The 57,687-nt window shown below is 44.7% G+C and overlaps 1 protein-coding gene across 1 annotated transcript; it reads left to right on the top strand.

The window, feature by feature from the left end:
• The first annotated feature begins 19,858 nt into the window (after positions 1 to 19,858).
• Positions 19,859 to 34,870, top strand: VSX1 (visual system homeobox 1). Its single transcript, XM_063125379.1, has 5 exons — positions 19,859 to 20,333; positions 26,225 to 26,303; positions 27,444 to 27,567; positions 30,111 to 30,291; positions 34,599 to 34,870. Exons 1-5 carry the CDS (start codon positions 19,859 to 19,861, stop codon positions 34,868 to 34,870), a joined length of 1,131 nt encoding a protein of 376 aa, XP_062981449.1.
• The last annotated feature ends 22,817 nt before the right edge of the window (positions 34,871 to 57,687 follow it).

Genomic DNA, 57,687 nt, shown 5'->3' with positions numbered 1-57,687 from the left:
ATGGCCTTGGTGTGGCTCAGCTGGAGCAGGAGGAATCAAACCCCATTCAGCAGGCATCACGGTAGAACAGCCTTCCCTAACATGGGGCCTTCTATATGTGTTGGAATACTACTCCCACTATACCCAGCTAGCATTTGCACGGGCTGGGGATGATAGAAGTTGGGAAAAGCTGGGATAGAAAATCGAAAGTAGCCAAGTTCGAAATAGCTGGGCAAGAGCCAGATTCTTCAGGACCTTGGAGAGCTCCCAGGCAAGAGAGATGTGTTACTGCAATAGTGGCAGGTTGCTTTAGGAGAAGCAATACCGGAGGGTGGATAGGGATATAAATCTTGTAAACAAATGAATAATTAGAACTGTGTACCTCCCTAAACAGCAAAACCTTTCTGTTGAGTCCCCAAACAGTGCCCCCTCACACACAATTGGAGTTTAAAGGGTCTGAGCTCTGCCTTGGGACTATGCATTCAAGTACCACTGAGTAGCCTCTGACAAGAGCTTAGAAAGGAATGAAGGTCCCTTGGTAGTGTCATAGATCAGCACCTTGAACCACCATCCTGAGAGGATTCTGATCCCTCGTCCTCAGAAGTGGCTCTAGAATGAGTAGGAGGAGACTCAACAACAGAAATGCATTACAAGGTCTCTATCTTGAGCTTCGGCTATGGGGCGGTATACAAATGCAATAAACAAATGAAATGAAAATAAAAATCTCCCCAGGATGCAGTTCTCCAGAGGAAACCAGTGGTAGCATCCAGAAGAACTTTAATTACCAACTGTGGTACGGCATGTCACAACCACTCCAACATCATCACAGCCTGAGGCTTAGCAAAGGTAGAAGTGGCGCTAACCAGCTTAAACACAAGTAACTTCCTGTTTATGCCTCCATCTTGCTCCGATCTTTGTTGGAGCAACATATAGACAACCCTGTTGCATTTCCAGTCCCATTTAGCAGCTTCTGTAAAGCAGATCTCTTTTTGCTGTGCTTCCTGAGAAATCTGACCCCTGCTCCACATCTAGATCTGATCCATAGCAGAATCATGAAATGCAGGCCAAGTCACAGCGCATCATCAGAACCCACGGCCTGAAATGATATAGGTAGCCCGCAAGCTGTAGGGATAGAAGAATCCATCAGTTTCGCTTTCTTCCACATTCAGTACTTTCTGTCTGGCTTATATGAAGACATTTGCAAGGACCCATTCAGAAAGAGAGAGATTCAGCACACAAACATGGTTGAATAGGTAGGAACTCAAAGGTTTCAGAGCTAAGCACTCACAGCTCTCTGCCTTGATGGATAAATCTGTCAGTTTTGCTTTCTCCCACATTCATGTTCAAAGTCACAAGTTCTTTCTTCCATGAAGTTCTCACTTCCATGAAACAAAAGTGCATTTGGGAAATTCTTACGAAAAAAACCCCCACCTAACAGAACAAAAATCTCACCTATGCGCACTGACCAAATTCAATAGTTACAGCTCTTCCCACCACAGACAGCTCCCTGAAAAAATAGATGGCAACCCTAATTCAGCACATGGTTGAATATACAGGAAATTAAATCCAGACTTTTCAGAGTTAAGCCCTCTTGCCTTGATGTGTCAGTTTTGCTGTCTCCTGCGACAAATTTTTGTTCCGTTTATGAAGAAATATGCAAATTCGGGTAAGTTTTTATTTATAAAAATGATCTGAATGAAATCATCACCCATCGTTAGCCGGGTGTTAATTCCTTTTGCTTTGGGTGGCTTGCATAGTGCTCACAGTGGAGTTAGAGTTCAGGTTAGCTTGTGTGTGTGTGTGTTCGTGTTTGTCTATGTGCGAGGCAGACTTTTCTTGACCTGCGTTTGTAGAGGCCTCCTCTGCCTCAGAACACTGCCTGAAGCATCTGGGAACTGACGACAACACACAACCCCTTTACTCCTGCAGAGTCTCTGTATGCTTACTGGGGCAGCTTCAAAGCTTTGGAGACCTGCTGATTTAACGAACACGGCAGCTATTGTATGTGGCTCAGAGCCCCCTTGGCAAATGCTTCTTCTGTGCTTATATTTTCTTCTTTCCCTTTAATGAGTCTCACTAATGGACTTGATGATTTCTGTTTAATTAGCACATTTGGGAAGAGTGATCAAAATAACACGGTGAGTCAATTGGACAAGCATACTGCCCTAAAATAATAGCTCTTCTATTGGGCTAAATGAAGTGGACGTCCTTTTAGCTAGTTTGCGGCTTATCACAGTTGGAAATCCACCGCCCAGTCCTGCCACGAGTTCAGGTCTTCCCGACGGCCCACCTAGACACAGCTCCTGTTGTCCTTTCAATTAGCTCTCATTAGCTATCAGCAAGGTCCTATCCTGCTCCTACTGGACTCTTCCCCCCCCCCCCCCCACAGGGCAAAATGCCATCTTGGCCCTGTGGGGAAGAAGAAGGACCGAGGGGACAGGAGCAGGCAGAAGTAACATCGGGGCCTGCTCCTGCTGGACTCTCTCTCTCTCTCTCTCTTTCTTTCTCTCTCCTCCCTCCCTCCCTCCTTGACTCCTTTTCCTTGTGTGTCATGTCTTTATTAGATTGTAAGCCTGAGGGCAGGGACTGTCTTTTTTCCTAAGTGTAAGCCGCTCTGAGAGCCTTTTTTGGCTGAGGAGCGGGGTATAAGTATGATAAATAAATAAATAAATAAATAAATAAGGTCAAATAATTGCTATGTTTGAAGCTTTTATTTATTTATGTTTACTTATTCAAAGTATTTCAACACAGCCTTACAGGGCAGACGTGCCCGCTCAGGGCATTCAAAACAAAATCGTAAAATAATTTAAAAGGTAAAAATACAAATCACAATAACAACAACAGATGTTTGACCACTGTGTGAACAGAATGCTGCACTAAATGGACCTTGGGTCTGATCTAGCATGGCTCTTATGTTCTTAACATATATATTGCTTCACTCCACTGACACGGAAATAGTAGCAACAGTTAAAATTATTATCTTTAAGGTGTTAGCTAACATCCTTATTCAATTAAAAGCTGATTTAAACGAACAGGTCTTTAAGATCCATTTAAAAGCAGTCAAAGGAGGAGCCAAACAGATTTTCTGTGGGAGAGAGTTCCACAGTGAGGGAGCCACCACTGAAAAGGCCCTGACTATTATATCCACCAATATGATGGACCTTCCACTGGGCATGTGAACAAGACCACCTTGGCCAATCTTAAACCCCAGGCTGACTTAGGTGCAGGCAGCCCTTCAAATTGCCTGGTTTAAAGTACTTTAACGTGGCCCCAGAAATGCACTAGCAACCAATGCAGTTGGCACAAAAGTGGTTTTATGTGCGTTGATTGCTTGGCCCTCCCACAAGCAACTGGGCAGCTGCATTCTGCACCAGCTGAAGTTTCCAAGTAATTTAATACTTGTGCTTTATTGAATTTTCAAGCAAAGTTGGGCTTCAATTGAAAAAAACTAACGAAGTGCCTCCATCACCTGATTTTGTAGGGAGTCCCTTGGTAATTAGAGGCTGCATTCAGGGGAACACAGAATCTATTTTCAAGGATTCAGTCACTGAAATAGGTTTGCTGGCTGGGGGATCATGGGAGCTGTAGTCCAGCACATCTGGAGGTCACCAGGTTGGGGAAGACTGTGGTATTTATTCTGCATGAACTTGACCTGCACTACCTTCTAAAGAAAGTGCTTAAGAGAGGAGCTACATGCTACACCAGCAAATACATCTTTCCCAAACACAGATTTACCAGTTAATGGTGATAGAGGGGCAGGGGATGTATTTGCAGACACTGGAGGCTATGATTTCAGTTGGGGTCTGAATCCGATTTGGGTGTCAGTCAGAACCATTCAGAATTCTAAAATTGCTATCCAAAGTGCTGAACCCAGTGATTGAAATCCAGAGCAGATTTACAGCCCAACTGAAATCAGAGTCACCACCCTCCACTGTTTGCAGGGGATACGTGCTGTGCAGGAGGAGGCATGTTTAGCCTTTCCCTCACTTTCTAGCCTCTCCCCACTCCCCTGCCAGACATATTTCTAGTCTTGAAGCCAGGGCTGTGGATAGGCATGTATCTGGAGGAGGGAGGAGAACTCACCCTGGGAGAGGATAAAAGCCAAGCATGCCCTGGCCTCTTATGTCAACCTAGGATAAATTCAGCTGCAGTCTGAGTCTGGTCCCATGATGTATGAAAACTGCAAAGAGGATGGAAACAAAGAGAAATTGGTTTGCCCTCTCTTGTGGCACTAGAATTAGGGTGACCATATGGAAAGGAGGACAGGGCTCAAGGATCTTTAACAGTTTCATAGAAAAAGGAATTTCAGCACTTGTATGCATGCAGTACTTGGTGAAATCCCCTCTTTATCACGACAGTTAAAGTGGCAGGAGCTATATCAGAATGACCAGATACAAAAGAGGGCAGGGCTCCTGCAGCTTGAACCAACTAGGAAGCTGCCATATACTGAGTCAGACCGTTGGCCCATCTAGCTCAGTATTGTCGACACTGACTGGCAGCAGTGGCTCTCTAGCATTTTAAGAAGAAATGTGCCCTACCTGGAGATTCAGGGGATTGAACATGGGATCTTCTGCATGCAGAGCAGGTGCTCTTAACACTGACTTATGGCCTCTCCCTGGAGCTCAGTGAAAAGGCAATGAAATGGATGGGCAGTTAGTTCAGGACAAACAAAATAATGCATTTTTTTTCATACAAGGTGTTAATTCATGGAACTCACTGCCACAAGAAGGAGCAGTCATCACCAGAAACGATAGTTTGGAAGGCTGGAACAGTTACAGGATTGAGTGTGATTCTATCCATGATTATAGAGAGATCTGGACACAAACACACTGAGTTTAATAGAGCTACAATCCTGTACACACTTACCTAAAGGTACGTTCCATTGGTCTCCATGGGACTTATTTCTGTGTAGACACAAATAGGATTGCACTGTAAGCGTATAAGGAGAGCCGTGCCCTTTCTGGTTCTAAAATGTCTCTATAAAGAAATGCAATTATTGGGTATCTTGCCACATTAGGAGCTGAATGTTCATTTTCTTCCTTTCTTCCACCCCCACCCCCCCATGTATATTTCTCCAAGAATTAATTAAAAGATCTACCCGGGACTGCTCTAACAGCTGTCTTGCTCTTCCACTTTCCAGCAGTTTGATTAATCTGTGACACTCCAGATGCAAAAGTCGAGTGTGTCAACACATGCTTTGCTCTTCAAGTCCATTTAAATCATGACTGCTCTTCTGTTTTTAATCAAAGACAAACGCCTTAAGAAAGTAATCTATTACAAGGAATTAGCAGGGATGTCTAGTGGGCACACCGAAAACGAGGCTAACAAAAATATCTTTAGCATGTAACCAGTGGGATGGATATGAAGCCCTTTCTTCAGAAATGTATTAATTATAAAGGGAAGATGTGCTTTTCGTCTTTTTGCATATGATACTAATACCTTTCTGTCTGTCTTGTGTTTGCATTCCGGCACCTGTAATTCAAATGTAATACTTACATTGGCTAGAGAACAGGGGTGCACAATCTCTGTCCCAGGAGCCAAATTTGGCCATTTGAAAACCACCCCCATCTGGCCTTCTGGGGGGCCACAGCCCTCTTCCTGCCCCCCCCCCCATATCACCAATTGTTTGCTGATTTCCTGCCTTTTGTAGTTTTACCCCCATTCTAAAAGGTTTAAATGCATCTCCTACCAAGGCTGTAGCTAGACTAAGGTTTATCCCAGGATCATCCCGGGTTCGTCCCTGCCTGAGCGCTGGATGCCCTTTGTGGCACTTAGATGAACAGGTTTGACCCCAGGACAATCCTGGGATAAACCTTAGGTCTAGCTACGGCCCAAGGCTTATTTACTGTCAATAAGAGCTTCAAGATAAAACAGGCTGGTATTTTGGCCCTGCTCATTTTGCCTTTGGCCAGCAAGGCTATCATAGGCGAGTGCAGCATATTTCATCCGGGTTCATTCATTCAGGGATTATTTTTTTTAAAGGCAATCATTTATTGAATGCTCAATCATAAAGGACATTATTGTTGTTTATTCGTTCAGTTGCTTCCGACTCTTCATGACTTCATGGACCAGCCCACGCCAGAGCTTTCTGTTGGCCGTCGCCACCCCCAGCTCCCCCAAGGTCAAGTCTGTCACCTCCAGAATATCATCCCTCCATCTTGCCCTTGGTCGGCCCCTCTTCCTTTTGCCTTCCACTTTCCCTAGCGTCAGCCTCTTCTCCAGGGTATCCTGTCTTCTCATTATGTGGCCAAAGTACTTCAGTTTTGCCTTTAATACCATTCCCTCAAGTGAGCAGTCTGGCTTGATTTCCTGGAGTATGGACTGGTTTGATCTTCTTGCAGTCCAAGGCACTCTCAGAATTTTCCTCCAACACCACAGTTCAAAAGCATCTATCTTCCTTCGCTCAGCTTTCCTTATGGTCCAGCTCTCGCAGCCATAAGTTACTACAGGGAATACCATTGCTTTAACTATGCGGACCTTTGTTGTCAGTGTGGTGTCTCTGCTCTTAACTATTTTATCGAGATTTGTCATTGCTCTCCTCCCAAGAAGTAAACGTCTTCTGATTTCCTGGCTGCAGTCAGCGTCTGCAGTAATCTTTGCGCCCAGAAATACAAAGTCTGTCAATGCCTCCACATTTTCTCCCTCTATTTGCCAGTTATCAATCAAGCTGGTTGCCATAATCTTGGTTTTTTTGAGGTTTAACTGCAACCCAGCTTTTGCACTTTCTTCTTTCACCTTTGTCATAAGGCTCCTCAGCTCCTCCTCGCTTTCAGCCATCAAAGTGGTGTCATCTGCATATCTGAGATTGTTAATGTTTCTTCCTGCGATTTTAACTCCAGCCTTGGATTCGTCAAGCCCAGCATGTCGCATGATGTGTTCTGCATACAAGTTGAATAGGTAAGGTGAGAGTATGCAACCCTGCCGTACTCCTTTCCCAATCTTAAACCAGTCCGTTGTTCCATGGTCTGTTCTTACCGTTGCTACTTGTTCGTTATACAGATTCCTCAGGAGGCAGACAAGATGACTTGGTATCCCCATACCACCAAGAACTTGCCACAGTTTGTTATGATCCACACAGTCAAAGGCTTTAGAATAGTCAATAAAACAGAAATAGATGTTTTTCTGGAACTCCCTGGCTTTCTCCATTATCCAGCGGATATTGGCAATTTGGTCTCTAGTTCCTCTGCCTTTTCTAAACCCAGCTTGTACATCTGGCAATTCTCGCTCCATGAATTGCTGGAGTCTACCTTGCAGGATCTTGAGCATTACCTTGCTGGCATGTGAAATAAGTGCCACTGTCCGATAGTTTGAACATTCTTTAGTGTTTCCCTTTTTTGGTATGGGGATATAGGTTGATTTTTTCCAGTCCGATGGCCATTCTTGTGTTTTCCAAATTTGCTGGCATATGGCATGCATCACCTTGACAGCATTATCTTACAATATTTTAAACAGTTCAGCTGGGATACTGTCGTCTCCTGCTGCCTTGTTATTAGCAATGCTTTTTAAGGCCCATTCAACCTCACTCTTCAGGATGTCTGGCTCTAACTCACTGACCACACCGTCTGAGCTATCCCCGATATTATTATCCTTTCTATACAGATCTTCCGTATATTCTTGCCACCTTTTCTTGATCTCTTCTGTTTCTGTTAGGTTCTTGCCATTCTAATTTTCTGGAAGAGGTCTCTTGTCCTTCCTATTCTATTGTCTTCTTCCACTTCCGCACATTGCTTGTTTAAAAATAATTCCTTATCTCTTCTGGCTAACCTCTGGAATTTTGCATTTAATTGGGCATATCTCCCCCTATCACTGTTGCATTTTGCTTTCCTTCTTTCTTGGGCTACTTCCAGTGTCTCAGCAGACAGCCATCTTGCCTTCTTGGTTTTCTTTTTCTTTGGGATGTTTTTTGTTGTCACCTCTTGGACAATGTTGCAAACTTCTGTCTATTTCCGGGACCCTATCTGCTAAATCTAGTCCCTTAAATCTATTCTTCACTTCCACTGCATATTCATTAGGAATATTAGTGAGCTCATATCTAACTGATCTGTGGGTCTTCCCTATTCTCTTTAGTTTGATTCTAAATTGTGCAATAAGAAGTTCGTGATCTGAACTACAGTCAGCTCCAGGTCTTGTTTTTACTGTCTGTATAGGTGTCCACCACCTTTGGCTGCAAAGGATGTGGTCAATCTGATTTCGGTGTCGGCCATCTGGTGAAATCCATGTATAAAGTCGTCTTTTCAGTTGTTGGAAGAGAGTGTTTGTCACCGATGCCCTACTCTGCATTCAGCTTGCCTGTCTGTGGGAGGGTCGTTGCAGGTGGTGGGGGAATGAGGAGGTGCTCCTCACGCCCCAGCATTGGTGGGGCTTTGTGGTGACATTGGCTGGAGGAGGAGCTTATGAGGCGATATTAGCCTTTGAGCCCCTCCTCCTGGCCTCTTTGAAGCACTGTTCGTGGCAGAGAGGCTCCCAGCTTTGATTCTTTTTCACCCCTGCTGCCAGGAGCAATGGTGCGCTATAGAGGGCAGCAGCAGTGGGGCAGCTGGAGGGCAGCTGGAGGACCATTTCCACTGCATCTGGATCCTTCTCTGGATCCCTACTTAATGACCCCCTCAATTCAGTGCTTATTGCTTGAGACATTAGGTGTGCCTGGGCACACCCAGCACACCCCTTGCACACACTTATGAAGGCTATCTGATGTTTTTAATCTGAAGCAGGGGAAGCAGCAGCCCAATTGCATTCTCTAAATTGTCCACTATTATGGAAGTTCCTCCCTGACAATTGATGCCTTACACGATATGTGATCTTGTGCCCTCCAGGACTACAACTCCCTCCAGTCACAGCCAGCACAGCCAACGGCCAGAGTTAATGGGAACAGTAGTCCAAAGCATCTGGAGGGGACCGTGTTGAGAAAGACTGCCCTTATGCCTTTGAAGCAGGCCTTTAATAAGAAATCTTTGCAAACTGAAGGCACAATCCTATGCATGTTTAGACAGAAAAAAGTCTTGCAACTCCCAGAGATGTTTTGGAGGTTGGAATTTTGGAGGTTGGAATTTCCCTAGGCAGCTGGACCAGAAATCCGGGATTCTTTACTGACCAGCCAGGACATTTTGGAAATACTTGGAAACCGTGACATTACCTGTTTTCCGGGACATATGGCAACCCTAGCAGGGAGAGGGGCAGAGATGTGTTAGTCAAATGCCCAATTGACTATTAATCCCACAAGTGCCTCTCCCTCCCCAACAGTAAACCATAAATCAATTAAAATAATTAACAAGTTCCTACCCATTCATGAAACCCCAGATCGGCTGCTTGAGGCAACTGCTTCACTTTGCTTAATGGTAGGGCCGGCCCTGGTGATGCAACCATTGTGAACACAGAAGATGGACCACAAACAATGGTGCCAACAGTTCTATAGTTGGGGCAAATGGGGCAGTGACACCCCCCTACCTGTACCCTATCGACACAACCAGATGCATTTGCCCCACTGCTCCCAAGTGCCACTGGTGGTCTTCTTGTTTTTTTGTTTGTTTGTTTATTCATTCAGTCGTTTCCGACTCTTCGTGACTTCATGGACCAGCCCACGCCAGAGCTTTCTGTCAGCTGTCGCCACCCCCAGCTGCAGTTAAACCTCAAAAAAACCAAGATTATGGCAACTAGCTTGATTGATAACTGGCAAATAGAGGGAAAAAACGTGGAGGCAGTGACAGACTTTGTATTTCTGGGCGCAAAGATTACTGCAGACGCTGACTGCAGCCAGGAAATCAGAAGACGTTTACTTCTTGGGAGGAGAGCAATGACAAATCTTGATAAAATAGTTAAGAGCAGAGACACCACACGGACAACAAAGGTCCGCATAGTTAAAGCAACGGTATTTCCCGTAGTAACCTATGGCTGCGAGAGCTGGACCATAAGGAAGGCTGAGCGAAGGAAGATAGATGCTTTTGAACTGTGGTGTTGGAGGAAAATTCTGAGAGTGCCTTGGACTGCAAGAAGATCAAACCAGTCCATACTCCAGGAAATAAAGCCAGACTGCTCACTTGAGGGAATGGTATTAAAGGCAAAACTGAAGTACTTTGGCCACATAATGAGAAGACAGGATACCCTGGAGAAGAGGCTGATGCTAGGGAAAGTGGAAGGCAAAAGGAAGAGGGGCCGACCAAGGGCAAGATGGATGGATGATATTCTGGAGGTGACAGACTTGACCTCCGCAACCTTGGTAGAATATTCAGCATCTGCTCCACTGGCCCCAACGGGCAATTAAGAAGTAACCAAGAAGCAAATGTTTGGATGTCAAAATTTAGATAAGCCTTCCTGAACACGGTTCCCTCCAGATATTTTGGACTACAACTGCCAATACTCCTGAACATTGGCCATGGTGGCTGAGACTGATGGGAATTGCAGTCCAAAACATCTGAAATCCGGCAAGACTGGTTTCGTTTCTTTGTTTGCAGGGGCGGGATTAGTGGATCAAGATCATGAGCGTTCCTGTTTTGGATCACCGCTCATTTTAAAGTTTGAGATAACCCTGTTTAGGAGGAAAGAATATGGTTGGGGTGATCTGCGTTCCTCCTCTTTCCCCGTTTTCCTACCCTGGCGATCCGAGGTGGACTTCCACTGCGCAGACACTCAAACAATCCCCAAGGCTTGCCTTGCACGTGAGTCCCCACGTGCCTTGCAGGGTGGGGACGTTAGAAAATTAGAGCGAGGAGCGATGTTTGATGTCCTGCTCTTTAAGGGATTAGCAATCTTTTTTGGCGTCGGAGAATAGGCCGAAAAGAAATCTTCCCTTGCAAAATAATGAGCAGAGAAACATTTACTGATTAGTTTAATTCCGGATAATCCTATCTGATGAGCATCTATCAAGAGATCCTTTAACCGATTTACTGTCAAAAGGCTCAATCCGGAGCACGCTCCACTTCTGCTTTTCTTCTCTCCCCCCACCCTCCTCTCGCTTGGAAGAAAGACGCGTGCAAATAATAGGAGAGCACAGTGCAAGGGAGAGAAAGTTGTGCGTGTAAAACTATGCACGGGTGCAAAAGAAAAGAAAGTACACCGAAGCGTTGTGACTAACAAGAGGCGCGCAGGAAGGGTGCAAAGTTCAGCAGTGCAACAGAGACCGAGTTGCAAAATCCAAGCTTCCCGTTGCAAGAAACGTGTCGCTTGTTGTTTACCTCTAGCTGGTAATTTTCGTTGGCTTTTGCATTTCTCTCCTTGCAGGGCGTCCACCGCGTGTAAGTAATCACATCTCTCTCTCTCTCTCTCTCTGTCTGTAAAAGTGCAGAAGGAGATTTAGAACTCTGATTTCCTTTCCTCCGTCTCTATCGGCTTTCTCTCGCTTTTGAGCTTTTATGTTTCATAAACTGATTAGGAGCAATTATATGCGCTTTATCCCTCAACTTTCCAAATGACTTGGCCATATGCATATTTAAGGCTTCCTCATCCGCGCCAGCAGCTCAGCTTTCAACGTAAAACTGCTGATATTAAGCTGATTCTGGTGCCACGTCAAAAAAAAAAAAAAAAAAAAATTAGGGTTTTATCCACTAATATCTGGTCGGACAGGAAATTTGTTGTGGCCGGTGGCCGGATTACCGCTTCTCTAATTACTACACCAGATTTGCTCCCTGACGCTCGCAGTGAAAGTCTTTTTCTTTCCCCCAAAACGGTTCCAAAACTTGGAAAGTGAGCGTGATCAATATAAGCCTCCATTCTGCGGAAAGAAGAAGAAAAGAGGACAACATTGAACAGAAGTTAGGAGAGCGCGTGTATTTGATGGAAGATTTCCAAGGGACTGTTGCGATCTGATTTTGTTACAGACGCGGGAAGGGGTCAAAGGCTGCAACGGCGCGATCCAGAGCGCTAGAGACAGGCGCCTCCTCCGGTTATTAGAACAAGTTTCGGGCTAGTTTAAGATTGCGAGGGAACGCCATTCGTGGCCCTTTGGAAACTGAGGGTTTGCAGGACATGGATTAAAACACAACAATGTATGAAGGGTGCAATGCTATGCTTGTTTAGATAGAAAACGGCCCTACAACTCCCAGCATTCCCCTCGGTGGGGAATGCTGGAAGATGTAGGACTTTTTTTTCTATCTAAGCAACTATAGGCTTGTTCCTAAGAGTGCAATCTTATACACACATAACGTGGAGTAAGTCCCTTTCAACTCAATAGGGCTGGCTTCCGTGTAAACGTGTATAGGATTATACTGTAAAGTGGGGGTTTTCTTCTTTCCAAACTTTTCACTGCAATGCTTTAGATGTTCGCTCCAAAGTAAAATCCAGTCTGGTCAATGGCACTTACTTCCCACCTCTGTATGCAACCTATTTTTATTTTTTTTATAATTTCCCAGAATTACCGTATACAATTATAATCCACAAATTACTCTCTTAAAAATAAATCCCACCTAGTATTGCTAATATGAACATGTTATCAGTTCATCAACACATTATATCCTTTCAATCTTCTGAGTTCTTAAAAAATAATAAAGAAAAAACAAAATTAACACCACAACCCATCAAGAACAACTTTCAAGTGCTGATATCTCCACTGGGGCAGTCTTAAAATTTAAAACAACTATTCCAAAGGGTTACAAAATGGTTCCAACTTTTAATGGTTCCAACTTCCTTATTTTAGTTTTTCCTCCCCTACCTTCCAACTAGTAATTTAGTCAACTAAAACTTTAGTTGATTGTTTGGGATCTGTTTTAAGCCACTGGCCTGGCCTGCATGTAAAGGTTAACAGCATACAGGTTAAGTTTCTGAAGCAGTTTTGATTTGTGTATATTGTAGTCAGGAATCTAAAAAGATTAAAGATCATATTTTTAAAATCCTTTATTTCTAACAAAATGTTCGTACTGTTAAAAATTGCCTATTAGCTTTCCAATTAATGAATCAGTTTGGTAGATCAGATTGAGATACTGGTAATAATGCAGATTTATTTAAACATAACCAGTCAAGTCAAAAGCAGATCTATTTTTTTTAAAAAAAATGGGACAACTGCTCAAATAAAATGTGAGTTAATCCTTTATTTGTATTTTTGTATTATTTTTGTAAAACGGCTAATGAAATGTATAATGTGTTTAATAAATTTAATAAATAAATAAATTGTACTAATGTTCCCTGCCTCGATCCAAAGGGAGAGACTGGTAAGAAAATTATAATTATTGTTATTATTATTGATTCATAAATTTATACATTGTTTCTATCTATGCATGTGTGTGTATATTTTTAATCTGTCTTGAGACCATGAAATGTGACAGGGTATCCATCTCATTCATCAACTATTTTATCTTGCCTATTTGGAGTATTTCTTGCCGCCAGTATGTCCTTTAATATGGGTTCTTAAAAATTGGTGGTTATGTTTCCCCTTCCTGGTTTGGGATGAGCAGAGCCGTTAGCTAAATTACCACCAGCTCTAATAGCATTGCTGTCATTAATGAGCCCGTCTGAAAGCCACTAACACCCTACTTTGCTTTTTTTCCTTCTTCACACCTGATTGATTCAAAACGAGATTCCAGCCTTTTCTTATAAACCAAGAATAATAATGATCACAAAGTAATCGTCAAAAGCAAAACCATAAAACCCCAAGCCATTCACATCACAATTACCCTAAATGAAAGTTATTGTTTTACTAATCCCAGGAACAGCTTGCAAGGGGAGATTTGGGTCTTTCTTTAATAATGTAAAGTTAATACGCAGTCCTCTTGTAATTATCTTTATCAGAAGACCCCCCTGCTTAATCTGCATGTTTAGCAGAAAAGGACCAAATCAAAAAGTGATCTGCTTTAGAGCACTTGATGTAAGCTGTTTGTAAATCGTTTGCATAAACAGATGAAGCAGAGAAATGCAATCCAGGTGCAAGAAATGGAATCGGAACAAACAACTGAACTCCCCTCCCCCTTCTATATATGTTTCTTTGTTAACACGTGGCCAGAGGTTAAACACAAGATCACTTTTTCTTCTTCAATTTCGTAGGAGCAATGAGATCCACCAGTTTTCAGCTTCACTGATGGATTTCATAGATACTAAATATAAAGCTGACCTGAGATCACAGCAGGAATTTCACCAAGCCTGTTGCCAGTGTGTCCAAAAGACAAACCCAAAAGCAGGCTTCTTTAGGCATCCAAAACAACAAAACACCAGCCTGTGGAATTTGCAGTTTCTGTTCATTTGTGTGAGAGCGACTTTTAGTCTGGTATGTTTCGCTTGTGACCACTGTTGACACAGGATAGAAATCCGGCAAGGGCTAATTTTAAATCAGAGGTGCATCCTGGCTAATGTAGGTTTTACATTAGACTTCCAAGGGGAGAAATATAAAACCAACTTGTGTAAACAGCATAGGCAGTCCTAGACGAGAGGATAAAGGGAGATAAATACCCCCCAACAAGTAACTTCTATCCCTGTCCCCCAGTAATAGATCCTTGTGGAAATTATAACTAAATCATAAAGTGGCAATTAAATTAAGGCTGCATTCTTAAGCACGCTGACTTGAAAGTTATCTGTCCATTTCCTTTGGGGAAAATATGCTTAGGATGATAATGTAAATGTAATATATTCCATTATTATTTTTTCAGAAATCTAACATGTGGAACAAAGGTTACCTCCTCCCCAGAAATGCACTATGGCTCTTCTGTGGGATCCGTCACCCCTAATATTTGTTTTGGTGTGCCAGAGCCATCAATGGAAACAACACCCTCTTCCTTATAATATTATCACAATATAATCCTTATAATCACAAAACGAGCACCTAAGAGCCACTGTACTTATGGCATTTTATCCCACATATAGAAAAAAAGCACAGCTGTGTGCATTTGTCAAGTTAAATCATGTAAGTGCCTACTTTGCCATCATTGTGTGTGTGTGTTAGATGCTGTGTGTCATAAGAACATACAGTAAGTGCCATGCTGGATCAGACCAAGGACCCATCTAGTCCAGCACTCTGTTCATACAGTGGTCAACCAGCCATCGGCCAGGGACCAACGAAGCAGGACATGGTGCAACAGCACCCTCCCACCCATGTTCCCCAGCAACTGGTGCACACAGGCTTACTGCCTCGAATACTAGAGAGAGCACACAACCATCAGGGCTAGTAGCCATTGATAGCCTTCGCCTCCAGGAATTTATCCAACCCCCTTTTAAATCCATCCAAATTGGAGGCCGTCACTACATCTTGTCGTAGTGAGTTCCATAATTTAACTATGCACTGTGTGTCTAACTGAATGCTTGGCCATTGTTTCCACTGGACAAAAAAGGGCAAATTTGCTTACTCTCTGTTTTGGTCACCCTTACGCATGTGCTATAGAGATCTATAGATTAGCCTGTTTGCTGAGAACTTTTAGAGATTATATGGCTATCCTTTGATTTGTATCAGCTTGGGTTTGTTGTTCCATTAATTAGCTACATTTTAAAAACAAAATGGGAAATGGAGTTTTATATGGATCAGGTGAGGAACAGAGGATCAAAGGATTGCTTCTACACAGAAGTTAATGACTGTGAGAAGGGATGGACGGAAATGAAAACGTGGGAGCTATTTGAAGGTCCAGAGGCAAGAATGGGAACTGCAGACTAATACATGCCCTGTGAGGAACACTGAATTGATGCAACTGACAGGTGCAATCCTCACTGGGGCTGTGCTAGTCCAAAACAGCATGTAAAGATCTCCTTTCTCCAGCAAATGGGGAGGCAGGACCTGGGAGAAGTCATTAGGCTTCGGAACTATATAGGGCTCAGTTAGCCCCCAGTACTTGTAGGAACGAGTGATCTTTGCCACCAGAACTGTCCAGGGTCCTGAAGGATTTGTCTTTCTGTGCTTGCAGGCAAATCCAGCCGCTTGACTGCTCTGGCTGGCTGTCCCAGACCACTGTGACAGCTTGCTCCAAATTCCCACGGGCTCATCCTTGCCAGGATTGGACAATGGGAGTATTGTGTGAATGGGAGCATTATGTGATGTTTGTTGGTCTAGGCCAGCTATGGTCAACTGGTGCCCACCAGATGCTTTCTACTGCAGCTTGCAGCAGCCCCCACCAGCATGGCAATGGGCAAAAATGATGGGAGTGGCCATCTAAAACATCTGGAGGGCCCTGCATTGGGGGAGACTTCACTGTCCAATAAACTGTTACACTGAGTACGTTATAGCATGGGCCCCTGTTTCTGGGTGACTTTAGGATTCTTTGTACGTTCTGTTGCTATATCACGTTCACAGAATGAAGGGGGAGAAGTGACCACTTGTGGATGGTAGTGCTTAGTGTGAATGAAAAACCAGGTCTATCGTACCACAGCAAATATTAGGTTTGAGGAGAATGGCACCTGCTTGCATGTCTTTATGATTGATGCTCTATGAGTGCTGCTAGTAGAATGACACTGAAATTAACTACTTGTTCCCAGTTCACCACCACCATCATCATCACCACTATTTATTACACATATCCCACCTTTCTTCCAACATGGAACTCAAGGTGGCTACATGCATTTCCCAGGTGGTCTCCCCTCCAAAGCACTGATCAGACCCAGACCTACTTAGCTTCATCAAGGTGGCTGCCTCAGTTGCCTTCAGTCCATTCCCTGGGACCATTGGGCACATAAACATTCATATCAGCTCAAGAAGAAGGCTTAATAAGGAATTGAAGTTTATGTGTTGCTGCACCTCAAAATAAGCTTTGGCCTACCCTGTATCATATATATCTCCATAACTGGAGGACTGTCCCCTTTCAGATCTACAATAATTTTCTCCAATCAAAACTATCATTTTTGCACAGTGCTCATTAAGGTGAGATCACCTCAGATGACAATACACATAACTGGGGGTGTGCACTCCAGAATAAGCTTTGGGATGCTCCAAATGATACAACCACACCTCTGAGAGACTGTCCTTTATGAGATGACATTTTATTGTTTGGGCACAAGACACTGTCAAGCATAGTAACCCCATGCCAATGGAGCCCCAGAATGTTGGAAAGAGGCAATCCATTCAGGAGGGGGAACCTGTGGTCCATCAGCCCTCAGCCAGCATGACCAATGGTAAAGGATGATGGGAGATGCAGCCTAACAACATCTGGAGGGCTGCAGGTTTCCTATTCTTGCAGTTTAATTCAATACTGCCCTCTGGAATTTGTCCTACTGTATGATGTTTGTTGTCTATTTCAGAGAAACAGAAAAGCCTTTGATGATGGTAACAAATCCATTTTGTCATTTCTCCCTTTGCGCCACATTTTGCACAAGTTAAACTTTGGCAACATTTTGCAAGTTGATGGAGAATTTTGTTTCCCCCCCCCACATGTTTTAAATGTAATCTTGAATATAATTTTGTTAGCAGAAGTGGGTGAATAAAGCAGATTGAATCCAAAAGTGAAGGGTTTGGCAAACTTTATTGAGTCATAAACAGACAGTCCCCTAGCTAACAGTTAGGAGTATAAAACAGCAGAGCAAATCAGTCCAGTCTTCTAACCAAATGAAACCACCACTACTACAGACCAAACTGACCATGGGGGTCATTTTATACAAGAAAACCAGGTTAAAAGGAAACTTATTTGGTTCTACCTGGCTGCACTGTTTGCACCCAAGGCTCTCTGATGCATCCGCAGCTGTTAATTAGCTCCGCACCCTGAATATCGCATGTTATTGTGCCTACCAACTGTTTTAAAGCTCTAAGGACAGATTAACCCTTAGTTTGCACCTTTATTTGATGTGGATTCCTGTCATTGTTATTCCAACAACTTTAGAAAGACTCAGAATTTTTTTTACTGTTAAGTGTGAAAGACATGGTGTGTGGATGGAATTCCACTTTTTAAGTATTTCACTTAATTATGAGTGAAATTATGTGTACTTATAAAATGGTGGTTAAGGAACATTAAAGGGAAACAAATTCAAATTTCCAGTGCAATCCTATGAAGGTCTACTTAGCTGTAAGTAACATTGAGTTAAATTGAACTTATTCCCAGGTAAATGGGTATTGGATTGCAGCCTTTGTCTCTCAATTAATCTGTAATAATTGACACCCTTTAGCTCCACATGCACAGTTACTAATGTAGAAGAGAAACACACACTTGGGCCATAGCTAGACCTAAGGTTTATCCCTGGATCGTCCAGGGGTCAAACCTGTTCATCTAGATGACACACGGGATCCAGTGCTCAGGCAGGGGCGAACCCTGGATGATCCCAGGATAAACCTTAGGTCTAGCTGTAGCCCAGATCTATGAGCAGGAAAGAAAAAGGAAAACTACCTTTCTCCAACCTCCAGCTTGTTATTCATTTATCAGCATGGGGGCAGCATGCCTGAGGATCACTTGTGCACCAAAGGCAAGTCTTGAGGCAGAGATGATGCTGGGGCAGCCATCTCTCCAGATGTTTTAGACTCAAACTCCACCCAGCCCCAGCCTATGGTATGGCCAGTGGTCCGGGTTGAAGGAGAAACCCAGGTTGGAGAAAGCTGTGCTAGGGCGTCTCTTAGGGGACAGTCTCCTGGCAGTGTGAGTGTGTCAGTTGGGGTGGCTTAGAGCAGGGGTGATGAAGCTCAACTCCATGGGCCAAATCTGGCCTGCCTGAGGTCCCCATGAGGCCTCTGGGGTTCCCCCAAAGGCCACACCCTCTTCCACCTTTACCGAAGTGCTTGATCTTTTGATGGTTTCCTGGGGTTTGCACAGTTTCCCCCCATTCTAAATGCCTTTCCTAAGGCTTAGGTACTGGTAGTAAGAGCTTTAAGCTAAACTATGCTGGTATTTCTGGTAGTTTTGGACCTTTGGGCCCTCCCATCACAAAGCTTCTCCAAAACTGAATTTGACCCCTTTCAGGCTGAAAGAAATTTAACACACCCCAGGTGTAAAGATTCTTTTAGAGTGTTCCTTATTCCTAAATGTGCCCTGCAAGGATCATGTATTAAAATGGCTTCTGTGAAAGGAATGCTTTAGACCAGATACACTGGGGGGGGGGCATCTTGAAGGGGGACAGTCTCTCGGTCAGGGAGGTGCGTGGTATGGGATAGCTCAGTGCTCATCTTGCAGCCTCCTGCCCCCCCCCCTGCCACCTCAAATTGTGAACCGCCCAGAGAGGAACGTGGGAACCTGCCTTCAGACCATTGGCCCATTTAGCCCAGTATTGCTGACACTGACTGGCAGCAGCTCTCCGGGGTTTCAAGCAGGATTCATTCCTAGCCCCACCTGGACTGAACCTGCGAACTTCTGCATGCCAAGCAGGTGCTCTACCACTGCGCGTCCATACACATGTTCCAATCCTAAGAGCCTGAGCCACTGGGTGGTACATAAGGATGTCATAAATCACTAAGGCTGCAATCCTGTGTATGTTGAAACAGAAAAAAAAGTCGAACTGGCTGGGGCATCCGGGGAGTTGTAGCATTTCTTTCTGCCTAAAGGTGCATAGGATTGCACCCTAAATGAATGAGCCCTGTTTTTCAGGCTACTCCTTTGGCTATTACGCAGGTGTGTGTGTGAGTGTGTGTGTGTGTTTTCCAGGGGTCACCGCTTTGCATGAAATGATCTGGAAAGGGATCAAACGGAAAGCTCGCCGTCGATGGGGGCCTGGAGGAGGAAAAGCGTCGAGGATCGGATGGGCAAGCCCGGAAAAGCCACCACGCGATGAGAAGCCGGCCATCCCGGCAGCATCCTACCCCGGCAGGGGGCGGAGCAGGTGGGAGGGAGCGGCGCGCCTGGGGAGAGGAAAACGCGTGCTCGGATTGCGGGGGAAATTGGTGGCAATTAATTCCGCGGGATTGGGAGCACGTTTCTCTCCTCCCCCCCTCGCCCCGCGCGCCACGGCTGCGCCCTCCCTCCGCGCCCGTCCCCCCGGAGCTGATTGGCGCCGGCCGGCTCGGGGCGCGGGATAAGAAGCGCGCCCGAGCCTCTCCCCCTTTCCATCCCGGGGCAGCGGCGGCGGCAGCATGACGGGCCGCGAGGAGCTCTCGGAGGGCAAAGGCGACAAGGGCAAAGTGCTGGCGCCCAGCGGCAACGGCAAGGCGGCGCGCTTGGGCAGCCCGGCCGGCGGCCCGCTGCGCTCCAAGGGCTTCGCCATCACCGACCTGCTGGGCTTGGAGGCGGAGCTGCAGCCGCCCGCCGCCTCCGCCGTGGCCGGCTCGGGCTGCGAAGCCGGGGCAGGGGCGGCGGGGCCGCTCGGGGCCGGCGGGGCGGTGGCGGCGGCGGCGGCGGCAGCAGGCGGCCCCTTACCGCTGGGCTTGGGCTTCCTGTGCGGCTTCGCCACGCAGCAGCCCGCCGGCGCGCATTGCCTGCTGCCCGCGCATCTCCCCTTCCTGCAGCCCCGGCCGGAGCACCACCAGCACCACCACCCGCACCACCACCACCATCACCACCACCACCAGTACGGGCCGGCGGCCGAGAAGCACAAGGAGAACATCTCCGGTGAGAGATCCGCCGCGGCGGAAGAGGAGAGGAGCTTTCAGCGGAGGCGGGTGGCTCCGGTTGTGGCGGGGCTGCGAATGCACGCTGGGGTTCGGTCGGCAACCAGCCGGAACTCGAAAAGAGCTGTCCGAGGGGCTGAACTTATGTTGGGGTTGCGGTTCAGCACTTTGGCTAGCTCCTTCAGAGCTCTGACTGTAGCCCAGAAAGGATTCACAGCTCCACTGAAATCGGAGCCACCAGTCTCCGCTGGAAACTTTCAGAGAGAGATTTGGAAGGGGGGTTGGGGGTGAAGTGACGGGAGGACTCAGGCCTGTAGCGGGCGGGGTAGGGCGGGCTGCTCCCCCCCCCCAAATTTCTCTACCGCTCTTAATTTTTTTTTTTTAAAAAAATTACGAACACAAATTTGTCTTTAAAAGGCCTGCAAACCACATGAACTGCCTCCACTACTTTTTTGGTACAACCCCCACCCCGCACACAAATGTTTAGGCTGGCTACGAGCCTGTGAAGAATTCTTCTCCGAGAAGCCTTGGGGAAGTTCACAAGTAGGGCGCGATTCCTTCTTGTTCCTCTGACTTCCCCTCTGAATGGGGAAGAGCCCCTGATATCCTGGCGTTTGGCAGGCAAGCCATGTTCGCCAGCATTCCCCAACCTGGCACCCTCCAGATGTGTTGGACTACAGCTCCCACAATCCCCAGCCTTGGCCGGTTGTGTCTGGTTGGGGGAGGCTGTACCACTCAGTTAGTTTTGAATACCTAGTAACATCTAAGAGTATATTTTGAAAGGATCTTGGGGCACCTTAAGACGAATAGTTTTATTGGTAATCATGAGGAATGGTCCACTTTATCAGATGCATGAAGTGTTGTACTTGGTTCAGACACACGTACATACTTGGGGAAAATACACTGTGCACACAGATGCACACATTGAGCCAGATGCCATACCCCTCTGGAAGGGTGCATTTGATTATCCCCTGAACTGCATGGCTTTTGTGATATACTACCACAAATCTCTAGTAGACCATGCAGGTTTAGTTCCCACATTCCACCACTTGAGTATATCTTCTGTAACTAGAGTTGATAGAACTTCTTTCTTTTTGTTTTTGAATGGACAAAATGGTCAGTGACTTGAAAAGCAGCACAACAGAAGTGGTAAAACAAAACTTTCCCAGCTCTCACTGCACCTCCGTGCTGGCAAAAATGTCCCTTGTTGATTCCCGTGGCTATTAAAAATGCAAATTCCTGCCATGTCCGTACAAAAGTGGCAAGACTTTCCTGCCTTTCTTCCACCAAGTAACATCTTGGCTTCACAGCACCCTTGTGCAGTGCATGATTACGTTGAGAAATTGTGACTTGCCTGTAGCCAACCAATGAGCTTCATGACTGAGCAGGGATTTGCACTTGGGGATTTCTTGTCTCAGACTTCACCATTCTGGCTACTGCCCTGTCCTGTCTAAAGGCAGAAGTCGTGTGATACACAAAAGAAATCCTGATTGCAACTTCTGTTAGGGAAAAACAGCCTTGGAAGGGGGTGATTTGGATGCTAATCCAAAACCCTCTGGAAGGAAGATAGTGGCTGGAGGGAGAAAGAAGCAGGTGAGGGGAGGGTTAATGAGTCTCCCTACTTCATGCTCCAAATTGCTTTCCCCTTTTAGGAGCAGTCCTAAAAGTTTTGATACAAGTGTTTGTGTGTAAAGTAACACACATAAATAGGTGAACAGTTCTATTTTCTGAAATTAAATGAGTGCCATTGTGTTAATCTGCCCTTGCTGAGGCTTAATTAAAGCTAAAATCTAATTTTAGTACCAGGGATCAGAGACAATAAAGGTGAGAGAGAGAGAGACTCCAAACTTGGGCATTGAGTAGCAACAATCAGCACCCATCTTTTCTAAGATTAAGGTGCAAACCTAGGCATGTTTAGACAGAAAAATGTCCTACAACTCTGATCATACCCAGCCAGCATGCTTCGGATTGTGCCCTAACAGTAAAATCCTATGCATGTCTATTCAGAAGTAAGCCCCACTAAGAGTGTCATCCAACAAGCATTTTATAGGCCAGTCATTACTGGGCACTCATGGATTTTCGTGGGTCCTTTTCATGACACTGTCCACCTTCCGCACGTCTCCTGCTCTTTCTGCTCATTTTCCCATCACAAAAAAAGAACCAGAAAATCTGACTTTTTGGACTGTAGCGAAAGGTGCTGCCATTTCCTGCTGTGTACTGGAGAAGCAGCAGGATAAAAATGCCCACTGAATGGGACACGTTGTTGTTTGCTTCCTCTTTCTTCCCCGTGTGAAGACAGAGGAAGTTGCTCGTCCCTCCTGTGGGACAGAAAAGTGATGGTAGGGAAACGCGATCAGAATCCCAGGAAACATTTGCATGGGATTGAAACCAATGTTTCCAGGTGGGTTTGACTTTCTGGGTGAGCTTGAGCCTCTGCATGAGCATGTGTATGTATTTTAAAGAAATTCATTACTAGTTCTCCGAACACTGCTCTACCCATTTCTAATCCAGTTTTCTCTGTTCCATGCCCCAACAGAGATAGTCAACTGTCCAACCAGTTGAGCTAGTGCTCAATTTCCACTGACTCACATCCATTGACCTAGTAACCATTACCTGTAAATCCAAAATACGTGGGGAGACTGGTTGCACTTGGGGATAACAAGGGAAATCGGTGTTCTGTCTTCTGTCTTACTTCTTTACATGAATCATCTTTCTTCTGTCTTGCTTCATCACATGTATTAGGGCTCAGGAGTGGCCATGAAAATGGGTACTGCTGGGTCAGCACCCTGCCTCGAATTAAGCACTGCGTGATGGATATAAGCAGGCACCATTTTTCTTCGTATTAAGTGAACAAGGATTTCAATCGTGATTGGGATGACTTTTTTCTTCTTTCTTTGTGCGAGTGAGAGAATACACATGTGCAAATGTTCTCACGTGTGTGATGTGGAAATGTTCACACAGGTTCGCCTAGGACCAATTCTGGTGTGATGTTTCACTTCCAAGGGACGGCTTTGGATTTTATCTTGCAGATGCATATACATGTGAATATGCCAGGCCTAAATAGGTCACGCAAGCAAACAACCTGTTTGGGGGAGAAACCATGAGATGGGCCTAGCAGAGATGCTGCCTATAGGGTCACCCTTGCATGAAGAACAGGGATGAAGTATTCTTTCTGACACCTTGTTTTCTGGCATATGCTGACTTTGGTGGATGCAAACGTTTCCATTAGAAACTTGGAATTTATGCAGAAATTCCCCTGTGCATGCTTGCACTTGGGTCCTCCTCACACCATACACTAAAGCAGGGCTGGGCTGAAGTTAGATTTCCATATTCTTTGGACTTTAACTCCCAGAAATCCCCACCAAAATGGCCAATGGTTGGGAGTGTTGGGAGCTGAAGCCCAAAACATCTGGAGATCTACTTTATGCTCACACTTGCATTAAACAGTTTAGGAGCTGCTTTTGGCCAGGGGAGGGTGGTATTTCACATAGCTGCAGAGTACGAACAATGCAGCAACATGGGCAGGGTGCACCATGTAGGTCGGCTTTCCCTAACCTGATGCCCTTCAGGTATGTTGGACTACAAACTTCCATCACTGTAGTCCAACACATCTACAGGACATTAGGTTGGGGAAGGCTGATTTAAGTCTTTATTCCCTGATTGGCACCATCCCACATGGTGGGTGCCAATTGGATGGGAAAGTCCCATAGAATTGGCCTTGCCCACTTTATGGTGAAGTTCACTACTGCAACCGTGTGGGTTATTACTATGGAGGAGTGGCTGGGTATACGTGTGAAAGAGGGCTCCGTCTAGGAAAGAAATGGAATGGGTACCTTCTTGAGTTAGCAATCTCACAAAGGGAACACTGATGTCTGCTGAGAGGTCAGAATAACTTTTAAGGGGGAAAATAGGCACAAAGACACTGAGTTCTGAAAATGTTTGTGCCTGCATATGTTACAGTCTGACTTGGCTGGAGATATATTTATGTACTTTGATTCTGCAGAACAGTAGGCATACGTCTAAGAAAAACTGTCCTCTCAACTAGTGGGGAGCTGGGGGGTATTCTGTAGGGATGTGCTCCGCTTCTAATCGGACCGGCGAATTAGAAGCGGAGCGGAGTGCTTCGCCTCCCCTTAAGTCGGAGGCTAAGAGGATTGGGGGGCCAGCGGAGCATGGCGAAGAGGATCGAGGTGAAGGCGGATCCTTCGCCTCGATCCGGAGCTCCGCCGGAAAGGTAAGTGGGGTTTACCGGGCCCTGCCACTGTTGCTGTCGCCCATGCGGCGACAGCGGCAGGGCCTGGTAAACCCCCCCTCCTCTCCCTTACCTGAGTCCGTCCGCGGTCCGTCGGCTTCTTCAATTGAGCCCGCGGTTCAACCAGGAAGTCTGGGCCGCACTTGTGGCCCAGACTTCCTGGTTGAACCTTGGGCTCAATTGAAGAAGCCGACGGACCGCGGACGGAGGCAGGTGAGGCCCCCCTCCCCCTTGGTCCCTTACCGGGCTCTGCCGCCGTTGCTGCACAGGCGGCGGCGGCGGCAGGGCCCGGTAACCCCCCCCGCCCTCCTCTCCTGGCCTTACCTGGCGCCACTCCCCTCCACTGCGGAGCTCCGATTCGGAGCCGGAGCTCCGCGGCAAAGAGGAGCGGAGTATGGGCGGAGCAGCACGGAGCGCAGTGGGCCGATCCGAAATTTTCGGATCGGCCCGCGGGGCGGAGCGGGGGGTCCATGCACACCCCTAGTATTCTGAAATAATCTGCTTGAAACCAAGGAGAACTCTAACACAATCCTTGAATCTGCTTGAAATGAGAGAGAACTCTAATACCATCTTTGATTCTATATATGCTATATACTTAATGCTTTATCGAAATATTGAAATTGCAAAGACAAAGGAGATCTGGTGGTGCCCTTTGCTGTGTTTCAGAGATGGCCCTTTGTTGTAGGACCAGTCAAGTCCGCTTTCAGTTGGCCCACTGGTAGGCAAATTGGGCTGCCTCTAATTCTTCAGCTCCCGCCTTACTTAGCTTCGCAGAAAGCTGCCCATCTGTTCTAGCTGCTCTCCTGGTGCTGAAAAGCCCGTGTTTGTGCCAGCACTCCCCACCCATTTCTTTTGCCTGGCACTGGAGAGGGATAGAGCTGACCTATATTTCTAATGGCTGGGGAGAGTGGGTTTAATCAACTCTGGCTCTGCGCCAACCCTGCGGTGTTCTCCTAGAGGGCAGTCGCCTGCCCCCTCTTCCTTGGTTCTTTCCATGGCATGGGCTGACAGAAAGGTTGCGGATGGGTTAGGCAACAATGCAGGCGGACGCAGGTAGCACCAACCAAGTCTACCTGTTTCACATGCACACACGCTCATGTGAAAGATATTGAAACAGTGATTATTCAGTGACGCTGAAGATGCCATGCTCATTTAGGTGTCACTGCAGATGTGGAATTCCCTCCCTGGGGAAGTCAGACAGTCCCCTGCTTCAGCAGTGCAGCTAGGTAATTTTAGACCTTGGACTTAATGGTCTTATGGGGAAGGGGGAATATCTAGAGTAACACTGTTTTCAAGACCCATCTAAAAATGGGAAGCAGTGGTCGAACTAGGCCTGCAGCTTGCAGCCAAAGTCCAGGGTCCTGCAACCCCAGGGTCCCTAAATGACAAGTGCTTGCCATTGAAATAGGTCTTGAAAACTGTGTTATTCTGGATGGGTTTTTTTATTACTGAATTCTACTTTTTTATGCTGTTTCCTTGGTTTACGTATGCTGATGTGATTATATTTTATTTTTTAATGTTAATTTTTAACATTTTATTGCTTTTAATGTTGAAAGCTCGTGTGGAATATATAGACGTGCTTATACTGAAAAAGAGATTTGACCCATATCTCCCCCCACCCCTGTCAAAATGTTAAACAGATGAAGACAGTTTATCAGGAGACAAGAACAACCTGAAGACATCGGATTCTCAGATCAAGAGAAAGAAAAGGCGGCATAGGTACAAAATGCGTATAACATTGGATATATAACTGGAGTCTCCCTAGCCTCAGTTTGTAACATAAATTGAATTATTATATCTTGAATTAACCTTGTCCTAAGGATATTAAATTATTTCTTTTTTAAAAAAAATCTTATGCACTGTTTCTGTATTGTAGAAGTTAATTTAAAAATAAGACTCTGGTTTGTATGTGTTGGAAAAAGAAATGGCCACTTGAGAGTAAGCCACATATGAGTAACTTAGGCCTTAGCTAGACCTAAGGTTTATCCCGGGATCATCCCGGGGTTGTCTCTGCCTGCTCCCAGGAACCCCTGTGTGTCATTTACATGAACAGGGATGATCCCGGGATAAACCTTAGGTCTAGCTAAAGCCATACTGTGTGATTTCTATGACTGAATCCTGGGGCTTGATAACCTAGAAGCAATCCCAAATATCCTGGAAACTTGAAGGTAGGGATGGGGAAATCCGTGACCCTCAGAAATTATTGGACTCTGTAACAAAACCACATAGATTATCTCTATTCTATCACCAACTGTAACGATACAACATAGATTGTCCCACAGCTTCCACCATATGTGTCAGGGTACCATTTGTTATCCGACCTATGTTTCCCTAAATTGTTCCCTTCCCCAAAACACACAGTAAGGTGTAAGTCTATGAAACTCCCTGCCACAGTTTTTAATCAAATTCCCAGGTAGACCCTGCCATTAGGTAATGCTTCCTCAACTATAAAGTCTCCAACCGTAGGGTGACCATTTGAAAAGGAGGACAGGGCTCCTGTATCTTTAAAGTTGTATAGAAAAGGGAATTTCAGGAAATGTCATTTGAATGCATGTAGTACCTGGTGAAATTTTGTCTTCATCATAACAGTTAAAGCTGCAGGAGTCCTGCCCTCTTTTAAATCTGGTTACAGTATAGCTGCAGTATAGCTCCTGCAGCTTTAACTGTTGTGATGAAGAGGGAATTTCACCAGATGCTGTATGCATTCAAATGACACCTGCTGAAAATCCCCTTTCTCTACAACTGTTAAAGATACAGGAGCCCTGTCCTCCTTTTCATATGGTACTAGAGAAGCATGTTGCTTTTGAAAAATGCAACATGGCCTTCATGACTGTTTTTTTCTTGTTGTTGTCCCTGCAGGACTGTCTTTACTGCCCATCAGCTGGAGGAATTGGAGAAGGCTTTCAATGAAGCTCATTACCCTGATGTATATGCCAGAGAAATGTTAGCCATGAAAACTGAACTCCCAGAGGATAGGATACAGGTATGTTGCTTTTGTGTCTGGTAACCATCATAAAGGCTGCATGCACAGTGTCGATGCATTCATTTAAATGTAAGAACTAGGGAGGCTTGCCAGGCATTTTCGGTTAGAGCAAACTCCTCCAATCTGGTACCCTCCAGATGTTTTGGACTACAGCTCCTATCAGCCCCAGTCAGCATGGTCCAAAGGCAGGGATGACGAGAGTTGTCGTTCAAAACACCTGCAGGCCATCAGGTTGGAGATGGCTGAGTTACAGGTTCTCAGTGTGGCTTGCAACATCTCTGCTTCATGCAAAGTCTTGAACCATTATCTGGGCTTGAAGACGGATGTCAGGACCAGGGCAAAGGGCCTGGACTCACTGGCGACTGCCCTTGCATGCCGCAGGTGGAACTCAACTGACCTTTTTTTATTATAGTGAAAACTGATGGGCATCTGCCTGGTGGAGAATTTTCAGCTCAGCTGAATTTGACCACCATGGGGTTAAGGAGAAGCTGGATAAATATCTCAAAGGAATTATTTTATCCTAGCAAATCCTGCCACAGTGCAGGAGGCTGGGTTGGATAATCTTCCAGCCATCTGATTCTAATTCAGCTCTACTAAAATTGTTCAAACAGACTGGGGTAGCCTGTTGAAATAGGTACGAACAAACATTATCTGATGCTAGTTGCCATCTATACCCTGCTTATTGCAGAGCATTTCTATTGACTTAGAAAACAGACTAATGTAAATGAGTTGTGGATTGTTGCAGCTCATCTTATTGCTTTGCCCTGTATCTATTCTTAAGCATGTTTTGATTCAGTGCCAGACAGTGACTTCTAAAACAGTTATTCAGAATCCACCATTAGAGTAATGGAAGCTTAACAAGTGGGTCCTACAACAAAAAGTTGCAGTGTGGAATGCTGCTGTTCAGGATTCTAGCCACTCTGCTCCATTTCCCCTCTCCCTCTCCTTTTCCATTTCCTCTCCCCAGAGCTTCCTCTTGTGTGAGGGTGATGCTGCTTAGGTAGGGTGACCATATGAGAAGGAGGACAGGGCTCCTTGCTCGGCTTCGTCCATTTTCTTCCGCTGCCCCTTACGCCTGGAACGCTCTTCCAGAACATTTGCAAACTACAAGTTCAATTGCAGCTTTTAAAGCTCAGCTAAAAACTTTTCTTTTTTCTAAAGCCTTTAAAACTTGATTTTGATCTGACTTTTATACTGTTAGTTTTACTCTACCCTGTGCCTGTTTGATGCATTCTCTTCCCCTTCTTATTGTTTTATTATGATTTTATTAGAATGTAAGCCTATGTGGCAGGGTTTTGCTATTTTATTGTTTTACTCTGTACAGCACCATGTACATTGATGGTGCTATAATAATAATAATAATAATAATAATAATAATAATAATAATAATAATATCGAAAAAGAATTTTAGCAGGTGTCATTTGTATGCATGCAGCACCTGGTGAAATTCCCTCTTCATCACAACAGTTGCAAAAGCTTGCAACAGCTGCAGGAGCTCTGCCCTCTTTTGTATCTGGTCAAGTGGGCAGGGCTCAGGCAACTTTAACTGTTATAATGAAGAGGGAATTTCACCAGGTGCTGCATGCATACAAATGACACCTGCTGAAATTCCCTTCTCTATGCAACTGTTAAAGATACAGGAGCCCTGTCCTCCTTTTCATATGGTCACCCTATGCAATAACACCGTCCTACTCATGTTCCCCATCTACTGGTGTACTATATAGACATAATGCTTCTGATACTGGAGGTAGTGTACAGCTATTGATAGAAAATTACTTACTGCACCCTACGGGCCATACATCTGGGAGAACATGCATATACAGCTGTATAGCTGAGTTACTGCAGATCAGGGACCCTTAAACAAAACTTCAAAACTGGCTAGCAGAGCTACACAAAGATCTGTCAGGGTAGGGTGACCATATGAAAAGGAGGACAGGGCTCCTGTATCTTTAAAGTTATATAGAAAAGGGAATTTCAGCAAGGGTCATTTGAATGCATGTAGCAGCTGGTGAAATTTTGTCTTCATCATAAGAGTTAAAGCTGCAGGAGTCCTGCCCTCTTGACCAGATACAAAAGAGAGGAAGGCACCTGCACCTTTAACTATTGCTATGAAAAGGGAATTTCACCAGATGCTGTCTGCCTACAAATGACACCTGCTGAAAATCCTTTCTCTCTACAACTGTTAAAGCTACAGGAGCCCTGTCCTCCTTTTCATATGGTCACCCTACCCGGGGCAACCAATGAAAACCCAACACTGAGGCTGAGAGAGCCGCACAGCCGGCCACTTTCTTACTTTCACTTGCTATTGTTAACTACCGGGGAGAAAACCGGTTCCTATTCTAGTACAAATCACCCAGAGATCTACGAGTAGATCCCGTTCTGTCTTCTGCCTGACCCTGATTTAAAACGTACTTCAGCTTTCTTGATCCAACATGCTTTATTAGATGTTCTCTTCTCTCGCTACCCCTCTATCCCTTGCATAAATATGGATACATACATGCATGCTATTATTAAACATGGACTCTTGGATGTATGCCCAAAAGGTCTGGTTTCAAAACCGAAGAGCCAAGTGGCGGAAGCGTGAGAAGTGCTGGGGCCGCAGCAGTGTGATGGCGGAATACGGCCTCTATGGTGCCATGGTGCGGCACTCTATCCCGCTCCCTGAATCCATCATCAACTCTGCCAAAAGTGGGCTGGTGGGCTCCTGCGCCCCTTGGCTGCTTGGTAAGCAAACGCAGAGCACTGTGTTTGAATAGGCTGTGCTAATGTTCAGCTAAGTGGAATTGCTTTCCATGTGAAGTGCTTACTGCCATGACACAGGCTCTGAACACCAGACCTCCCGTCTGCCACCACTTCTTATGGGGCGACACAGGCTCTGAACACTAGACCTCCCGTCTGCCACCACTTCTTATGGGGCGACACAGGCTCTGAACACCAGACCTCCCGTCTGCCACCACTTCTTATGGGGCGACACAGGCTCTGAACACCAGACCCAGCCGAGGCTACTCCCTGCTCAAGCCAAGCACCACCACTTGATACGCCTGAGGCAAGGGATAAAGCCCACCTTCCTCCAAACTATGTGGAGAAAGGGGTTTAAAATGGAGAAGGATTTCAATATTTATAATAATGCGCTATGAGTTATATCTGCTTAGGTGAATGATTGTCAGAGTGGGTGCTGAATGTGTAAACTTAAGATGATAAACGCCAAACAGACACATGGGATTTTTGTGGTAGTTTTAAAAACAAAACAATCAAAATTTATTTTTAAAAGTTCATAAGCTTTGTTTCAAATAACATTTAAAAACCTTTTTGAAACCTTCCATACAATCCTGTCACTCTCACATTCGCGCTTTCCTTTCTCTCACACAATCACTCTTGAACTTTCTTTATTATCAGTATTGATTAATATACTTCCACTACGTGCACACCACACTCTAAAGACACCACTCACTACACTGACTCTCAAATTTCCCAAAACTTAAGTACCATAAATACAGAGCGCACTACAGACTCTAAGAGTACCTAACAAGTCTCCCTGGAAAGATCTCTCAATCCCCTCAGTCCTTCCCTTATATATCACTCCTCCCCCCTCCCAAGACATTCTAACTCCGCCCACTCAGGCCAACATTCTAAAAACCACAGACTTACAAACCGCAGACATACATTTGGAATTGACTTGTGGGGTGTAACGCCACACTTACCAATGCCCCCTCTTCTCACTTCTTTCAATGGGCTTTTCTACATGAGGCTTTTAATCCGCACCTTTACTAAGGCTTCCGCTGCTGGATTCTTTGCAGGATTAAGATTGGCTCCTTTACATGTGTTTTTCCTTCTTCTGGTTCCCCCCCTTTCTTCCTTTCTATATGTTCCGGTACACAACCACTAGGTGACATTGTGGTATAGCAGAATTGCGGAATTACATCTAGAATTCAAGATTTCTATAATGCTAGACTTCCCTCGTTAGGAAAAAAAACATGATAATGGTTGCAAAAGACAAAAGAGAGAGAAGTCCTGGAGGATAACGACGATGTGTAAAGGACCCGCAAACTACCATCAGTGAGGAGTCACAAGCGCACAATAAAAGCCTTGTATAGAAAGGCTCTATGACTGGCATTACACACACACTTCTTGCAATATACAAGCCTACTCTCTGCGTAGACTCCACCCATCATAATAGTGGATATCTGGGGAGTAAATATTACAAAGGTGATAAAAATTAGAGCAACAGAATTTTATAATACTTCTTAAAAATAATTTTATTTGACGTTCACTTTTCACCTTTGCGAAATAAGGATGTGATTAGTAGCTGGCTTTTCCTCATTTAATAGAGCAGCAATTGAGATTTAATAATGTGAATCAGCATTTGTCATTATGTTAAGTGTAAATTAACCTCTGTTTAAGAACTTTCTCAGAGCTGATAAAACAGCTTCAACCCCAATTCCACAATCCTCGTCCTACTTGCAGGATAGGGCCCACTGCATGAACAAAGAAAATGCCTGTCTTCCTAATACAGACATAAATGTATATTTGCAACAAAAGTACTGAGCACTATATGTATGTATTATATTAGTCACTTTATAAAAACCAGTTCCCTAAATGACATGCAAAATCAATTATTTAAGTTAATGAAAGGCAAATGAAGAATGTCAAACAATTTCTAAAAAGAATGGGCATTTCCTTGGGAAATGCTGTCTTTACATTTCCAAAATGAATGTAAAGTATAATGTGACTGAAAAGTGAACAAACATGGTTGTTGCTTCAGTCTAAATATTCACTGTGTCTCTGAGCAGTATTGGTACTGCAAGCCTAAATATCTCTACTCAGAAGTAAGCCCAACTAAATTAAATGGGCTTGAGCGAGTGTAGGATTGCAGCCCAAATTTGGGTGTGGAATAAAAATCCAATCAGCTGTTTTTGGCATTTTAAATATATATATGTTGCCATGTGTGTGTAGTGAGAGACACCTGCATACTGCTAGCATACCATTTTTCCTCAAACTGATAATGCAGCTTGGAAGTATGAGAGCTGATAGTTGGCTTAGAGCAGCCTTCCCCAACCTGATGCCTTCTAAATGTTTTGGTCTTCAACTCTGTTCAGTCACAGCCATTATGTTCAATAGTCAGGAATCTTGGGAATTGTAGTCCAAAACATCTGGAGATGGGGGAAGGTTGGCTTAGAACTATGTGTAGTTAGGTCATCTGAGATTGAACTTAATTATCTTATTGGAGGCTCCCCCCTCAGATGGTAATGTGTATTATTTCACTTATGTCAGAATCTAGTAAGCCAGCCCTGCTGCGTTTAGGGGGCATTCTTCATGTTCTGCTTCTTGGCACCACAGGCTAGGTGCCTGCTTCTGTCTTCTCTTCCATGCAGTGGGGTGGGAGAGTCTTGGTGCCATTCATTATAGGGGTCTGGAATATCAATCCCATGCCTGCATATCAATCTCACTCCTCTCCAGAGGTGGCTCTATATTTGGGGCAAATGGGGCATTGACCCCTGCTTGTCTCCCACCCACTGGTGGCACAGAGATCCCCCCACAACCAGGTACATTTTCTCTGCTGCTTCCAAGTGTCACAGGTGGTCTTCTCTTCTCCTCCTCCAGGGATCTCAGTAGAATATTGAGCATCTGCTCTGTCCTCTGCCCCAATGGGCAAGGGGCTATTCAAGTACGGCTCTCCCCTTGTCCCTTCCTAAAAGAGAATGTGATCCTTTCTTAAACTCAGTGTCTACATGCTGACCAGATTGCTTCTGGCACTTGGTACATTGGGGAAATGTAAAGGTATGACCCAGCATTCCTTGTTATGTCTTATGGGCACTTGTTCCAAATTATGTACAACTTCTATCTGGGCATGAGCAAGGAAGTGGTAAAATATCGTAGGCAGTGCTGAAGGGAAAAGATGAACAAAGAGAGAGAAAAGAGAAAAAAGAGCATAGAGGAGAAAGACCAACAGAGAACTAATCAGATATAGTAAAAAAAAAAAAAAATGAATAGTGTGTTCAATTGCAAGTGGGATTAAAAGTGGACTCCAGTCTGGAAAATTTAAAGACGTTACAGATGAAAATCAGGAACACACATTATTCTATGGGTTCCTGCTTATTTGGGGCAGAAACTGGTAATCATTCAAGGTGACAGGTTGTTACAGCATCTGCCTCTTCTACCAGAAAAAATTCAAACATTATTATTTATTTCAGTAAATTATAGGTTGCTTTTGTTATTATTTAAAAATCCAAAAACAGCAAACATTAATTAAAGCAGAAATATGCTTTAAAAAAAGAAAGAAAAAGGAGTTTGCCCAAAGAATAGGAGTCCCGATATAAGAGGATAACACTGCATGAAAAAAACATGTTGTTAAAAGAAGTTATTGAAAAACATAATACAAAACTGAAATATGACTTACCCCCACATCCTTCTTTCACTAAAAATTAAGAGTCAATGGAAGTATTTACACTTAACACAAGAAGAGCCATGCTGGATCAGACCAAAGGCCTATCAGGTCTAGCATTCTTTTCCCATAGAGGTCAGTCAGATGCCTAGAGGGACCCACAAGCAGAATATGAGTGCGATAGCACTCTGCCACTCAGGTTTAAATCAGGAATATAGAATTCTGCCTTATATGGAGTCAGACCATTGGTCCAGTACTGTTGACACTCATGTTTTCCTGCCCTACTTGGAAATGCCAGAGAACAAATTTGGTATCTTCTGCATGCCAAGCAAGTGATCTACCACTGAGCTACAGCCCTTTCCCTGTTTCCCAGCTACTGGTATTGATTGGCAGTGGCCGGGAAACTGGAGGTTATAGCCATCTTGACTAGTAGCCATTAATAGCCTTACCTTCCAGGAGGATAAGGAAGGGGAGATGGTGATGATGGGTGGGAAGACAAGCAGAGAAGGGCAGGCAATTCAAATACAATGAATGACAATGTGTTTCAGTCAAGTTACAGTACCAGCCTTCTCGGTCACTGTTAGGTTTAATTGGTGCACAATCTCTCAATCTGGTCTTTGGTGATTTTTTTTTAATTTTTATTTTAAAGGCATGCATAAAAAATCAATGGATGTTCCAAGAAAGCCTGAAAGTGAGGAAAAGGGGAATGATAGCTGGAAGTCTGAACGCCCTGATGAGGAATTAAAAATGAAGCAGATAGAGCAGGAGAGAGACTCCAGCGACAAATTCAGCTCAATGGACAATTCCGAAGACATTGCAATTGATCTCTCCAGTACAGCAAAGCAGGAGAAAAAGAACAGCACTTTGAGACAGAGTCTCAATGGAGGTTCACAGCCAAGAATGAAAGACAGTGAGCACTAAGTATGGGGGGCTGGGGGAGAGAGAGCAGAGATATGACAAAATAGAAAAATAAATAAACAAACAAGCTTCTTCAATGCTCTGGGGAAATATGAATATTAATATTTTATTAATATTTATTAGTATTTTTTCAACTAACTAATTAATATCAGATTTTACATGCAAGTGGTACCTTTTCAAATGGGTCCTGTCGAAGATATAATTTATTTTTTCAACTTGAAAGTTGTTTATATGTACACAAGATAATAAGTAGGTGTAGCTGATTTTCATCTTCTTAAAATGTCTCACTAAGTCACCTTTTATTAGACACTCCAGAAAATGATCAGGAAAACTGCATTCTATAACAGAAAAACTGGAAGGCACTAATGCTGAACTTAACCAAGGAATGGTACTGATAAAAAGGAGCTAAGTTTTGTTGTCAGACAAAACTTAGCCCTAACCAGAAATCTTGTTTCTGAGTTACAAAATCCATGATCAGATAGTACCTCGATTTAGACCAGCCAAATATGCAAAAAATTGTGGGCAAGCTTTCGGAAGATGCCCACAATCTTGTGTACATTTGGTTGATCCCTAATCAAAGCATTGCTTCACTGGGGATTTTTACATTTTTTCTATGGATCAGCATGGCTTACTTTGTTTTTTGTGTAACTTGTCTCTGGGATTACCTGCTCCTTATAGGACAGGAATGGCTAACTTCAATCTTTGGAGGAGGCATTGCAGACACTAACGGGGTGGGGTGGGGGAGATGATCCAGTCCCAGTGCAGACATCAACCTCTATAGCAGGGCTGGGGAACCTCACAGCCAAAGGGAATTCTGGAAAAGCTCTAGGGGACTACATTCCAGTGGCGGGTGGAGCTGAAGGCAAAGGGGAGTTGGGCCGAAAATACCAAAAACCACCCAGCATATTTTAGCTTAAAGCTTTGTCAGTAACTAATGCTCAGGAAAGACAGCTCAGCTTTTAGCATGGGAAAGAAAGCCAGGAAGCCACCAAATGATCAGTGGTCAGGGGAAAGGGCCGTGGTCATCTGGGGAACCTTGGAGGGCCCCTTGGCCCAAGGTTCCCCACCCTTGCCTATAGAAAAGCAACATTGCCTAGTGCAGTTAAGGGCTTTGCATGCATGAAAAACATGGTTGGAATACACATGGGGACTGTGGCCATAGCTAAACCAAAGGTTTATCCCTGGATCGTCCAGGGGTCAAACCTGTTCACCTAGGTTCCACACAGGGGATCCAGTGCTCAGGCAGGGGCGAACCCTGGATGATCCCAGGATAAACTTTAGGTCTAGCTGTGGCCTGTGTCTCTTGCTTATAAGTGAAACTGTGAGAATTTGCTGCTGAAAATTTGTTTGGGCCAAACAAGAGTTCTTTAGGAGCTGAATTACCAGTTGGCCATCCATGCAGCCTTCCCCAACATGGTATCTTTCAGATACGCCATTGGCCATGCTGGATGGGATGACCAGAGTTGTCATCCAACATACCTGGGTGTCAGCGGGTTGGGGAAGGCTGATGTGGTGTATTCGTGATACATCTGCATCAAACTCTGCAAATGGCTGGCTACAGTTTTGATATTCCCATTAACTTGAAAGGGTTTTGCATCGACACCTTATGCTGGACAGAACCCTCTTGCCCACATCCAAAGCTCTGTGGAATGCATATGGAATTAGATGTGAGAACAAGTGCCCTGTTTTCTTTTGTGTTGAGACTGCAGCACGTGGCCAATTCCTGGCCCTTTTGAGAATGGGATGGAGACCTCACTTGCACAGTTTGCTGTGCACAAGAAAGCCCCGTTTTTTGCTTAGAAAATGCTGTATCGGTGGTTGTGTTTACAATATGCTGTAGTCCAGCTACTACAGGGAAGATTTCTAGAAACACTACGTTCTAGAAACACTACGGACTATCTTCTCAGCCTCTGTATATTTTTCTAGCCCCACTGATTTCACTAGCACTGCAGCACATTATCTTTGAATAGGGAGTTTGTTTCTTTGAACAACGGGTTCAGCATAAGAAACAGAACGACACTGTGCATCTCTTCCTACAAATTTGTATATGGGAAAAAATATATGCAATAACGCTATGTTTTTAATGTTATTTTACAATGCTATGCATAATAGAACTCAAACTTGTATAAAAGAATATCAAGCCATAGAAGCCAGAAATCATTCTTTGCTATTTTGTAAAATGCCATAGGAAAATATTTTGTAATTATGTGTCTGTAAAAGTGTTAATGTTTTTTTTTTGGTGGGGGGGGGGGCGGTTTCCCTTGGTCTTTTTATATTTATGTCTTAAAGCACTTTAGAAACTTGCATTTTCTGAATGTTATCCTACCTGCTTTGTTTGTTGCTTATTTATTATGATGCATTCCTAAATAAACGTCCTGTGTTTCTTCGTGGCGTTTGGGTGTGTGTATGAGTAGCTTGGTTGTGAAAATGCAGTCATGGATAACAAACGCAGAGAGAATTATTTATTTATTACATTTTTATACCGCTCAATAGCAGAAGCTCTCTGGGCGGTTCACAAGAGAAGCAAGTGGGGCAGGCATCAATGAGGGGTGGGTGGGTTGTCACCTGCCAAAGACCCCCGTCCCATCATCAAAGCCCCACTGGAGTGGCTCTTCCTCTTCACACTTGCAACCTGCTTGTTCATCTGCCTCTCATTCTAGCCCAAACAAAGGTGGTAGTGAGAAGAGGTGCCACTGCCTTCTTGCTCACTGGCTCGGTACCTGTCAAGCTAACAAGTGGTAGCAATGATGAGGGAGAATGAGGAGCAATAGGACCTGGTGAGAATGGTAGTGAGAAGGCAGGTTCACTGATCTTCTCTGCCCACCTGCCCCCCGAAATCAAAGTGCATGGTCCCCAAGGTCAGCCATGTTATTTTGGCCCCCTAACGTAGGAAATCCTTCAAGCACCTCTCCTGCTTCCCTGTCAATAAAATCACAATAATTAATTTGCTGGCCCTTCATGACATCCAAAATCAGCTGTCTGCAGCTGCTGCCTTGCTCTGCCCATGGTAGGGCTGCTCCTGCTGAGATGCCATCTCAGAAAACAGCTTTCACTAATGTTCAAGGACGGTCAGATGTAGCTACAGGCACCTCAGCAAGAAGGCAAGCTATGGGGTGAACACTTCTCAGGAACACAGTAGACCACTGGTAGTCGTGCTTTTAAAACAAAAAACAAAAAAATCCTTTACACCTAATCATCGTGGGGCCTGGCGACTCAGATGTACGGAGTAGATAAATGGCACATGAGTCTTCCATGAAAGCTGCATGCTTCACAACTCCTTGACGAAATTACTGATGAGACTGAATACTGTGTGGCCAGGGCTGGTCCTGCCATGAAGCAAACTGAGGTGCCCATATCAGGTGTCTGAACAGGAGGAGTGGCAAATTGCACTGCTTCCCCCTCCACTCCTGCCAGGAGGGCTTGCTGCCGCCTCCAGTGGGTGCCCTGGAGAGTGCCACTGGCCATTCTCCCTCCGTGGCATTTCTGCAGCGAGAGTGTGACCCTCTGGGGTGGCCGCCCACCCTGTTTCCCTCGTATCCCCTCCACCCACTTTCCATTAACTTAGTTGCTGCAAGGCTCCATCCGGTTGGCTGAGCTCATGAGACACGGCTGAGCTACCGCAAGAGCCTCACGGCCAGGAAGGGGTGATGTTGGCAGTGGCGGGGTGGTGGTGGAAGGGGATGTGAGGCAGAGATGGTGGCACGTGTTCTCTCCTCAGTTGGCAAGACACCTTGGGTTGGGGCTATGTGGGGCAGAGAGATCAAATGTGTGTTTTCCCATGACAGAGAATGTACTAAGACGAGATGGATGAGGTACAGAAATCAAGTATATGTTTGGGTGTAGGAGAATTTGTTGAGTGGGATACATAAAGATAGTTTGATAGGTATAAAAAGAACAAAACGGTGTTTAGAAGTTTCCTAAGTATCCCAAGATATTTTTGTCCCATTGCCAAGCTGCAGAATTTGCTACTGGAATTCAGAGGCATGGAAGCAAAAGGGTGCCGGTTTTCCTTTAAAACAAGGACAAACTGGCCTTTTTTGTTGCTGTTGCCACTGTATTTCCAATACCTACGCTCCTCAAAACAAGGAAAAATCAGACCTTTTTTGCTGCTGTGCCGCCAAATTTTAGCAGCACTATGAGAAACCACAAAAAAGGCAAGTAGGGTAACTTTGTGGCCTTTGTTTGGCCCAGCCCTGAACTATGGTGTATGAATAGGGTGACCATATGGAACTGAGGATGGGGCTCCTGTATCTTTAACAGTTGCATAGAAAAGGGAATTTCAGCAGGTGTCATTTGTATGTATGCAGCACCTGGTGAAATTCCCTCTTCATCACAACAGTTAAAGCTATAGGCACTATACTAAAGTGACCAGATACAAAAGAGGGCAGGGCTCCTGCAACTTTAACAGTTGTGATGAAGAGAGAATTTCACCAGGTGCTGCATGCATACAAATGTCACCTGCTGAAATTCCTTTTTCTATCCAACTGTTAAAGTTCAGGAGCCCTGTCCTCCTTTTCATATGGTCACCCTATGTATGAAGAACTGAATGCCAAGGAGGCCCTGGAGACGAGAATATGTGTGTGTGTGTGAGAGAGAGAGAGAGAGAGAGAGAGGGAGGGAGGGAGGGAGGGATAACATTGGTTTTTCTGACTAGCAACATCTTTGGGTGTAGCATTTAGTTATTCTAATAAACATTTGTTAGTAAATACATCATTTTTAAAAGTGTATATTATGGATGGATGGATACACTCTCTCTCTCTCTCTCTCTCTCTCTCCTTGGGTTAGAGATGGAGAACGTCTGCTTCTTCAGATGTTCATGGACACCAGTTTCCATCAGCCCCAGCTAGCATGGAAAATGATCTGGGATGCTGGGAAATGCAGTCCAATGAATGCAGGCTTCTCAGAAAGAGAGAATTGGCCCACAATCCCATTCTAACAGGCAAATTGAAATATTTCCAATTTTTTTCTGCCAGCCAAATTTCATCTGAAAATGATTTAAAGGTTTTATTAAAATCTAGTTAATTCCAGCCTGGAAAGATTCCTAATAGAGATCAACATGTGAGCAAATATGTAACGATATTCTTACCTGGAGTAGGAATCCCATCTGTATACATAGACAAGCATATGGAGAGAGAGAGAGAGAGAGAGAGAGAGAGAGAGAGAGAGAGAGAGATCAGAAAAGCATTGGCCAGGAAAGTTTTAGAAAATATTATTTAGAACACTGTAGTATTAAAAACACTATGATCAACAGCTGCTCTGGATGGCTCTTGTAATACATGTTTTGAAACACTCTCAAAATAACTAGGATTGGTTGGAATGAACAGGAAGGGATGATAGGAGATTGAGGAGTAAGTAATAATTTGCGAGAGACTCAAAACGCTGAGTTCCTAAAAGTGAAATTGTAGTGAACATGATAAATAATGATTGGTAAAAGCTTATTTAATCAGAAATTAGGCTTTACGAGAGAGCCGAGGTTTGGCACATTTAAAGCCTAATCCTGATTCAACAGCATTTGCAAACAAATTTATCTGGGCCGTGTAATGCTGGCACTGTTGCATTTATGACCATACCTCCTGCGTGACGCAGATGGCATGCATGTTTTTGCTTATCCTACTGGAGAACAGCGGCCAGCTATCACTGAAAAAATAAAACAGAGTAAGAGACAAATATTAAATACAAGGCAAATAAAACAGAATAAAAAACAAACTTAAGACACTTCTTGAAGACATTCCTGTTTACTCAAGCTTTCCCTGACTTACAGTTGTACTGCTTTGTTTTACTGTTTTTGCAATATTTTTAATTACTGTTGTTTTTATATTGGCGTTTATACTATTTTTATGTATACCTTATGAAAACATCTTAGAGTAGTTTAAATAAACAAAGCACGCAGGAGTCCCCAAACTTGAGTTTTTTCCCCCTCTTCTGGCAGGCCTACCCACTCAAATTTTAAGACGTCTGGCTATTGTTTTAATAATGTATTAGTTTTATATGTTTTTAATCAGTTTTATGTGTTTTATAGTATTTTTGTATTTGATGTTGTTCCCCGCCTTGATCCAGAGGGAGAGGCAGGTAATAAATAAATAAATATATTATTTTTGTGGTTGTTGTTGTTGTTGTTGTTACTATTATTGTTGTTGTTGTTGTTGTTGTTGTTGTTCCTCTCCCTTCTAGGCATCCTAAAACGACCCCATCCAGGCTGAGCTGCCTTTCTTAGCAGGTTCTCCCTACATTCCCTTGTTTCTGTTGCTTGAGCCAGTCTTTCCACTCTCTGTGCCAGGCATGGGGAACCTGTGGACCTCCAGATGTTGCAGCACAGCCAAACTCCCATCAGCTCCAGCCAGCACGGCTAATTGTCAGGAATGATGGGAGCTGTAGTCTCAACAACATCCAGAAGGCCAGAGGTTTGCATCCCTGCTCTATGCAGACCTTAACACACACACACACACACACACACACACACACACACACACACACTCTCTTACTTTAGGGGCTCATCTACTCCAATTTATTTATTTATTTATTTATTTATTTATTTATTTATTACATTTCTATACCACCCAATAGCCGGAGCTCTCTGGGCGGTTCCCAAGCAGGATATTGCACTATGAAAGTGGTATGAAAACTGTATAGTAAAGGCAGGAGCCACACTACTGCTTTATAGTGGTATTGAAGTGCACTGACAATTGTTGGGGCCCATTGACACATACCATATACCGCTTTCATACCGCTTTCATAGTGCAATATCCTGCTTGGTGTAGATGTGTCATGGGCCCCAACAGTTGTCAGTGCACTTCAGTACCACCATAAAGCAGTAGTGTAGATCCTGCAGTGCCCTTCAATATCGCTATAAAGCAGTAGCGTGGCTCCGGCCTTTTATTTACCACTTTCATACTGCTTTCATAGTGCAATATCCTGCTTGGTGTAGATGAGCCCTAGGTCCTTCCCACTTTTCAGAGACACAGTCCCAACTGTGAAGGAGAATTTGTGTGTGAATGTATGGAAGGGAAGGGTGTATTTTATGAACTCTTGCTATAACAGACCCATTATTGACAGATGGTACAAAAAGTGAACACAGTAAGTTAGGGTGACCATATGAAAAGGAGGACAAGGCTCCTGTATCTTTAACAGTTGTATTGAAAAGGGAATTTCAGCAGGTGTCATTTGTATATATGGAGAACCTGGTGAAATTTCCTCTTCATCACCACAGTTAAAGCTGCAGGTGCCCTGCCCTCTCTTAAATCTGGTCACTGTAGGATAGCTCCTGCAGCTTTAACTTTTGAGATGACGAGGGAATTTCACCAGGTTCTCCATATGCACAAATGACACCTGCTGAAATTCCCTTTTCTATGCAACTGTTAAAGATACAGGAGCCCTGTTCTCCTTTTCATATGGTCACCCTAAGTAAGTGGAAGTCTTGATTTTTGCCATCTAAGCCAAAACAATCAACCAATTTCTGATCGTGAACCTGAAATAAGGTTGCATTTTAGAAGGGGCTGGTCCTATATCTTGATTACAATTTCAGGTTGTGTTGCAATAGAAATAAAATATATTAGAATGGCAGTTAGAAACTAAACTCTTTGATATTAGTATTATTCTAATGAATACCTCTGCTGCTTATTATTACTGTGATGCTATTGTTGGTGTTGAACCATTGGCTGATGCAACTACAATAGGTGCTAGTAAACATCAAGAATAAGAATAAACGTTACAAGTGCTATTCTAGAAATAACCCCCCTTCCCATCTGGAATGTTTAAAATAGAAACACGAATAATGCTGTAAGTAATTCCACATTCTTTTTAATTTATCTGGGTTACAACAACATTTTCTGTCATATTTACATGTTTTCACTTTGCCATATGGACAGTTAGATCCTAGGATTTAAAAGTATTTACTGAATTGATGATAAGAGAGGAGTGTGGGGGAGGATATTCAAAAAAAATGAAATGTGGAAAAAATGGGATTATTTAGATTTTAATTTGGGTGAGGGGGGAGACACGAGATTGACTGGATTATATATTTCTTTGGCTTTCATAAGAAGACTTTCCCCTTTTTTTAATAATGAGTAACTCCAGCATCTCAGTTCACATTCTCTAAAAGGGAAGGCTGTGTGCATGTCTGTTGCAGAAACATCTGTATTCTGCCATTACCAAATGGCTTAGCGATATTAATTTTTAACTGGCATTTTATCTAGGTTTATCCCATCTTGCCGCTTGATGGGAATTTTAGATTGAAAGATTAAGTAAATGTGATGTTTTAGGAGATTGCCCCCCAGAGGATAATATGGGTTATTGCACATGGGAGAGAACGTGGCGCGTGCCTTTTAATACTCAGAAAGCCACATAGAAAGATGCTGTGGTTTTCCCCAGAGACCACATATCAACCACAGGGTATTTATTATTCACGCCTCATTTTGCACAACATTGTTTTGTATTGCTTATAGCCAGGGTGGGCAAACTGTAGCCCTACAGTTTCATGCAGCCCCAATTTCATGTGGCCCTCAGCCTAGTTTCATAATATAAACCCACTGCAAGTGATCAGTTCAGCCCTTTGGCAAAAGCAATCTGTCCGTTCCTTGGCAGCTGGCCCCATGGGAAGGAAAGGTTAGGGGGAGAGAGAAATGGGTGGCAGAAAGAGAAACGGGGCAATACCAATAGCTTCGGCTATTGGGCAGTATACAAATGCAATAAATAAATAGATAGATAGATAGATAGATAGATAGATAGATAGATAGATAGATAGATAAAAATAATACACACTTTTGGTTCAGGCCTTGCCTATTGGAATGGCCTGCTGGAGGAGACACATCAACTTAACAGTCTATTAGCATTTAAGAAAGCAATTAAGACTGATCTCTTCCGGCAGGCCTATCCAGTGGAATTTTAGGATGTTTTTAGAATGTTTTTAGGATGTTTTAACAATGTATATTATGTTTTAATTCAGTTTTATGTATTTTATATTTGCTTTTGTTCCCCGCCTTGATCAGAATGGAGAGGCAGGTAAGAAATAAAATTATTATTATTATGATTGTGATTATGATTATTATTGCCTTCCACCCTGTTCACTATCAATATGTGCCCCATGGCCACAAGGAAAGGGGGCCCTTCATCAGAAAAAAGGTTTGCCATGAACTCCGTGTTCTTTCTTCTGCTCAGGTCTAGCGTTCTTTTCTTTTCCTTAGGAGTGCATTAAGCACTTCATTCTACCAGAAGTATATGAGTTTAGGCCAGAATTTGGTAATGCCTATTTCCCTCCTCCTTCACTGAATGGCGAGAAGTTGAGGATAGCTTTTACAGGATTATTTTTGTAGACGAGTGCACTGGTAATATATGAAATCTCAGCAAGAAAGAAAGAATGAATATATATATATATATATATATATATATATATATATATATATATATATTAAGGCTTATTACTAGAGATCTACAAGACCGATTTTGTTTGCATTTGTTTTAAACTGAAGCTTGAACAATGCAGACATGCAGAAAATTTTGAAACTTCATAAAGGTTCAAAGCTTGAGCTTTGGACAGCTCAGGAAGGGAGAGGGATGAGGCAAAGGGGAGGTTAATGCATATGCCTCACACTGAGCATGCAATGCAACATGTGACACTGTGTGTGTATGCATGTGTAGTAGTGCTTACTCCTGTGAGCTCTTAGAGTCCTGGGCCAATGAAAGGACAGGCAGAGAATGCTGGGAAAGGGGCTGAAGAAAAGTCAGTTGGTGATGATTAGCGGAGGAGGAAGAGAAGCTGAAGAGAAAGAGCTGAAAGGACACCAGAGGAAGAAGAGGGAGAGAAATCTTACAGCATGTGTTTTCGACCTCAAACTTCAAGAAATGATAAACGATCTTTTTAAAAAGTGTATCTTTTTAGTTTTCACCTTTGCTGGTTTATTTTTAGTACATTTATTTTAAAAGTGTGAAGTTGTTCCAGTCGCCAGAGAAACAGGTAAATGTATTTTTATTCAACCATTCTCAGACTACTAGCGCCTGTGATGACAAGGGATTCACATTTGTATACATACACACACATTGAGCATAAATGAGAAAGGTGCAGCAACCAGCTTAGGAAGTTTTTCATATACCACAGTTTTTGCATGTTTACCAGTACTTAACAATAATGCAACAACAAAACTGCAGACAAGAAATGTTCTTAGATTGTAAGCCTGAGGGCAGGGACTGTCTTTTTGCTAAGTGTAAGCCGCTCCGAGAGCCTTTTTTGGCTGAGGAGCGGGGTATAAGTAAATGATAAATAAATAAATAAAATAAAATAAATAATATTTAGCCGATGGAATGTCAGAGGTTCATTTTGTATACACTTGAATTTATCTTTCATATACCTATCACAAACTCTGTTGGCATTCTGTTTCTTAAGTAAGCATTTGTTGATGCATACTACAATTACCCATCACCTTTTGTTTTCTTGTTAAATTGCTATAGCAAAAGTCCAGCAGTGGTGCTTCTAAAAGTTGTTGTGCATGTAATGAACAGAAGAGGGCAATGTTCAATTATTTTTCATTGTTACCATATAACAACAAAACTGGATAAGTCCTTGCAGAAGAAAAAAAAAAGGGCCTAAAGCCAGATTTCAGTGCACCAGTGAATCACTATCCAATTTCCTTCATTTCACCCTGCAAGGCATTTCTTAAGTCCTTAAACAAGAATATTTATGCTTTTTGTGGGGTTGCCTTTCAAGATGTTCAGAAGCTTTAACTGGTCGGAAAATGTGTCTGCTCAGTTTTTGGTGGGCAGCAGGTTAGAACATATAACATCAATTTTGCACCAGTTTTCAGTGCACTCCCTGGCCCAAGTGAAAGTGCTGGTACTGTCCTTTAAAGCTCTAAAGAATCTGACCAGGTTATCAAAAGGATTATCTGTTCCCCAGAGCCCTATTATCAATTGGTGTCAGTGGGAGGTTTTCCCCCCACAGGGGGATTGCAGTTGTAGAGGGAAAGCTTAACCTTCCCCTCCCTGTGTGATGTTCCCCCACACCCCAAATGTCACTTAAGCCATGGCGCTATGGGAGCTTCTTTTTTTAAGTTTAATTGCACAGGGTGGGACCAATTTTCCACCAGGAGGGAAAGCAAGAGAGAAGGGGGAGAGAAGCAGGAGAAATGAGTGGGCAAGAAACACAGAGAGAAGTGTTTTTGTCCTCCTAAAGGCTAAAGATTTGTGGGTGACCACCTGATTTGCCCTTGGCTTGCTTTTGGATTAGCCTTCTGTCCAATTTTTGAAACTCAATTTTGGTGCAAAAACTGTCATTTTTAAGTGAGTAGAGAGGAAGGGCTTATGCGGAAAAAAAATATATTTTTGAATTTTCACTTCATTGCCAATTTATTTTAATTGAAGAGGAACTACTGATTTGGGATGTTCTATGGTGTGGTGCAAATTCATAGAAAACGTTCTTTTATTTGGGGTAATTTGGAGGAGAAATTAATTGGCTGACTTTACCTTCCATGATATTTAAATATATCCTTGTAATTGTTTCTAAATTCATTCATATAAATTAGCATAAGAATTTTATGCAGATATATCCTATGTGCCCAAATCTTTTAAGTGCCTAGCAATCCCCCTGCCTTGGAGTAAGTCCTACTGAACACAGTGGAATTTACTTCTGAATAGACATGTATGGGTTTGTGCTGTTAAGCAGAGAACTGTAAACTCATACTTTTCAGTTCAGAAAAGGAAGCCAGTTATTATTAGCTGAGATAATTCAACCAGCATACATTTTATTGCAAACAGGCATTCTGACTTTAATAATAAGCTCTCAGCAGGTTGGAAATCAATAATCTATTAGCAGATAAAGCATATTCCTAAGTAATTGGTATACACCTGAGCTGAGGGCAATGAAGCAAGAGGGGAGACGGCTAGAACGCAGGTGGAGGAAAACTCGTGCTGAGTCTGATCGAACACGGGCTAGAGCTCACTATCGAGCCTATTCTGTGGCGGTGAGGGTGGCAAAGAGACAGTTCTTTTCCACCAGCATTGCATCTTCTCAGTGTCGTCCGGCGGAGCTCTTCCGTGTGGTTCGTGGCCTGTTACACTCTGGGCCAGGGCGAGAGATGGTGGAACCCTCGGTAGCACGCTGCAACGAGTTTGCACGGCACTTTGAAGATAAAGTCGCTCAGATTCGTCATGAATTGGACACCACACTTAACGCAGCTCCACTAGTAGAGGCGTTCAGAGCGCTGTCTGGTTCAGTTTTATTGGATGAGTTTCAGTTAGTGAGGCCCGAGGATGTGGACAAGGTGCTTGGCCAAGTCCGGTCGACCACCTGTGTGCTTGACCCTTGACCCTCTTGGCTCATTACATCAAATAAGGAGGGGATCGCCGGCTGGGTCCAGGAGGTTGTAAATGCCTCCTTGAGAGAGGGAGTGGTGCCGGCCTCTTTAAAAGAGGCGGCAATTAGACCACTCCTGAAGAAGCCTAACCTGGACCCGGAGGATGTTAACAACTATAGGCCGGTGGCTAATATCCCTTTCCTGGGCAAGGTGCTTGAGCGGGTGGTTGCAGGACAACTCCAGGCACTCTTGAATGAAACGGATTATCTAGATCCATTTCAATTGGGTTTCAGGCCTGGTTTTGGAACGGAAACTGCCTTGGTCGCCCTGTGGGATGACCTCTGTTGGGAGAGAGACAGGGGGAGTGCGACCCTGTTGGTTCTCCTAGACCTCTCAGCGGCCTTCGATACCATCGACCATGGTATCCTTCTGGATAGGTTGTCTGAGTTGGGAGTTGGAGGTACTGCGTTGCAGTGGTTCCGCTCCTACTTGGATGGCCGATTCCAGAAGGTGGTGCTGGGGGATTATTGCTCTGTGCCGTGGCACCTAAGCCATGGGTTCCACAGGGCTCTATCTTATCCCCTATGCTGTTTAACATATACATGAAGCCGCTGGGGGAGGTTATCCGGAGATGTGGACTGAGGTGTCATCAATATGCGGATGATACCCAGCTCTACCTTTCCTTTTCATCAAACCCAGGTGAGGCAGTGGCTGTTCTGAACCAGTGTCTGGGCACGGTAATGGACTGGATGAGGGCTAATAAACTGAAACTCAATCCAGACAAGACGGAAGTACTGTTAGCGGGTGGTTCTTCTGTCCGGCGAGGTGATGTTTGCCCTGTCCTGGACGGGGTTGCACTCCCCCTAAAGGATCGGGTCCGTAGTTTGGGGGTGCTCTTGGATCCAGAACTGTCACTTGAGGCACAGGTGAACTCAGTGGCAAAGAGCACCTTTTATCAGCTCAGGCTGATATACCAGCTGCGCCCTTATCTGGACAGAGATAGCTTAGCTACAGTTATCCATGCTCTGATAACCTCTTGTTTGGATTACTGCAATGCGTTTTACGTGGGGCTGCCTTTGAAAACGGTCCGGAAACTTCAACTGGTGCAAAACAGGGCAGCACGCTTACTAACAGGGACTGGCCGACGAGACCACATTACGCCAGTCCTTTTCCAGCTTCATTGGCTGCCAGTCCAGGTCCGGGCCCGATTCAAAGTGCTGGTATTAACATTTAAAGCCCTAAACGGCTTGGGGCCAGGTTATCTGAAGGAACGCCTCCTCCCATATGTACCTGCCCGGACCCTAAGGTCATATTCAGGGGTCCTTCTCCGTGAGCCCCTGCCAAAGGAGGTGAGGCAGGTGGCTACCAGGAGGAGGGCCTTCTCTGCTGTGGCACCCCGGCTGTGGAATGAGCTCCCTAAGGAGGTTCGCTTGGCACCTACATTATATGCTTTTAGACGCCAGGTGAAGACCTTTTTATTCTCCCAATATTTTAACAATCTATACATTTTAAATAACATGGTTTAAAATTTGTAATTTTGCATTGCTGCTGTTTTATTTTTATCTGGTTGAGCTTTTATATTGTATTTTATATTATGGTTTTATACTGTTGTTTTATATTTTGAATGGTTTTAATTTTTGTGAACCGCCCAGAGAGCTCCGGCTATTGGGCAGTATAGAAATGTAATAAATAAATAAATAAATAAATTAGCAAACAAGCAATTCAAAGTGAGCCACGAGCCTAATGAAGTTATTATTATTATTATTATTATTATTATTATTATTATTATTATTATTATTATGTATTTATATAGCACCATCAGTGTACATGGTGCTGTACAGAGTAAAACAGTAAATAGCAAGACCCTGCCGCATAGGCTTACAATCTAATAAAATCATAGTAAAACAATAAGGAGGGGAAGAGAATGCAAACAGGTACAGGGTAGGGTAAGCAGGCACAGGGTAGGGTAAAACTAACAGTAGAAGTCTGCACAACATCAAGTTTTAAAAGCTTTAGGAAAAAGAAAAGTTTTTAGTTGAGCTTTAAAAGCTGCGGTTGAACTTGTAGTTCTCAAATGTTCTGGAAGAGCGTTCCAGGCGTAAGGGGCAGCAGAAGAGAATGGACGAAGCCGAGCAAGGGAAGTAGAGGCCCTTGGGCAGGCGAGAAACATGGCATCAGAGGAGCGAAGAGCACGAGCGGGGCAATAGTGTGAGATGAGAGAGGAGAGATAGGAAGGAGCTAGACCGTGAAAAGCTTTGAAGGTTAACAGGAGAAGTTTATATTGGATTCTGGAGTGAATTGGAAGCCAATGAAGAGATTTCAGAAGCGGAGTAACATGGTCGGAGCGGCGAGCCAAGAAGATGATCTTTGCGGCAGAGTGGTGAACAGAAACCAACGGACTGATGTGAGAAGAAGGAAGGCCAGAGAGAAGAAGGTTGCAGTAGTCCAACCGTGAAATAACCAGCGCATGAACAAGCGTTTTGGCAGAAGAGACAGACAAAAATGATCGAATCCTGGCAATATTATACAGGAAAAATCGACAAGATTTAGCTACTGCCTCAATATGAGGAATAAAGGAGAGCGAGGAGTCGAATATAAAGCCAAGGCTACGAGCTTCCTTGACCGGAGTAAGCGTAACATCATTGACAGTAAGAGAGAATGAGAGATGAGGAGAAGGTTTAGGAGGAAAAACAAGCAATTCAGTCTTTGCCATGTTAAGTTTCAAGCGACGATGAAGCAGCCAAGCTGAGATATCTGAAAGACATGCCGAGATACGATCGTGAACATCAGGAGAAAGTTCCGGAGATGACAGATATAGTTGTGTATCATCGGCGTACAGATGATATTGGAGGCCATGAGATTGAATAAGCTTGCCCAAGGGCAACATGTATAAGGAAAACAACAAGGGGCCAAGCACCGAGCCTTGCGGAACCCCTACTGAAAGGGGAAAGGAGGAAGACGAGCTGCCATTAGTCAACACGCTGAAAGAGCGACCCGCTAGATAGGAGGCAAACCAGTTATAGACAGAGCCACAAAATCCAAGGTCATGAAGGGAATCTAAGAGAAGATCATGATCAACCGTGTCAAAGGCTGCAGTTAGATCAAGGAGAATAAGAACGGAATAATGGCCTTTAGACTTGGCAGTAAGGAGATCATTGGTGATCTTAGTAAGGGCTGTTTCGGTGGAATGCAGAGGACGGAATCCAGATTGAAATGGATCCAAAGCAGAGTTACTAGAAAGAAAGTCAAGACAGCGAGAGTAGACCGCACGCTCCAGGATCTTTGAAACAAACGGCAACAAAGAGACAGGTCGGTAGTTAGACAGAGATAGCCTATCAAGAGTAGGTTTCTTGAGAATGGGAGAGACTGTAGCATGTTTAAAAGCAGAAGGAAATGAACCAGAGGACAGAGAGAGATTAATAATATGTAGCAAGGAAGGGAGGATAGCAGGAGTAAGATTAATAAAGACGCGAGAAGGAATTGGATCACGAGAACAAGTGGAAGGCTTCGAAGAGCGCAGTATTGTAGACAGTTCATCCGCAGAGACCGAAGGAAACGCAGAGAAATTTGCAGGAGGAGCTGACAAATGAGGAACAGGAACTGGAAGAGGAGCAGAGCTGGCCAGATCAGAGCGGATAGTTTGGATTTTAGCATTGAAAAAAGAGGCAAAGTTATTAGCAGACAGAGAGGCGGGGAGAGATGGCGGATTAGGCTTCAGAAGAGAATTGAAGGATGCAAAGAGCCGCTGAGGATGCCTAGCATTTGACTGGATCAGCGTTGAGTAGTACTGCTGTTTGGCCAGTGAGATGGCGGAAGAGAAAGAGGAGAGTACAAATTTGTAATGGACAAAGTCCGCCCGGTCCCTGGTCTTACGCCAAAGGCGTTCAGCTGCCCGGGAACAAGAGCAAAGGTAGCGGAGGGAAGAGGTGAGCCACGGTTGGGGTTGAGAAGGGCGAACTATCCGAGTTGTAGATGGAGCAAGATTATCAAGAGTTGAAGATAAGGAGGAATTAAAGAAGGAGACAGCTGAGTCCAAGGAGACAGCCGAACAGACAGAAGGAAGGGAGGAGGCTAGAGACTGGGAAAAAGCCTCATAATTGATAGATTGCAAGTCACGACAAGAGCGAGAAGCGGGACGTGAAGGAGGAGGATTATGAGTAATATTGAAAGAAACTAGGTGATGATCTGACAACGGAAAGTGAGCAGTAGAAAAGTCCAACACAGAGCAATTCCGAGTGAGAACAAGATCCAGACAGTGTCCAAGGGAATGTGTGGGTGCATCAGATCAAAGCTTAAGATCATAAGAGGAAGATAATGAGCGAAATCGTAGAGCTGCAGCATCTTGAGGGTCATCCACATGAATATTGAAATCACCCAAGATAAGAGTAGGACAGTTATCAGAGAGGAAAAAGGACAGCCACGAATCAAAATCAGAGATAAATTTTGAGGACGAGCCTGGGGGGCGGTACAGAACTGCAATCCGCAGTCGCAGTGGAGCGAAGAGCCTCACCACATGTACCTCAAAGGAGGAGAAGCAATGTGAAGGTGGAATGGAAAGAGGCTGGAACTGGCACAAACTAGATAATAAAAGACCCACACCACCACCCCGACCCTCTGGGCGACTAGTGTGAGAGAAAGAGAGTCCTCCAAGAGAGAGAGCAGCAGAGATGGCAGTATCATGGGCAGGAAGCCAGGTCTCAGTAAGAGCAAGGAGGTGGAGAGACCTGGAGATAAACAATTTCTACAATAATAATGCTTATATATTAATAATTTATACTCCATTTCATTCTGACTGTTTGGGAAAGATTATTTCCAATCGGAATCATCAAATGCTTTTCATAAATAACTGAAAATTGAAAGCGATCTGTAAAGTGAAAAAAACAGAGAACTGATAACCTGTAAATGCATTTATTTTTCTAGGATTTTGTAATATGTACCTCAGAATTCCTTCACGAAAAGTGGATTTCCTCAACTGCTGAGTTTAAAGTAAAACTGACCAACGCAGAGGAGAACAACCAAAATGACTGGGACTGGATTACCTCCTGTACAGGGAATGGCTGCAACATCTGGGGCTCTTTAGCTTAGAAAAAAGGTGAGTAAGGTGGACATGACAGAGGTGTATAAAATTATGCAAGATGTGGAGAAAGTGGATTTTGATGTTTTTCTCCTTCTTTCATAATACTAGAACCTGGCATCATCCTATGAAGCTGAAGGGAGATTCAGGACAGATAAAAAGGAAGCACATCTTCACATAGCTCATAGTTAAACTATGGATTTCGCTACCACAAGATGTAATGATGGCCACCAACTTAGGTGGCTTTAAAAGGGGATTAGACAAATTCTTGGAGGATAAAGCTATCAATGGCTACTAATATAGGCTACATATTACTTCGAGTATCAGAGGAAGTATGTGTCTGAAAACCAGTTGCTGGAGAACACGACCTTGATGGTACTATTGTGCTCATGTCCTGCTTGTGGGTTTCCCATGGGCAGCTGGTTGGCCACTGTATTAACAGAATGCTGGGACTAGCTAGGATTTTGGTCAGATCCAGCATGGCTCTTCTTATGTTCTTCTGACTTTATATGTGACAAAATGGTTATTCAGAACTTTACTTACTTATTTCATATTTTTTTTACCCACCCAATAGCAGTTCACAACATTTCACAAAATCATGAACCACAGATACAAGTTAATAAAAAAGAGCATAAGATTTCAATATACAAAATGTAAAATAATTTAAACGACTAAAAACTATTTCAATAAAATACTAAACCTGTTAATGTCCCATCATATGCCATTAAATGCTTGGGAGTAGAGGGCAGTCTTAACCTGGCCCCAAAAGGATGACATTGTTGGCACCAGGCAGGCCTCAGTGGTGAGATCATTCCACAATGGGGGGGGGCACCACTGAGAAGGCCCTCTCCCTTGTTGCCACCTCCTGAGCCTCTCTTGGAAGTGGCACTTGGAAGAAGGCTTCAGACTTAGGCCATAGCTAGACCTAAGGTTTATCCCTGGATCATCCAGGGGTCAAACCTGTTCACTTAAGTGCCACACAGGGCATCCAGTACTCAGGCAGGGACGAACCCGAGATGATCCTGGGATAAACCTTAGGTCTAGCTACGGCCTTAGTGTCCAGGTAGGTTCAGCTTGGGAGAGGTGCACTATCAGGTATCGTGGTCCCAAACTGAGCAAAACTTTGTAGGTTAAAACCAGTACCTTGAATTGGGCTCGGAAACATAGAGGCAGCCAATGCAAATTGGGCAGAATTGGTGTAATTTGCTCAGACCTTCTGGTCCCAGTTATGAATTTGGCTTCCATATTTTGCGCAAGCTGCAGCTTCTGAACAGTCTTCAAGGGCAGCCCCACATAAAGTACATTGCAGTAATCTAACTTGGAGGTTACCAGAGCATAGATTACTGAAACCAAGTTATCTCTGCTAGTTAGGGAAGTAGCTGGACCAGTAGAAGAAATTGATTGTACAGCCATGGCCAGGAGTGCCTTTGCTCAGCTTTGGCTGGTGCTCCAGATGCACCCTTTCCTGGTGAAGTAGGATCTTGCCACATACTTTAGCCATGTTCTGGTTTAGACTATTGCAATGCACTCTATGTAGGGCTATCTTTCAAGGTGGTTGAAAACTTCAATAGCGCAAAATGAGGCAGCTAGACAGTTGTATTATGACAGTTGCACTGACTGCCCATTTGTCTCCGGGCCCAATTCAAGGTGTTGGTTTGTACCTATACATATTGTAGACTGTCTTGAAAACCATTGGCATAAAGGTGCTACACAAATATTTTAATAAAACAAATAACCAAATTATAAGCCTACGAGCTTCGGCTATGGGGCGGTATATAAATTTAACAAATAAATAAATATATTTACTAAGAACTAATTCCCATAGAGGTCATTTGAACCTATTGCCAAGTAAGCATGTATAGGATTGTGGCCTTAGTAGGGGTGTGGCTAGACCTGGGTGCTGGTCCAGAATCTATTCCACTGAGCATAATACCCATGGATTTTTTTTTTGTCAGATTAATTGCCATGCAGGGGGCAATTTTCAAGGGGGATTGCCCCGTGTGCTGCAATGCCCTCCACACGCGTAAATATCCCCTTCCATTGGTACCAATCGCTTCCCCCACCCCAAGTTGAATTGCATGGGGGGTGGGGCGCCCCAGGCTGTGTTTTTATATGCATGCGGGTGGAGGACGAAGTCTCAGTGAACTCTACGGGACGGGCTTCTTAGTAAACATGTTCAAAGATATGTCGTTCATCTGCTGACTTATGAACAATGTTAAAATATTTTGTAACCGCGGGGAGGAGTAAAGGGCGGGAGAGGCGGGGTGAGGAGGCGGCAGCAGCGCTGACTTGGCGGAGCCGCCTCAGCTGTCTCCGTTTAGCGAGCCGTTTCCAAAGCACTACTTAAGGCGGAGGCGGCGCCACGCTGGCTTGGCAGGACCTCACCCACCACCACCCCGCGAAGCCCTCGGCGACGGCCTCATGGCAACCTCGACCGTGGCCTCGGTAGCCCTCAACCACCTGCTGAGGGCTTTCAGCAGGCAGCCACAGAAACTGTGGAGCCGGAGCAGGCCGAGCGCCCCCTGGGGACGCCCCGCTTCTACCCGCCTGAGCAGCGGCGGCGGCGGCGGCCGGGGGGCTCACTCGAGCGCCCCCTTCCTGAGGGGAAACTACCGAGAGCTGTGCGAGCGAGCGGCCAGGGAGCCCGGGCCTTTCTGGGGGGCGCTGGCCCGGGAAGCGCTGCTTTGGGAGACCTCGCACCACACCGACTGCGAGTGCGACTTCGCGCAGGGCCGCCTCCGCTGGTTCCTAGGCGGCCGCTTAAATGTGGCGGGTAAGGAGCGCCTTTCCTTGGCAGGGGACGGGGAGGGGGGCGACGACGACGACGAGAAGTTGCCCTGATAGTCCAGCCCCTGCCCTCTCCCTAGTGCAGAACTCTCGAAATGCTGTGTCTCTGTGTGTGTGTGTGTGAGAAAATACTACCAGTAAGTCTTTACTAACCGCCCGATTTCGAAAGCGAAAGCTACTGAAGTTCCTCTCGATTGCCTGGAAGTCGCATCGAAGTGAAATTGGAAGCCCTGACCTCAGCCGATGTCAGTCTGCAGTGATAATGCGGCTGCTAGTCGGGGTGGGGTGGGGTGGGGGGCGCGTTCTTCACATGCTCAGCCTCAAAGCTCCATCACACCGAGGTTTAACACGCTCCCTACCGAGAATTGTGAAGGCCCGAGAAAAAATTGGGGAAAACCCGGTTTTTTTCCGAAGCCTTTTTTGGTTTTTTTCCCGGAAAAATTGAAAAAAATGAAGGAAAAACGGATTACGGGATGTTTTATTTTAGCATGATGAATAAAATGTTCAAGACAAGGTGTTCAGATATTTACTTCTCCAAATGATTTCTAAAAACTGTACACTATCAGATTATTACAATGTCTGTGCACCAAGGACAAGCAAGTCCTAGGTTGCAAACTGAGACTACAACTCTCAAATGCAAGCGGAAGATGCATTTCTGCCTCTAGGGGGCACTTCCATGGAAGCAGAGACTGAAACTGATAGTGATAGCTATAGGTCAGAAAATGAGTCTGATTAAATTTCATGCATATTCATTAAATCTTGGTTTCCCCCCCCCCCATTTTTCTCAGTTCTTTTTATGGGAATGGGGGTTTTATGTCTTGACGCTGGAGGACTAGCGGTGTTCCTAACAGTTCAGGAGCTTGTAGCTCCATTTGTTACCAAAAAAAGTAAATTAAATTTGTAATAATTGTTTGAATACACTACTTTTAATATATCAAGTGTATTAATTTTATGCCAAACCAACTTGGACATAATTACATTTTATGTTCTTAAAGTAACAAAGTGACTTTAAATCTGTAAAAAGTGCTAATACTGCATTATTTCAATTTTTCTGAAAATTTTTGTTTCCCCCTGAAAAAAAAAGAGGTTTTCTCCATGGCTTCAAAATTTCTGGAAATTTTACATCTCTGTCCCTACCTCGCTTCTCCTTCCTCAAGTTACTTCCTCTTTCAAGAAAAGGAAGTACACAATGAGCAGGAGGCCCATTGAGTCGGCTTTTCTAATGGCGCTACTTCTCCTGCACACAGCAGGAGAGAGCAGCAATTCCGAGTTTTAAAAACACACATGGGACTTAATGAGGTGTTTTTTTTGTCGCGCAAGGAAGGCCAGAAGGGGTGGGAGGGCTTCCGGGAGGCAGATGAGTCATGTGAAGGACCAGAGCAAACTCTGTGAGTGCCCCGTAAGGAGCGTGCAATAAAACGCTCGTTGGATGGCGCTTTCAGAGGCACCATAATTTCATCAGTTTTAAGTCCTGGTGTTGAAAACAGGTTTTGAAAGAGCCAGTCTTGCACATTATTTATTTAAGGATTTTTATGCCGCCATTCAGCCAAAAAAGGCTCTCACGGTGGCTTACAAAAGTATTTCTTGACAGTCCCTGCCCACAGGCTTACAATCTAAAAGACATGACACAAAAGGAAAGGGGATTGGGAGGGAGGAGGAGGAGGAGGAGGGGGAGGGGGAGGGGGAGGGGGAGGGGGAGGGGGAAAAGGAAAGCAAATTCAGGCACTACAATCTTAGTTGCAAAGTTCAGCAGTTACAGTTGACAGCAGGAGGGAGGGGCCTCTCAACTGGAGCTGGACCCAGGCACGGTGGAGAGGTGCCTGGCTGCTGCTTCCTCCCTCACTGGTGGCCCCTTCAGAGACAGTTGGTAGCAGGAGGGAGGGGGCTCTCAGCTGGAGCTGGACCCAGGCACGGTGGAGAGGTGCCTGGCTGCTGCTTCCTCCCTCACTGGTGGCCTCTCCAGAGACAGTGGGTAGCAGGAGGGAGGGGGCTCTCAGCTGGAGCTGGACCCAGGCACGGTGGAGAGGTGCCTGGCTGCTGCTTCCTCCCTCACTGGTGGCCCCTTCAGAGACAGTTGGTAGCAGGAGGGAGGGGGCTCTCAGCTGGAGCTGGACCCAGGCACGGTGGAGAGGTGCCTGGCTGCTGCTTCCTCCCTCACTGGTGGCTTCTGCAGAGACAGTTGGTAGCAGGAGGGAGGGGGCTCTCAGCTGGAGCTGGACCCAGGCACGGTGGAGAGGTGCCCAGCTGCTGCTTCCTCCCTCACTGGTGGCCTCTCCAGAGACAGTTTGTAACAGGAGGGAGGGGCCTCTAAGCTGGAGCTGGACCCAGGCACGGTGGAGAGGTGCCTGGCTGCTGCTTCCTACCTCACTGGTGGCCTCTCCAGAGACAGTGGGTAGCAGGAGGGAGGGGCTCTCAGCTGGACCTGGACCCAGGCACGGTGGAGAGGTGCCTGGCTGCTGCTTCTTCCCTCACTGGTGGCCTCTCCAGAGACAGTTGGTAGCAGGAGGGAGGGGGCTCTCAGCTGGAGCTGGACCCAGGCACGGTGGAGAGGTGCCTGGCTGCTGCTTCCTCCCTCACTGGTGGCCCCTTCAGAGACAGTTGGTAGCAGGAGGGAGGGGGCTCTCAGCTGGAGCTGGACCCAGGCACGGTGGAGAGGTGCCTGGCTGCTGCTTCCTCCC

This window comes from Elgaria multicarinata, chromosome 4 (assembly GCF_023053635.1).
Source record: "Elgaria multicarinata webbii isolate HBS135686 ecotype San Diego chromosome 4, rElgMul1.1.pri, whole genome shotgun sequence".
Taxonomy (NCBI): domain Eukaryota; kingdom Metazoa; phylum Chordata; class Lepidosauria; order Squamata; family Anguidae; genus Elgaria; species Elgaria multicarinata.
The sequence above is the reverse complement of the archived record's forward strand: the minus strand, read 5'-3'. Positions and strand labels throughout refer to the sequence as shown.

Excerpts from the sequence above, each read along its gene's own strand:
- VSX1 (XM_063125379.1), top strand. The coding sequence starts at position 19,859 with ATGACGGGCCGCGAGGAGCTCTCGGAGGGCAAAGGCGACAAGGGCAAA. Across the intron at positions 26,304-27,443 it reads AGAAAGAAAAGGCGGCATAG|GACTGTCTTTACTGCCCATC; the intron begins GTACAAAATGCG and ends TTGTCCCTGCAG. Across the intron at positions 27,568-30,110 it reads TCCCAGAGGATAGGATACAG|GTCTGGTTTCAAAACCGAAG; the intron begins GTATGTTGCTTT and ends TATGCCCAAAAG.